The 71,806-nt window shown below is 46.8% G+C and overlaps 1 protein-coding gene across 2 annotated transcripts; it reads right to left on the reverse strand.

The window, feature by feature from the left end:
- Positions 1 to 20,531: 20,531 nt before the first annotated feature.
- On the reverse strand, positions 20,532 to 33,571 carry Cd2 (Cd2 molecule). 2 transcript variants are annotated; one of them, NM_012830.2, is given in 5 exon segments: positions 20,532 to 20,899; positions 24,524 to 24,646; positions 27,779 to 28,009; positions 33,029 to 33,334; positions 33,444 to 33,571. In NM_012830.2, coding segments are annotated over 5 exon segments (1,035 nt in total). In that variant the 5' UTR covers positions 33,499 to 33,571; the 3' UTR covers positions 20,532 to 20,579.
- Positions 33,572 to 71,806: the final 38,235 nt, after the last annotated feature.

Genomic DNA, 71,806 nt, shown 5'->3' on the forward strand with positions numbered 1-71,806 from the left:
TGGGAACCAAACCAGGATCTTATGGAAGAGCAACCAGTGCTCTTAACCACTAAGCTATCTCTCCAGCCTCACAGAGACCACTTTCAATACAAAACCAGCACTTCCTGCTCTCGCAAAGGACCCAGGCTGGAGTCCTCATACCCATATCAGGTGGCTGATAATGCCTTCAATTCCAGCTCCAGGGGATCTGGCACCTTTCACCTCTCTGGCACCTGTTCTTATGTGCAGGTATCCACACACATACACATAATTAAAATAAATGCTAAAGAACTGCTTAAAATAATTTTATAAATTATTATCAGTCAAAAATACTTTTTTCCAAAAAAGAAAAATCTACCCTAATTTTTCATTTTTCTTTGATAAATGTATTTTTTGCTTATGTTAAGGTATAGTTTTGTCACATAAAGAATCAAGAAGCCCCATATAGTTTGTCTTAGCTCACTTTGCTCTACTATAAAAGAAATAACAGAATGCCAGAGACTGGGAAATTTATGAAGAACAAACTTATGTTTCTTATAGTTCTAGAAGCTAGGAAGTCCAATTTCAAAGAGCCTATATCTGTGAGGTCACTCTTACTGTCCCATGGAAAGGGCAGAGTGGGGGGGCATTGTTAATGGCCAATAACCATTATCTTGGTTATTGAGACCAGATCTCACTGGTTGGGCTTGAACTCATGATTCCCCTGCCTAAGCCTCTCAAGTGCTGGGCTTACAGACATGTACTGCCACACTTGGCTCCATACTCACTTTTTAAAACATGTGTGTATGTATTTTACCTACATGTATGTATGTTTACCTCATGAATCACAGATGCCAGAAGATGTCAGATCCCTTGGAACTGGAGTTCCAGATGGCTGAGCTGCCGTATGGGTTCTGGGAACTCAACTCATGTCCTCGGCCACAGTAGTAAACACTCTGAACCACCAAGTCATCTCTCTGGCCCCTCCAAACTCACTTTAATAACAACCTATGCCACAGCAGCAGTATTAACTCATCCATGAGTGCACCTAAGCTATTTCTTTTTAAATAATTTGATATGTTTTTACTTATTGAGAAGAAAAGGGTGCACTTGTGGGAGTCAGTCCCCTCCTTCCACTATGTGGACCTTAGGAATGGAAGGACATTGTCAGGCTAGGCAGCAAGAACCTTTACCCTCTGTGCCATGCCACTGGCCTACTTAACGGCCTCGTACATGTCCCACTCAGAACATGTGGCACTCAGAACTGCCTGCAATACACAAGCTTTGGGGGAGTGCATTAAAAACTCAGTGATCTCAAGACGCCCCCTCCACCTCCCCACTCTCACAGACGCCCCCCTCCACATCTCCACTCTCACAGATGCCCCCCTCCACCTCCCCACTCTCACAGACGCCCCCCTCCACCTCCCCACTCTCACAGACGCCCCCCTCCACCTCCCCACTCTCACAGACGCCCCCTCCACCTCCCCACTCTCACAGATGCCCCCCTCCACCTCCCCACTCTCACAGACGCCCCCCTCCACCTCCCCACTCTCACAGACGCCCCCTTCCACATCTCCACTCTCCGGAGAAGGCTGCCTGCCCTCAATTCCTCACATGGATTCTTTGGGCAGTTTACATCATTTCTCTATAAAACATAATTATGTAGTTGCTTCCTGATTGCTTTTTTCTTTCATTTCAGTCATTAATGCTAGCCTTTTCATCCCTAATCCTCCCAGGAAAGCAATGCTATCATTTCAGATAGATTAATATTCAGTGTTTATATTATTACCAATCACGAGAATGCCAGGCCCTGCTTAGTGATCTGATACGCAATGATTTGCTTTGTTGAGCGAGTTATTATTTTCTCTGCCGTTAATTACTGTCTTTGGTTTGTTGAGTCATGTCCTCTGTAGTTGGTATTTTTTCCCCAAACTCTGTCTCAGATGTGTAGATCTTTTCTCCATGTGCTTAAACAAGTCAGGGTAGTCAAACTTGGCCCTTTCTGCACCGACTCTCTCCTGGCTGTGTGCTAAGCGTGCTGGACACGGTCTTGGGTCTTCCTTGCTTTATGATCTCATTTTGGCAAAGCACACTGTTCTAGCAGCTTGCTTGTAAAGGCAGGAATTAGAGGGAGATCCTTTCCAGGATGCCCACCTTTGAGAATGCCTCTATCCCTGCCTAGCGCCTTTATTCCAGTTTCCCACCTAGTTGCTAGGTTAGGATAGGGGGCTGGAAATGCGTTAGAACCTTAAAGTGTTAGTCTGTTGTCTTTCAGTTTTGGAATCTCTGTTAAGAAGTCCATTCTGTTTCATGATGGTTTTGCAGCTGTTGTTTGTTTTGAGACAGGGGTCCCTGGGTAGTGAAGGCTGACCTCAAGCTGGCTCTGTCCCTGAAGATAATCTAGAATTTCTACCCCTCCTGCCTCTGCCTCCCAAGTGCTGGAACTGAGGGGTCTGCCCCCACGTCTGGCTTCTAATTCTAATTTATTTTTTCTTTAATTAATCAATTGTGCATGGATAGAACCCAAGGCCTAAAGCATCACGAGGGCTCTGGTTCCAGCTGCATTATCAGCCTTTAAATTTCTACCTGTTCTCTCTCTCTCTCTCTCTCTCTCTCTCTCTCTCTCTCTCTCTCTCTCTCTCTCTCCTTTCCTCTCCCCCTTCCTATCCTATGTACAGTCCCTGTTTGCCTTTGTCTCTCTGTTCTGAAGTTTTACAGTTACATTCCTTGGTCTGAATGAATTCTCTTTAAAGGTGCTCTGCCCTTAGTAAATACTTAAAAAGGGGTGGGGGGCTTTCGAAATCAGAACACATTCAGATTTATAGCGAAATGAGAGAACTACAGGAGTTCTATCCAGCCTTCTTGCTTCCTGCTGTTGTGTGATAAACACCAGAGACAAAAGCAATTTGAGGAGAGAAAGGTCCGTTTCCACACAGGCCGCAGCCGCAGTCTAACACCCAGAGAAGTCAGGGGAGGCACTCAAGCTGGAGCAGAGGCACAAACCATGGAGGAATGCTGCTTGACCGACTTGCTCCCCCTGGCGTTCTCTCTTGCTTTCTTATACAACACAGTCCAGGGGTGGCACTGCCTAAAGTAGGCTGGGTCCTCCTGCATTGCTCATTGATCAAGAAAACACCTCACAGACTTCCCTACAGGTCTATCCAGCGGAAGTAACCCCTTAATGGAGGTTCCCTCGTCCTAGATAACTCTAGCTGTGGAATGTTGAAAAAAAATCAACCCGGGTCCCACGATTGCATGATCCGTCTCATTCAGAGTGGAGCACAGAGTGTGATTACATCGATGTCTTGTCTCCCTGAGCCCTTAGCACACATCAGGACCCACCCTCTGTTGTCCACTCTGAGTTTAAACAGAGTGTATAAGAACACGCACCCAGAGTATCATGCAGAGTGTTTCCTATGTTCACAGAGGCTCTCTGCAGCCCCACCTTCATTTCTACCTAAACCCCTCAAGCATAAAGCATAGGTCATTTTTTTCCTTTTCTGCAATGTCACATGCTAGATCAGCCTCATTCCCTCAGTAATAGGTTTCTTCCATCTAGTTTCATAGTCTACTAGTGAATTTCTTTATCCCTGAATAATATTCCATTGTTTGGGTTGGGCATGGGAAGGCAGAGACAGGCAGATCCCCGAGAGTTTGAGGCTAGTCTGGTCTACGTAGCAAATTCCAGGACAGCCAAGACTATGCAGAGAGACACTGTCTCAAAAACAAAATTCCATGGCTTCCAGATTTGAGCAGTTTGGGAATATAGCTGCTTCACATATCTGTATGTAGGACTCTGTGTGAGTATGCTTTCAACTCCTTTGGATAAGACCATGAAGTGTAGTTGGGGGTTGTATAGTAGAAAGCATGTAGCGTTTTATAAGAAACTTCAAATCTGCCTACATTGTCTCACATTCCTAACTTCAATGGCTGGGAGTTCCTGCTGACCAGCATTCAACTCTGTGGGTGTTCTGCACGCTGACTGTTCTAACAGATATGTATGTCATTAGTGTTCGAATTTTCATCCTCCAGGGACATATGGTGAGGAGTGTCTTCCTTATTTGACATCTGTAAACATTCACGAAGTGTCTACTAAGGTTCTTAGCTCAATTCGAATATGGTTGTTTGTGTTTTATTGTGGAGTGTTTTCCTTAAAGGTTTATTTTATTTAATGTGCGTGCGTGCGTGTGTATGTGTGTGTGTGTGTGTGTGTGTGTGTGTGTGTGTGTGTGAGAGAGAGAGAGAGAGAGAGAGAGAGAGAGAGAGAGAGAAAGAGAGAGTATATACCTATACCGTGTGCATTCAGCTGTCTGAGAAGTGCAGAAGAAGGTGTTGGATAACCTGGAACTGGAGTTATAGGTAGTTGTAGATGCTGAGAACCAAACCCAGATTCTCTGCAAGAGCAGCGAATGCTCTGAACCATTGGGCTATCTTTCCAGCCCCTATGGTGCAGTTTTAAGAGTTCTCTGTGTATCAGGGATACCGGGATGACAGGTATCATGCAAATATCTTCTCCCAACCTGAGATTGTCCTCTCCAGTTCTTGCCTGTCCTTCTCGGAACAGAAAAACAAAACAAACAAAAGACCACATTATTTTGAAGGAGTTCAAACTATCAACTTTTTCCCATAACCTTATCTTTCAGGTCATATCTAAAAGGATATTTTCAAATCCAGGGTCATCTGGATTTTCTGCTGTGTTACTGTGATGACTGGTGTTGTCAAGCTTGCAGAACCCAGAGAGATGAGCTTCTGGTGCCTATGCGGGATTACCTTGATTAAGGTGAGGTGCCATTCCCTGGCTGGGATCCTGGTTTATAGAGTTGGGGAAGGAGGTTGAACAGCTCCCAGTCATGGCTCCCTGCTAACTGTGGATGAGATGTGACCAGCGACTGCAAACTCCTGCTGCTGTCTCAACCTCCCACCACAGTGCACCCTTGAACTGTGAGACGGAAGGAACTGTGTCTCCCTTAAGATGCTTTGCCAGAGGATTGCACAGCAACACTGGGAAGACAGCTGAGGCTTGGACTGTGTTCCTGGACTTGAATAGCTTTATACTTGAAAACTCGGGTTTGCGGCCCATTCCAGTTGTTGTTTGTGGAGCTCCTAAGATCTTCATCTAGGTTCGACTCCATGTGCATCTCTAGTTGTTTGGGGAATCACTTGGATTGAAGCAATATCTCCAATTGGATTCTGTTTGCCTTGTTAGCAGAGGTTAGAGGATGAATCTTTATGCATTTACTCTCAGGCTTTCTATCCTGTTCCATTTATCTATTTGTCTATTCTTTCATTAATATCACACTGCCTTGACCCTTATAGGTTTATAGTAAGTTTTAAAATTGGGCAATTAACCTCCTCCTTCACCTCCTCCACCACCACCACCACCACCGCTCCTTCAATATTGTGTCTCCTATTCTGTGTCTTTTGCCGCCCCACATAAACTTTGAAATGACCACAAAATAACTAGTTAGGGTTTTGTTTGGCGTCTGTGGTAGTTTGGCTGAGACATCCTTGATAAGTCTTGCACATTTGAATACATGGCCCTCAGTTGGTAGTTGTTTAGGGAGGATTAGGAAGTGTGGACTTACTGAGGAACTTTGTCACTGGGGGTGGACTTGAAGGCTCTGAAAGACTTGCTCCATTTTCAGCTCTCTCTGCCTCGCTCTTGGGCACCGGCCACCATGCCTTTGCTTCACGGTCATGAGCTCTACCTTCTGGAACCATAAGCCCGAGACAGTGCTTTCTTTCATAATTTGCCTTAGTCCTGGTATTTTATAACAGAGAGTAACTAATAGAGTGTTGAGCTGACTCTGTAGATCAGACTCAGAAGAAGAATTGGCATTTTGACTACACTGAGTCTTCCTGTCCATGAACATAGACTATCTCTTCATTTACCTATTTTTTTCTTTGATTTCTTTCATCAGTTTTGCCATATATATATATATATATATATATATATATATATATATATATATATATATATATATATATATATCTCAGGTTTCCCTTTGGGGAGAGAGAGTGAGAGAGTGTTTTACTTTTTTAGTGCCAATACAAATGATACTGTATTTTCTCATTCAAATTGTACTTCACATTGGTACATACAAGGGAGCGATGTACTTTCCAGTATTAATCTTGTACTCTGTAACCTTGCTAAATCTCTTGTTGGTGTTTCTGGTGTTATTGTTCATTGTTTCAGATTTGTTACATGGATGTAACAAATGTCTGATGTTACATAGATGTAACAAATTTCTGCGCGCGCGCGCGAGAGAGAGAGAGAGAGAGAGAGAGAGAGAGAGAGAGAGAGAGAGAGAGAGGGAGCACTTTGTTTTTATTTTGTTCCCAACCCATGTGCCTTTCATTTTCTCTTCTTTGGCATCACCGGGAGTTCCAGTGTGGCATTGAGGAAAACTGGGAAGAACAAATATTAGTATGTGCTCCCGGTCTTGGAGAGAAAGGTTTGGGTTTCCCATTAGTAAAGATGATGTTATCAGTACATTATTTTGTAGATTGCTTTGTTAAGTTAAGGAAATCTTTTTCTACTTAGTCTCAGTTAACGAAAACTGTCTTTTTATTTTTTTTAAAGTTATTTCATTTTTCACAGCCATTCACAGCAGTACATTGAGCTCCATAGACACAGCACTGAAACAGGCAAGAGCTGGACTGGCTCTGGGCAGCTCTGGGCATCATGGAGGAAAAACTGGGCAAAGGAGATGCTAAGAAGCCCAGAGACAAATGTCTTCATATGCATCTTTGTGCAGATTTGCCAGGAGAGGTACAGAAGAAGCACAGGTGCCCTGTCAGCTCCTCAGAGAGTTCTTCAAGAAGTCTGAGAGGCAGGGACCATATCTACTGAAGAAAAGCAGAAACACGAAGACGTGGGAAGGCTGACAAGGCATGTTATGAAAAAAGAAATAAAAACCTATATTTCACCCCCCCCCAAAAAAAAGGGAAGACCATAAAAGTTTGAGGACCACAATGCACCCAGGAAACCCCTTCAGAATTCTTCTCGTCATGTTCTGAATATTGTCCCCCAAATCAAAGCAGACCGTTCTGGCTTATTCACTGGTGATGCTGCAAAGAAACTGGGAAAGTCATGGGGCAGCGCTGCGGAGGGCAAGCAGCCCTGTGAGAAGAAGGCTGAGGAGCTGAAGGAAAATCCCATGCAGTGAAGAAAGAGGGAGTGCTCAGGGCTGAAATGGGCAGGAGAAAGAAGAGGAAGATGATGGGGAAGTTGAAGAGGAAAAGGAGGACAAAGATGGTGAACAAGATGGTTCTAATGCAGTTTCTTTTCTTCTTTATAAAGCATCTAAACCCCCCACCCTGTACACGACTCACTCCTATTTAAAAAGAAAAGAAAAAGAAAAAAATTAAAAGGCAAGCTGTGAGAGCATTGTTTTTAAACTGTAGTGTCTTTTTTTTTTTTTTTTTTTTTTTTTTTTTTTTGGTATAGTTAACCAACTGTGCCTGGTGCAGCCTGAGGTAAATTAGTGTACAAATTTAAATCAGGTCTTGGTGGTATACAGCACAAATGAGTTATATATGGGGACAGCAGGGTGGGTTTTGTTTTTTTCCCCCTATCTTCAGTTGTCTCTGAGGCTACATTATGAAAATAGTTGTTGTTCAGTTAACTGAATACCACTCTGTAATTACGAGAATAAAAATCTCAGCCGTTTTGTTGTCATTCTGTTTCTAAGTAAATTCATTTTTAAAATTAGTGCTCTTCCATAGATCCAAAGGGTTTCTTCTCCAGGGGAGGCTCGTCTTCTGCTCTTGCCCATTTTGGGTCACACGGAATACTGCCGTGTTTAGCTTTTGATAGAGCCAGCTGTTAGCTTTTATCTGCACACCCTGCAGACTGTGACGGGGGAGCAAAAGCTAGAACAGCTTCATTCATCGCTCAAATTCCCAAATCACGATCATCTGAATAAGAGATTCCACATAGCCTGTTGGAAAGCTAAGAGTGATCAATTCTATCACACCATGGGATTGTTGCACGGAAACAATCTGAAAGTCATCCTTGCCGGACTAATAGAAAAGCCTGTCCTAATCCTTATATGAGGACTCTGTGTTCTTTACCACTACTGTGTAATGGTGGCTAAACTCTGCAGTTCTCCTATTAAAGATGACCTGAGAATGGATCCCCAAAAACGTGAGCTTAAACTTCAAGACTGCCATATTAAACTCTTTGTTGACATTAGTTCCAATGAAGGCCATGAGACCACTGGTTATATTGTCTTTGCCCATTTACCTAAATAATGGTTGCTCAGGAAACTCCACTGTTTAACGGTCTTTTTAATTAGTTGAGTCAGCTTTTATTAGAAGATTGCTACATTTAAAACTAAAGCTAGGGTATATTTTTCCTATATTGTGGTTTGTCCCTTCATAGACAGACAAGGAAAGAAGACTAACTTTGCATCGTAGCACTAGCTGTCCAATTCACTTGACTCCTCTTCATAAGACTCAAATTCATTCGTTAGTCACATTCGTCTGCTTAGCAGTTTAGGAGACAATTTGTCAGCTTTCTGGATTTTTTTTTGTTCTTTTATTTTGTTTGCTTTGTCTTGTTTTGGAGGTTTTTAGTATTTACTTTTTTGTTTGCTCGCATTCTCGTCCTCTTGAGTGCTAGTATTTTAAGTGATCTTGTCATTTCCCATGCTTTTGCGATGAAGTGCTATTATATAATTTTGACTTGGGTTCTCTCCAGTTGTTTTGGTTTTTGTTAAGTTGAGAAAGAATACTGAACTTATATCCTGGATGATACTAATAAACTAATAATTGCAGAGGTTTTAAAAATACTTTTTGCTGGAGAGATGGCTCAGTGGTTAAGAGCACTGGATGCTCTTCCAGAGGACCTGAGCCCCCACATGGCAGCTCACAACTGTCTGTAACTGCAGTTGCAGGGGATCCAACACCCTCATATAGGCATACATGCAGACAAAACACCAGTGTACATAAATTAAGCATAAATAAATCATTAAAAAATAAAAGTGAAAGGTGTGTGCCATCGTGCCTGGCTAAAAATATTTTTGAAAAATATCTTTCATCTTTTGAAACGACCTTGTAATTTTTCTCCCTAGGTTGATAAATGTGATGGGTTGTATGAATTGATTTGTAAGTATTGACACCAGTCTTGCATATTCAGGGTAAATCCCACTGTGCTATGGTGTGCTCTTCTTCTTTTTTTTTTTTTTTTTTTTTTTTTTTTACATTGTTGAGTTCAGCTTGCAGAGGTCCTGTTGAAGGTTCTTAAGCCTGCACTCATGACAAGGACTGGCTTGTGGCTTTCTTTTGTCTTGTCTAGTGTGTCCTCCTAGAAACCACTGGGAAGTACTCCTTGATTCTATCTTCTGAGGGAGATGTCAGAGAATTGTACAGTTTCTGCACCAAGTGTTTGATAGAATTCACTGGAGCATCTATTTGGGCTCTGTGCTTTCTGTCTTAAGAGATATTAGCTATTAATACAGTTATTGTTTCTGAGATGCTGTCTTGTTATATGGTCCAGTCTTGCTTCAAACTCACAATGAGTGTTCTTGCTTCTGTGTTCCAAGTGCTGGGATAATAAATAGGTAGGCACTACTATACCCCACTTCTGGTACAATTTCTAAATGGAGACAGCGCTTTTGAGATTGTTGATTGATGCTTGCATGAGTTTCGCAGTCTGTCTTTGGAAGAGTTTGCTCTAAGCTTACCATATTTGTTGGCACAAAGCTAGTTATCCTTGCTATTCCTTGATTACGTTTTTAACATTCTTGCAATTTGTTTTGGTTTTATTCTTTTTTTCTCTGTTGACTTCTTACTTTCTTTTTCTTTCAAGGTGTGTGTGGGTGAATACATGCGCAGGTGCTGATAAGAACAGAACAAATATCAGATCGGCGGCGGCACTGGATTTCCAAGCAGTTATGAGGTGCCTGATGTGGGTGATGGGAACCAAACTCAGACTTGGGTCTTCTGCAGGAACAGTATGTGCTCTTAACTTCATGTCTTTGTTTTAATTATGTTGACTTTTTCCTTTGCTTTATTTTTCTTGAATATGCTTCAAATTTTATGTATTTAAATTTTTATTTATCTTCTTCTGCTTAAGATGAATTTAGCTTGATTTTTCATTTTCTAGTTTCCTAAGGTCGAAACTTGATTGGCTGACTTGAATTCTCTTTTTAAAACCTATCTACTCAATGCTATTAATTTTGTTGTGAACACAATTTGTGTTGCATCCAGTTGCTGTATTTATGTTCAGCTCAAAATATATTTGAATTTCTCTGGGATTTTATTCTTTGACTTGTGTGCCATATTATGTCCACATTCAAAAAGAATCCCAGCTATCCCCTCGTTAATGGCTCTTAGTTTAGTTCCATTGTGTTATAAGACCCCTGATCTTCTTGTCTCCAGCGGTGAGGGTGAAGCCTCTCCTTCTCCTTGCTGCCCCACCAGTGTAAGCCCCACGATTGGGTGTGGGCAAACTAAGCATCATTCTAGTTGTATTGTTTCAGAGAAGTGACTACTCGTTCACAATGTGCTCTTAATCTCGCATAACCTTTGCCAGCCTGAAGTCTGACTGAAATTAGTAAGTTATTCCCACTTTCCTTTGAGCCATATTAGTGCAGTACCTCTGTCTCAGTTCAATTACAATAGAATCTACTGTAGGGACTGGAGAGACGGCTCAGCAGATAAGTCACTAAGGCATTCATTAGCATTTTCTGTTTCTTGTCCTTTTTTGTCTTTTGTTATCTTCTGTTTTCATTTTAATTGAGCTTTGTGTATTACGCTGTTCTTTCCCCTTTCCTGGCTTATTGTTACGTATATGTTTTATGGTGATTATGTCACATTATACTTTACAATACATATTCACAGACAATCCAAAATCCAGGCCTACTCTTAAGTAATATGCCACTTAATGGGTGACATAATTTCTTGGTAGTAATGAAGGAATTCCAATTCCCGTCTTCCATCCATCCTTTGTTAAATCACTGTATCTCCTTTCACCTATACATAAAAGTACACATACATGTGCTCAGGCATACACACTCAGTCACATGCACACACAGATGCACACACACAAATACCTTATTGCAGTTAACTATTGCTATATGCTATGACAATTAAGAATAAGAAAGAGAGGGGTTGGGGATTTAGCTCAGTGGTAGAGCGCTTGCCTAGGAAGCGCAAGGCCCTGGGTTCGATCCCCAACTCCGAAAAAAAGAACCAAAAAAAAAAAAAAAAGAATAAGAATGAGAAGTGGATTTTGCGTTCATTTATTTATTCTCTAAGTTTTAAAAAATTTATATAAACCAAACCTGTGATCTTTGTAGTTTTTCTTTTTTCTAAAACACTTCCCTTTCTTAAAGATCAAGTCTGCTGTAACAACTTCCTTCAAGTTTCTTTTTTTAAAAAAGATGTTATTTATTTTATATATATGATGAGTACACTGTAGCTATCTTCAGACACACCAGAAGAGGGCACTAGATCCCATTACAGATGGTTGTGAGCCACCATGTGATTGCTGGGAATTGAACTCAGGACCTCTGGAAGAGCAGTCAGTGCTCTTAACCTCTGAGCTATCTCTCCAGCCCTCAAGTTTTGCTTCTTACAAAAACATCACATTACCATTCACTGGAATCAGCTCTTGGTGGGATCCAGATCAACTTTTGCCCACTGACACTCTCAGCCTTGCCTTCTGGACATTTCTTTAGCCACCAATCCTCAGAAACACTTTCTACAGTGACCACATTAGACTGGGAAACAGGAAGACTGTTTTCACTAATCTTTTTTTTTCATGTAATTACTATGTATTAATTAGAAAATTATCTTAGTTTATAGGCGCTAAAGTCACATGCATTTGTTTTTGGTTGTTTTCACTAATCTTGAGTCTTCTGTTCTGATCTCTCCAGACCTACTATTCTTAGTTCTGTAACAACCTGCCTGCAGGAGCCCCTGTTCCCACCCTTCCTGTACTCCCTGAGAACACCAGTATCCCTGGCTCTTTCCTGCCAACCCCCCTCAGCCTATCTCCTGGCCCATCTCCATTCCTTTGTGTCATCCACAGACCCTCAAAAGCACTTTCTACCAAGGACCCCAAGGCCACCACACTTGCCTTGGATCCAGAGTGGGCAACAGCAGCAAAGTACAGAACACCCGCTCAACAAAGACAAGATCAGGTGTCTACATTGAGAAATACCATAACTCCAGATCCGAGACCTAGATATAAAGACCCAAACAGGGGGCTGGGGATTTAGCTCAGTGGTAGAGCGCTTACCTAGGAAGCGCAAGGCCCTGGGTTCGGTCCCCAGCTCCGAAAAAAAAAAAAAAAAAAAAAAAAAAAACCAAAAAAAAAAAAAAAAAAACCAAAAAAAAAAAAAAAAAAAGACCCAAACAGGAACAGCCAAGACAACATGCCTCCTGTGGGAGCCAGTTACCCCACTGCAGTGGGCCCTGGGAAATGCAAGTCAGCTGAAGCACAGGTTAAGGACTTCACATAGCAATTAAGAATTTGTTCAAGGGCCATAAAGAGGACCTTCATGAAGACCATGAAGGCACAAACTGTTGAGAGAAATGATGAGAAAAGAGAACAATTCAAGACACGAAAGGAGAACTTACCAAAGGATTAGAATTATTAAAGGAACCCAAACAGAAACAAAACTGGAGATGAAAACCTTAGGACGTAAAAACAAAAGTAAACCCAAACATTGTCAGAGGTGAGTGTCACCAGCAGATTACAAGACATGGAAGAGAGAAGTTCAGGGTTGGATGACAAGGTAGGAGAGGTGGACGGCCCAGTCAAAGGAAATGAGAAATCTGAAAAAGCTCAGGTACACGGCACACATGAAATATGAAAGGAATGAGCCTATGAATTTGAGGGTTGGAGGAAGGAAAAGAAACCCTGGGGAGCAAAGGCACAGAAGAGACTGTTAACAAACTGTAGATGAGTTTCCACAATCTAAAGAAGGAGATGCCTACCAAGGAGCACGAAGCATACAGGACACCAGTCTGAACAAGAAAAAGAAGTCCCTATGCCACATATTAATCAAGACATTAAATTAAAGAACAAATAAAGCATATTAAAATAAAAGTTACAAGGGGAAAAGACCAAGTCATGTATAAAGCCAGGCCCATTAGACACTTGACTTTTCAGTGGAGTCTCTGGAAACCAAAAGGGCCTAGCTAGCTGTTCCACAAACTCTGAAAGAGCACAGATGCCAGCTCAGACTACTATGCCCAGAAAAACTATCACTCACAACTGATGGAGAGAAAAAAATGATAAAACCAAATGAAAGCAATGTCTATCTACCAATCCCGCTCTACAGAAAGCACTAGAAAGAAAACCTCAGCCTGAAGAGATTAACTGTACTCAAGGAGACACGAGGAATAAACCCAGAGCAGGAGCCGGGCAGTGGTGGTACAAACATTTAATTCCAGAACTCCAGAAGCTGAGGCAGGCAAATGTCTGAGTTCAAAGCCAACCTGGTCTACAGCAGGAGTTCCAGGACTGCCAGGGCTACACGGAGAAACCATGTAAACACAGAAAAACAAAAACAACAATAGAACATCCCAAACAAACAAACAACAACAACAACATAATGCCAGAACACTATGTCAGATGAGGGGGAGAGCAAACACCATAACAACAAAGTAGCAGTAATCAATAGATACTTCTCATTGATAATTCCGAAACTAAGGGTCTCAATTTGCCAATAAAAAGACACATAGTCTCAGTATTAGAAAACAGGACCCATCTTTCTGCTGCATCTAAGAGATACATCTTAACATTAAGGATGGAGGTTACCTCAGGGTAAAAGGACAAAAGAGATGTTCTAAATAAATGGGCTCAAGAAGCAAGCAAATGTAGCCATGTTAATATCTGACAAAAAAGACCAAACCAAAAGGAATCAGGAGAGATGGGCAAGGCCACAACATGCTCGTCATAGGAAAAATCCAACAGCAAATTATTGGAACTTAGACATCCATGCACTAAGTTCAAAAGAAGAAACACTGTCATAGCTAGAATCACATATTGACCGTCACAGAGGGGTAGGAGTGACTTCAATTCCCCGCTCTCACGAATAGACAGGTCGGCCAGACAAAAACTAAACAGAGAAATTCTGGAGCTAAATAATGTCATAAATCAAATGGACCTAACAGAAAGCTACAGAACTTCTTGCCTAACAGAAGATTATACTTTCTTCTTAGCAGCTCATAGAAATTTTTCCAAAATGGGCCATGTACTAGGACACAGAGCAAGTCTCAACAGATAAAAAGAAAACTGAAGTAACTCCCAGCATCCTCTCTGACCCTCCTGGATTAAAGCTAGTGGTTTGTTTTGCTTTATTCTATTAGCTTGTCTTGCAGTGCTGTTTTCTTTTCTTTCTTTCTTTTTCAATGCTGTGTGTACACCCCTGTGCATTCATGCATGTGGGCTTATGTGTATGTTATGTACAGTTCACATGTGAAGGTCAGAGGTTGCCTTTTATAAATTGGTTCTCACCTTCCTCCATGGGTTCTGGTGACCAGACTCCTGTCATCAAGTGTTTCCACCTACTGAACTGATCCTTGTAGTTGGCCCTTGTGATGCTTCCTTGATTGTCATGCATGATAACCCAGCATATCATGCTGGGTTAACTGAATAAAGAGACTTTTAATTAGGCAACTGTGGGTTGTGTGAGGAGAGAATGTATTCTTCAGAAATCCCAACGTCATTGGTCTCTTAATGAGCGCCCTCCTCTGGAGTGTGGATCCCATATCTGCTTCTCATTCTCTTACCCCTTTATGGGTGGACCAATGTACCCTGTGGGTTGAACATGGATTTTTTTTTTTATTGGTCAGATCACTTACTCTATGAGCAAATCCCAGCATGATGGGATCTTGTTAGTTTCTCCTGGGGAAAGATCTTGATTTGAAAAAACAGTATTCTATACTTTTCAGAATGGCTGTGTATTTTCTCTTCTTGCAAGATGTTTGAGGTTTTTCCCCCCTCAAATATCTCTGAAATACTGGTCATCAAACTCATGGAGGTGAAGTTCACAGTTTGAGGGCCTCCCTTGAGTAGTTATCCCCGAAACTGTGCCTGGGGTTAACTGCTGTAAAGAACAGTTCTCTGTGCCTCTGGCTTACGTGCACCCATTTACTTCGTGACCCCATCTCTGAAAAGAATGACTGAATTTCCTTTCCTATTATTTCTTTTAATTTTTAAAAAAAATTATTTTTGTTTTTGTTTGTTTATTTATAATTTTATTCAGCTTATTTATTGAGACAGGGTCTCCCTAAGTGACCTGGGCTGATGAGGAACTCATGATCTTCCTGCCCGAATCCTCTTGAGGCAGAGATTGTAGGAGCACACTATCATGCTTGTCTGAACTTTCAGTTCTTTTAGTGTTTTAATTCTTAAAATGCAATAGAGAGTTCACACATGAGGAACCGGGAATCATAACACTCTAATGAGACCTTCTAATTTGGAGATTGCGGCCTTCTGTTCTGGAAGCATTCTAGAATTATCTCATGTGCAATAAACCTTCTTCTGCTCTGCCCCTCTGAAATGTCTATCACTTACCTTATTTTACTATCACACTCACAATTCCCGAGGACAGTCTTTGCTCTCCACATATTCCTTTTTTATAGTTTTCTGTTCTTTTTCATGGACAGATAGTTCCCCATGCTTTGCGGGGCATTGAGCCTTGTGTGCTGTCTCATGTTGTTCTCTCCTGCAACTTTCCTATGCATTCGAACCACTGTCTCTCCCATTATTTTCTTCATCTCCGTCAGGGTCCATGATGGTCTGCTGGCATCTAAGAGTCCGGCAGCATCAGGGGCTGAACTCTCAGTGACAGGGTGGTACTCAGTGACCTCAGAATGTACCCCAGAGCCACAGAGCTGAGAAGCCTGGGTGTTCATGCTGTTAGGCTTCCTCTCTTCAGCTAATAAAACTTTGATGCTGGTGAGTCATCTTCCAATAGTTTGCCTGAAACTTTATCATGAACATTCTACCTGATCTCTGCCACCCGCACCCCCACTTTCAGTAGAAAACATTTATCTAACCTCTCAGATTTAATGACATATCCTGTTGTCAACTATTCCCGGTATCTTCTTACCCAGGAACCATGGGTTTTACCATCTCTGGAGAAGAACCATAAAAGCTTCAACTGGCAGCAATTGATTCTTATAGGGCACAGAATCAGAGGAGTAACTCTCCCTCTCCCTCTCCCCCTCCCCCTCCCTCTCCCTCTCCTTCTCCCCCTCCCCCTACCCAACTTTTGGGTCTCATATGTAGATCATGACCTTGAACTTATGATTCTCCTGTCTCAGCCTCCTGAGTCCTGGGATTCCAGCTATGTGTACGGTGTCTGACCCTGTTCCTTTAACTGACCTTGCACCAGTCTTCCGTTGTAACCTCATCTATCCCCCGGGAGAGACATGCTGCTTCCTCCAGTTCCTATGAACAGTCAGGATTTAATGCTATGAACCCAGTATCTTGTCTTTTTCCTTGCTGCCTTGGTATCTGTAGGGGTTTCGATGGAAATGGCTTTGTGGGGTGGTCTCCTGAGCTTCTAATGCCTCCAACAGAGACTTCTATCCATCTATCCAGGTAATGAATGTTAGGAAACTGACTCGGGTGGATGCACCTCAGAGCAGGCTGTGGGGCACCTTAGGGAACACTTATGATTAATTTTCATCCGGTGACGCCCTCTCCAATGACTAGACCGTTTATAGTTGTCACCCACTATCGAGCCACAGGTATACCTGGTGCAGGAGAGGGGACCACATGCACAGTGGGAACAGCATATACAGTGAGATGGCAAACACATCAGTGAGCCTTTGGAAGTAGAGTAGTCATGGCCCACTGAGCACAGAGATGGCGAACCCTGACACAGAGGACAGGTGAGGTTGTCTTTTTTTTTTAATGGGGTGGTTCGTTAGTTAGTGTCCTATTGCTGTGAAGACACCATGACCAAGGCAGCTCTTATAAAGGAAGGCATTTAACTGGGGACTCGCTGACAGCTTCTGAAGCATACTCTCTTATAATCATGGCGTGAAGTGAGAAGGAGCTGAGAGCTTTACATCCTGATCCTGACGCAGCAGGGAGAGAGGGGGGGGAGAGAGGGGGGAGAGAGAGAGAGAGAGAGAGAGAGAGAGAGAGAGAGAGAGAGAGAGGAGGAGGAGGAGGAGAAGGAGGGAGGGAGAGAGAGAGAGAGGAGGGAGGGAGGGAGGGAGAGAGAGAGAGAGGAGGGAGGGAGGGAGGGAGGGAGGGAGAGAGAGAGAGAGAGAACTAGACCTGTAGCAGGCTTTTGAAACTTCAAAGCCCACCCCCAGGATACACCTCCTCCAACAAGGCCACACCTTATCATCCTTCCAAACAGTTCACCAACTGGGGAGACCCTGTGGCGGCCATTCTCATTCAAACCACTGCAGATGCTATGTATACCTTCTTGATGAATGTGGCCAGCCCAGGAAGAACAGGGACAGCCTGAGAATAGCTGAGAGCCTGGAGAATATACTGCAGTCTCTTACAATAGTAAACCTGAAGGAGGAGCCTGTGGAAGCAGCCAGAGGTTGCTTCGCCCGAGCTTTATACCCAGATGATCTGGCCATGTAAGGGGTAACTGCAATATGAAGAGACCTGTGGATGCTGCTCTCCCCTAACCTCTGATTTGCTGGGTAAATTGGATAAAGAATGAGGTGAGGTGAAGGTGTTGGTTTGCCAGTTCTTAGAGCTGGGGGTGGAGGTGGGAGGTGGGAGGGGCTAGAGGGAAAGGGAGCACACAGTAGATATGTGCCAAAGCCTCCCCTTCTTGACTCTGGGCCAAGCCATCCAATTTGTACTGGCCCTGAGAGGTCCACGGCAGTGGAGGAGATGCCCGTAGATCCCCACGAAGTTCACCAGGATGAAGACGCTTAATCGCTCATAGAAACTGTGGTGAACTGCCTATGGTAAAGCCTTCCACCCAAGCCACTGTACCCAGCAGTGGTCTTTTAAGACAGACAACAAAATCCGTTCATCTGTATGAACCTCACCAATCCCATCCTTCGCTATCTCTTTGGCTGCTGTCTCCTGAGACACTTGTTGGAATGGCTGGTGGTAGTCTTCAGAGATCCCGCCGCCCTTTCCAAGAATGATTCGTCACATAGACGCTATGATGTCAGCTTCCAAGTGTTTCTACAGACTTAGAAAAATCATCTGAAAGACGACGGGTGCACCTAAAGGAGCAAGGATGGGAAACCAGTTCTGTTGGCCGACCTCCCCTTGTAGTAGGAAGAATGGTAAGAGTCGTCAGACTCTCACTTGGGATCTCGGCCACGCCCTCTGCACCATCCTCCCCTCTGTGTCTAGTTCTGCCAAGCTGTAAGTCTCAGGCTGATGAAGGGGGCTTATCTATGCAGCTATGGAAAAATCCACTTCTGTGCTAGAATGAGACTTTCAGTAATGCGGCTTCTTTGGAGTTTCTCAGGCTCCTGTGAGTAATCCCTCACCCACGCTCTGTATGTATGCCCAATAAACTCATTGGTTTGCCAGTTGGACTTCGATGGAGTTGTACTGTGGTCTGTTGCTATTGGCCTGTCTGGAGTAAGCAGACATTCACATCTCATGCAGGCTTGCAGTTGGGCAAAACATGACAATTGGAAAGGACTGTGGCACTGGTGGAAGCAATAGCTCTTTCCTCACTGTGGGTAAATCTGTGCCCTTGCTTCCAGTCTATTAGCAACTATTAGCTTAGTTGCTCTAGCTGGCTATAACTCAACTCAAATGTCACCTCCTCCTGGAAGTTCTCATGCCACCCCGTTTCATGACCCACTTCAGTCTATCTCTTCTTGAGCTCCCTTGCTCTCCTCCGATCTGTAATTGCCACTACAGGCTCCATTTGTGTCATTGTGTCATTGTGTCATTGGCCCACTGCCTTCCTGAAGCTGCCTGGATACACAGACGTCACTGTTCTTCTTGCTTCTAGTGTCTCTTTCTAGATTCTAGCACAGATTTACAGAAGAGTTCAATGACTGTCAAATGAACAAAGGAATGGTCATAAAGGGCCAAACATCGCGTGCTAGATGTGTCCTGTGCCAGGCAAAATGTTACAGAACAGTAGGAGAAAGGAAGGGCTAGGGGGATGGAAAAGAAGGAAGGCTTTCTGAAGGGATGCAGATAGAGAAGCTGTTGTACCAGGGTGGCCAGTGGACTCCAAGCTCATTGCTTGGGACTGAGAGATGGTGGAGGTGAAATCTTCAAATCAGAGACCCTCCCCTCTTCTTCTAGGTAGATCCTGTGATGACTGTTTTGTAACTGGAACTAATGTTTGAACATTTAGAAGGGCATGGGACATGGCTGGGCAGTGGTGGTGAACACCTTTAATCCCAGGACTTGATGGGTAGAGTAAGGTGGATCTCTCTGAGTTCTGGGCCAGCATGGTCTACAGAGCTAGTTCTAGGACAGCCCAGGCTACACAGAAAAACCTTGTCTTGAAAATAAAAGGGAGCAGTGGCCTAGGACTTAGTTGGTCTTTGCCCTAGTCACTTACTGGGTACTAAACAAGAGACACCAGATTGGAAGGAAAATGTAGCTGAGCCCTCACAGGAAGTCCTTAGTGTATTCATTCTTTGTGGTTTACCCCCAGAGCTTCCTGCCAGCTCTCACCCAGGCTTATCAGGCCTCAGAAGACAAGGAGAAGTGGGCAGACGGCGCCACAACATGCCCTATGCTGTAAAGCAGGTGCCTCTAGCTGACGAGTTTCCAATTTTAACTGAACACCTCCCCCAACCCCAGCTTCTCCAAAGGCGGGTCTGCCACAACTGCTAGTGGGGATGCTCTACCCTGCTCATGAGGGTCACCTACAGCACTTAGGAATGGAGCCAGAGGCCTATTAGCCTGCCCTTCGAATGTTGCCTGATGGGTTCTTGGTATCTCCAGTATCAGTAGAGTCCCCACCTTTACACTAACAATGCTACAGATCATTGTGAGCCCACTTGAGTGGTCAGGATGTGAGCCTCCATGGGCACCTGCTGTCAAAGTGTGTTCACAGAGGTGTCTACACAGGATGCCAGGCCCCCTTCGCAGCTGACACATCGATGTCAGTTCTGGTCATTTAGGTGATGGCTCCTATGATCAATCCAGTGGACCAGATTTGATACCATTGTCACCCCCAACCAGCCTCTTTCCCATTTTGCAGCTGCCTCTCTCAGACCTTGGTCTTCTCTCTAAAACTAGCATGCACTGTAGGCAGAGGAAAATTTTTGTTTTCACCCCTGCTCAAAGGAAGTGGCCAGTGTCCATTTGCGTACCTGGGGAACTCAAGAGCCTCTGCCCTGGTCCCTGCCTGTAGGACATGAGCCAGTGGCCATGTGGTAGCTTACATGGGTAGAGGAGCTAAGAGGAAGATGAGGCCTTTATATTGCTTGTCCAACATCCTTACATCCACATGTTTATAGTCTCTGTTTCTGACGTGACAGATCTAAGATGAGGCCACAGACTCCAGAGGCCAGACCCTGTGACTGTATATCTGAGTTATAAGGTACCACTTTGTGTTCTGCAAGCCTCGGGAGGCATTTGGGTCCTTCTTGTATAAAACACTCGATGGAAGAGTGAGCATGTTCACTGGGAGAAGTTATATCCACACAGCTTTTTATTGGAAATGGCAGATTCTGCCTTTTTAATTAGGGGGTGGCAACGAAACATCTCCACTCCCACAGGGAGGCTTTGGCTGAACTCGGGGTCTGGGCAAAGGAGGGCCTTTCTGCTGGTGAACCTGTGTGCCTGATGGAGGAGGTCTCTTCTTCGGCTGGTGCTCACGGTTACGGTGGCTTGGAGGCAGGGGACGATGGCCAGGTGTCTGGAGATGATGGCCAGGTGGAGGAGGAGCTTGGGAAGCCACTGGATTCTGTGATGCTGGTGCTGAGGCCTGGGTTGAGTGTGGCTTGGGTCCCCTTTCCACAGTGCTCATTCTGGAAGCTTTTATCTCCAGCTCTTCACCTGCAACGGCAAGACTTGTGAAGAGCTCATTCTGAGGAGAGTGTGTGTGTGTGTGTGTGTGTGTGCATGTGTGCGTGTGTGTGTGTGTGTGTGTGTGTGTGTGTGCATGTACATATTCAGGTAAACGTGTATGTGTGTGCCAAGGGATAACCTCTGATGCCACTTCTCAGGCACCGTCTACTTTTCTTCTTTTAGAGATTCTCTCACTCTCCCTCTCTCTCTCTCTCTCTCTCCCTCTCTCCCCGTCTCTCCTTCTCTCTCCCCCTCCCCTCCACCTCTCTCTCTCCCTCCCCCACCCCTTTGGCCTGCCACTTATCAAGAGACCAGCTAGGCCCAGGGATCCACTTGTCACTGCTCTGGGATTGCAAGTACCACCTTGCCCTTTTTATGTCAGTTCTGAGGATTCTAATTCAGTCCTCATGCTTGAAAAATATCACTTTACTAATCGGGCCACCTCCCCAGCCCCACGGTGTGACCATTGAACATGTTTCATGTGATAGCATCAAAGCAACTGCTTCGGGGGATGTGAGGAGGAAAGGGAGGTTACTCTCACCCTCTCCAAGTTCTGGGTGTGTCAGGGGAGACAGAAATGTTCGCCACGGATACCCTGAGACCCCAGGCCTCTTTAGAACTCAAAACTATGAGGGAAGAGGATACCTGGGTGGAGAGATTTGTGCCTAAGGCTACAGACTGTAGAGTGAGTATCAGATCTGGGAGTTTTAGCTGAATGCTCCCTAGAGGTAGTCAGCAAGATTGCTAGGCAACAACCCACATGGTCTGAGCCCACTGTAACCAGGTCTGAGTGGCCACCAGGACATTAGTGACTATACTTCTTCTGTGGAGTCTCTACAGTAGGTCTGCCTTTTGCTCAATTAGATTGTCATATAAGTCACATTCTGAAAGGAAACTGGAGTACCCTCCAAGGGGCATTCTAGCCCTTAAATATGGGCTAGCTCTTCCAAAATTCCTAAGTCAGACCCATCTCTCTTGGGCTTTAGTGGGAAAGATGGGACATTTCCTCACACATTGGGATTTTCTGCTTTGTGTGGCTTCTGTCCAGGAAGACAAGTCTGAGACCATGCAGATCTTCTCACACTGTTTTGAAACCACACAGGATATCTGTGAGAACACACGGTTGCCGGAGGCCTGGAGGGTACTGCTGGGCTCCTTCTGGGCACATTTTTGGTATTCCAATCCCTGTGCCTAGGCCATCCTCCTCAAGGAGCCAGGGGGAGCTTCTCTGTGGGGTAAAGGAATGATTGCTTGTACCCTTACAGAGATATGTCACTTGGAAAGCATGTCTCCACATGACCAGGGGGCTGGCACAGGGACAACCCCAGGTGGTTTTGACATCGGAGTGACCCCCATGCTCTAAAAACATACATAAAAAGACACTCAAAAGACAGAACATATCCTTTATGCCATGTCTGATGCCCCGGAAGTGCCTTTGGTCGTGTTTGGAGGCATAGGGGTGACACTTTGACCCTAATATCTGGTCCCAGACACAGACCAGCAAGTGTCAAGCTCCTGTGGCTCTCTGGCAGCTCTTCTGCTTGGGGACGGTTTTCTTTTTCTCCTGTGCTTTCTCCCATGCTCTGCATGTTGGGCCCATTGCTAAGACCCAGTAATGACTCAGGCAGCAACACTGTCCTCAGTGAGTGACCGAACCAGAAAGCTCACAACACTTTCAGCCTCCACCAAGGTGCAGGACCAACCACCAGAAGGTGCAAAGAACCACGTGAGAAGTGGAAGGGTGAGAGGTGTGAAAGATGCTGAGCCCTTACACTGAACTGGGCAGCAAGCTGGCTCTGGGGAAGCTGTATACACTTAGTGTGACCTATGCTACCCTCCTGTTCAGAGCAGGACCAGAGGGCCCAGTACAACTTCTCTAGTGAAGTCCACCAATGCCTAAACATCTGTTCCGGGAGCCTTTCGTGTTCTTTTTCTTTCTTTTAAAACTATCTCTTGACAGCTCAGTTCAGGTTACAGATGTGGGTGAGGAAAACCAGGCCCATAGATGTCCAATTTAAAGAGGAGTTATGTAAGAACAAGATAAAATGGCCTTAAAATTCAAGTGCCTCGGCCTAGTTATACTTCAGCCTATGGGATCTGAGGTGTCAAGCTAGCTTCTTCATCTGTGCAAATGTCTACCTTTAAGATCATGAAGAGGGACACAGTAGTACATTGAGAACACTGAGCTTCGTTCCTGGAACAGGCCACTTTATTCACGTGAGCTATCGTCACATTTCCCTTCCCAGTCTGGTGGTGGCAGAGGTTGCCATGTCTTGAGTGACACCTGAGGTCTACCTTGGAGGAATGTGACCCCTGGGTAGTAAGAATGGGATGGAGACAGTATGAGCAGAGCACAGAGATAAGACAGCCAGTGTCAAGGGCTCTGCAACCCGCTAAGTTGTGCTGGATGGAGACCTGGGGACGAGGTAAGACGTGAAAGGTGCAGAGAGAATGATGGCCCCGGTCCCAGGTCGGGAAGTGGTGCATGAGATGACGGATGAGGATGCTGGTCTGAAGGGAGGATGAGGGCGACACTGAGGTGTAAAGAAGGAAGCCAAACCTACAGGGCTCAGGGCCAGGAGCCAGCATCGTGGGGTGTGGGCAGACCCTGCCAATAGGCCGTGCTGGAAGTCAGTACATTGAACATCACTGGACCTACTCTAGGTGGAGACCTGCTGAGCTGGGACCCAGCCCTGCGAGAGTCTGAGATTTCTCAGGACCTCAGGGACATGTCTACCCGCTAGTGTGTCCAACTAAAAGTCTGCCCTTCCCCCAGCATCCACAGTGACACCTGAACATAGTCCCTTGAGTGGTCAGCTCTCTACTTAGGATCACTGTAACTAGTTTCTATTTTGTAGGCTACGACAAGGAAACCATACTCCCGGCCTGAAAGCATCACTTGCGGAACAGCCAATCAGGAAACAAAGCACCATCACCCTGATTTGGGCTTCTATTTTCTCGCAGTGCTGGGAATCAAATTTAGACCCTCTCACACACTGAGCACTTCTATACTGACCCACCTTGAGTGCCTCCTGGAAGGGGAGATAGTTTTTCTGTTTGTTTGTTTGTTTGTTTGTTTTTGTTTTGTTTTTTTTTTTTGAGCTGAGGACCGAACCCAGGGCTTTGTGCTTGCTACGTAAGCGCTCTACCACTGAGCTAAATCCCCAACCCAGCAACCCAGCTAAATCCCCAACCCGAGGTAGTTTTATCCATATTCCTAGGCACTTGGCCCTGAACGCACCTTTGAGCCATTCAAGGCCGACACATTTGTTCACAGGCATGGGATTTGGGTGGGAATCTCTCTATCCTTATGAAAGTTTGTGAGCCATTCAGGGATCTCCACACTAGCCTTTCACCAAAGTAGCCTCACGTGGTAGACTCTGGTAAAGTATACAGCCTGGTTGCAGCTTCTCAAAGGTCCTTTGATGTTACCCCTGAGAACAGCCCTTCAGAAATCGATCCAAGCATATAACAGAGCCACTCAGAACCTCTGCTTCCAACCCTGCCATTCTGATTCTACCCATCCCTTTCTTCCCATCGAGGACTTGAGGAGGGACCTTCCCATGGGGATTTCACTGCAGCCCACACTGACCAAAAAGTGGGTGTGCTTACCTTTTCTCCTCCTGTTCCGTTTTTTCCTCTTGCAGATACAGAAAATAAACAGCGCCCCAAAGAACACCAAGAGGAGTCCTCCTGCACTGACCCCCACTATGAGATAGAGGGGCAGACCTTTCTCTGCAAGAAGAAAAGACGACTAAGGTTTGGGCAGAGTGATCCCTTCGTTGCTATGGCTCAGGCCCCAGCCTCCTACATCAATCAGATGAGAGTTCTGTGGTGTTTTCTGCCTCCCCGAGGCTGAGTTTCTGGGGCCCGAAGTGCTTCCTGAATCTGCAAGGGCTGAGGAACAGTGCCTTCCCACCTCCAACCCCCGGAAGAAGAGCATTCAAGTTCTAGAGAGGGAGGATGAGTTGCCTGGGGCCTCATGGGACCTTTTCCCCAATCGAAGCATCCCCCAATCTCAGTGTTCAGCTCTTCTTCCCAGACCCCTCCTGGGTTCAGGAAAGCCGCCTAGATACTTAGAGGTTAGCAGGGGCCTATGAAGTTCTGATCCCTTCATCTGGCAGAACAGGGAAAAATAACAGAGAGGAAAGCAGTGCCATGGTTGCTCGGGGCAGTGGGCTTAGTTTAGCTCTTCCACATAAGAGCTGTGTGACCTTTGGTAAGACGCCCCACTTCTCTGAGTCGGTTTCCTTCTTTGTAAAATGGAAACAATGCACCTTACATCGTAGAGTAGCTGTCAGAAGTCAGATCAGATAATGGATGGAAAAGTGCTTTTGTAAACTGTAAAACAACACCCAGAAGTGAGGCCTTGCTCTTGCTATACTCTCTGCCCTGGGGTTTTCTGGTAGCTGTTTCCCAGAAAGGGGGGTAGTGCTAACCATCTGCTCTTTGAGAATCAATAGCAGTTAGAGAGAGCAGCTGGAGAAGGGGGTCAAAGGACCGTGGGGAAAAGGAACCAGAACTGAGCCCAGGTTCACAGAGGCCAAGGACTATTAACACTGGTGACCAGGGATGGGCCCCGGGCAAGCTGGAGGTCCACCAAGCAGGGCAGAGGGTCAAACCATACCGTTGATGCCAGTTCCCTCCTTCTCTCCTGTCTTCCCCTCACCCAACCTTTGCTTGTCAGCTGAGAGCCTCTCTGAGCACTGTCTGTGTAGGGGCATCCCTCAGCAACCCTTGACACTGCTTCAAGGATGAATTCAGGGACCTCCAGGCCCCGTTGGCTTGCCAAGGGCCTGGAATGTCAGAGTCAGCTCCCAAGTGTGAGCAGATGGACAAGTGTCCTGTCCAAGCTGAATATCCAACAGATCTTCCCACAGGTCCTCGGGCAGGACCTCCACCCTCCCCAGACACTCTTGGAAAGCAGGCAACGCCTTCCACAGCATGGTCTCAAGTTTACCCATTACAGCACTCTGGGTGCCTGCCTGGAGGGGACATCAGCAGCTGAAGCTGTCATAGGTTCTCACAATGTCTCATCCCAACTATCTTTCCCATCCTTCCTCTTAGAGACACTGTGCCCATGCTTATGTGACAGAGCCAGGGCCAGCCTGATTCCTCCTCCCAGGAACTTCAGCACACACTCACTTTACCTGAGCCTACAATTAGGCTCTGGCCTGCCTTGGCCTTTAGACTAGGAGGAATTTTCAAATCCCCTCTTTCTCCTTCCTGGCCTTTTCCTGGTCCAGCTTCAGCCTCCACTCTGAACTACAAATTAAGAGAGCTACGTGGTCCCCTGCTCCCAAATCTTGCATTCTCTCCTTCCAAGGCCTTGCCTTCCTGATAAATACTTATTTTTATTCTGGAGGGATCTAGTTACACTAAATATGAAGCATGAGGTTGCCAGATAAAATACAAGAGAGCCAGTTAAATTTGAATTTCAAATAAACAATGAATAATTTCTAGGATCGATAGATGATGGGACTGCTTTTGGTCAGTTCACTGACTAAGTCTGGTGTCTCTGACGTGGGGCCTTCTGAAAGAGGAAAAACGTTTTGGAGTCAAGAAGGGGCAGCTTCGCTCCACCCCTCATGCCTTAGTGATTGGGAAATAGAGAGTGGGGAGAAGAGGGAGACTACCCGTGGACCTGGGGGTGGGTAATAAAATCCTGCATCTGTGTGCTCTCTCTCTCTCTCTCTCTCTCTCTCTCTCTCTCTCTCTCTCTCTCACACACACACATACACACACACACACACACACACACACACACACACACACACACACACACACACACACGGGATGTTTCACTGCTGTCTGATCCCTGTGAGCTGAGCACAGGTGAGGCACACTCAGATCTTTAAGTGACACACAGGAGTAACGGAGATTAAGTTCTAAAGAGTCGTTGCTTCTCTCTGGGACACTGACTCTTGCTTTCAGTTGCTCTGAGAACCTAGCTGCCATGTTGTGAGGCAGAGTGGGTCCCAGGGCTTCTCACCCAATACTCCCATGTCAGGGCTGGTTTTCTCTGTGGAATATAAGAAACCTAGTGAGGGTAGGAGCTCTGTTAGGGTCACACCAACTAAAGCCAGACCAACTGAAACATTCCAAACTGGAACTTGGGCACTATGCTAGCCATCTCCTCAAATACTGTTGCTGGGTGCTGGGCACGGTGATATACATCTGTGATCCCAGCAAGAGACTAAGGCAGGAGCATTGCTGCAAGTTGGAAGCCAGCCTAGGCTAACTACATAGCAAGGCTCTCCCCCAAAAGCAAAGCAAACTGAAACAAAACAAAGACAAATTCTTTCTGGGAGCTCCAGGCTCTGGAGATCAATTGGGCCTTAGGCATTGAGGGCTGACTGGAGCCACTGCAGTGCAGAACTGGTCTCTGGGTGGCAGGAAGGCTGTGCCTCTCTGTTCTCAGGTTCTGCTCTCCCCTGCCCTGCCTCCCAGGCATTCTGAGACCTTGCTCCTCATAGCAGGGGCCTAACATGGGGTCTTTCTAAAAGGAAATGTTAAAGAGGCATCAGAATCCAGACCACCAACTAGCAGAGAGACCTTGGGCTAGTCAGATTCCCTCCTGCAAAGGCCTTCTTCAATCCTGCCATCCTTTCTCCTGGGGGAGGCTCCTTGTCCTGTCTGAAGTGGTCACATATCTGTGAGTGGACAGCCAAAATGGGTAGCCAGGAGCCCACCTCCCCAAAAGGTTCCAAGGAGAAATAAGTGTCTTTTCAGTTCCCATCCTATGCTAGATTGACCTCCCAGCCCAGGCTCTGTGTCACAGTGCTGTAGGCTCGGCAGGTTACCGCTGTGCATGTGGCCATCCCGATCCCCTCCCCTGCACCCTTCCCCCCCCCCTTCACTCCATACCTGGACAGTTGACAACTTCCATCTCAGACTCCTGGCTGACCCTGTTTACCGCCTTGCACTTAAACGGTGCTCTCAGGTTGGTCCACTGGTAACTCATGGTCTTCTGACGGAGGCTCCTGAGATGCTCCTTTCCTTGGTACAGCTTTAGTTCAACATCTGTTCCTTCCAAGACCTCACAGGTCAGGGTTGCGTTGCTGCACTCCCAGTAGATCATCGGCTTTGAGACCATCTCTAAAAGAAAGACCTTATCTCTATCAGACAATTCTGGATAACGTTTTTTAAAGACCAGATCTCGCTCTGCAGAGCAGTTGACTTAGAAGTCATCTTCCTTCTGCCTCTGCCTCCTGAGAGCCGGGATTATGGGACCCAAGCTCCCATCTACAATGGCCAGGCTTCGGATTGTTTCCTTAATCTTAATAAATATATACTTGTAAAAATTGAATTGGTTTGGGACCAGAGAAGTTCAAAGTCCTAGTCCTGTTTTTATTTTTGTTTTTAGTTTTTTTAAAGGATGTATTTATTTATGTATATGAGTGCTCTGTCTGTCTGCATGTACACCTGTATTCCAGAAGAAGGCATCAGAGCACATTTTAGATGGTTGTGAGCCACCATGTGGTTGCTGGGAACTGAACTCAGGACCTCTGGAAGAGCAGCCCAATGCTCTTAACCACTGAGCCATCTCTCCAGCCCTGGTTTGGTTGTTGTTATTTTATTTTATTTTATTTTATTTTATTTTATTTTATTTTATTTTATTTTGAGACAACACTTCAGCATAGCTCAGGCTGGTCTCAGCTCAGTGGTTGAAGATGCCCTTGATATTCTGACTCTCCCTCTACCGCCCAAGTGCTGGGATCATACCCGTATGCGCCAGTTTGCCAAGCTTCATGTGGTGCTGTGAATCAAACCCAGGTTTTCCTGCATGGTGGACAAGAATCCTACCAACTAAGCTACATCCCATCGAAGCTCTTTTGAAGATAACTATGTTTAATTGACCTAAAGCATCTTGAGCTAAGTCATTTCTGGTAAAGTTCATAGACACAGGATGCGAGTAATATAGGAATGGTAAGCTGTGTTTCTACTGTGCTCTCCAGCGTTCTCGCGTGAGAGGGGAGGCACTGTTTGGTTCTAACAGCAAGCCTTCTGTTTGTCTTCCCTTTTGCAGATGAGACGTCCAAAGCTAATTGACCTTCAATGCCTAGCTTTGGGGTAACCACTAAGTACGACAAGTCAGAGCCTGCCGAGTTGGCTGAACAGTTAAGAGTGTTTGCTGTTCTTCCAGAGGACCAGAGTGGGGTTCCCAGAACCTATGCTGTGCAGCCCATTACTGCCTAGCTCCAGGAGAGGAGACGCCTCTTCTGGCCTCTGTACACATGTGGTAGATGCATGCGTGCACGTGCGTGTGTACACACACACACACACACACACATACACACACACACACGCATGCACGCACCCGGGAATACAATTGTTAAAAGTATGTCAGGCCAGAAGAAGAACCTCCACAAAGGATTCCCAAGTACACAAGTGTAGGTGAAGTCAGTCAGCACCCCCCATCTTGGAGAAATGACTACATGAGAGGCCTGTGGCCTTATCTGCTGCCCAACAGTGCTGGGGTAGCAGAGGCCAGCATGGGAGCACCTAAGAAGCCTAAGTTTACCAGAGTAAAGGCACCAGCAGGGAGCCAGGAAGGACTCTGATGTTCCTGGCTCCAAGGTTCTGAGTTCATTTCCAGACTTGAAGGACCTCAACTTTAAGAAACGGAAAAATTATTCCCTACCTGTCTCAAACCAGACGACCTGTGGCCAAGCCCTGGACAAGTCACCAGAGCTGGTTCTCATATTCACACTGCAAATTCCACACCCCTCCTGTTTAGCATCCCAGGGGGAAACATCCCCGCTCTTGGCATTATTGAGATCAGGTCCAGGGCCCAGCTCCCCACTCCCCACCTGAAGACCCGACTGACATCTTCTCGTCTCTCAGTGGTCTCCATTCATCACGCAGGGCAACAGTGAATTTTTCCGATTTCCCCTCTCTCTAGCCTTCAGATCACAGTGTCTTTCCCCATAGGCCTCCTTGGTGTAATTCCATTTCTGCCTCCAACATACAAGCATGCAGAAATGCATTTCCTTTCTGTCCTGAGTTTCTGTGTATCTTTGAATAAAGAGATGACAGACTTGCCATCATCCAACAGAGCAGCGTGTTGTCTCAGGGTTGCCTGGCAGAGACTGCCTGTCTTTCTAGAGTGAAAAATCTTCTTCATAGTAAGATCCAATTATTTCAAGAAATACTGATCACAATTTTAAAAGGAAGGCAGTTGGAGACCACCTACAGTTCTGTTACTCGGGATTATTAAACACTCGGATGCATACCTTTATCGAATAGTTTCTATGCATAAATCCATAATATAATTTTTCAAATTAAAATTAGATTATGTATCTGGGGGGTCAGAGAGCTGTGCTGAGGGTTGAACCCATAACCTCAAGCATTAAGGTCAAAGTTCTATCACTGCGCTATGTCCCCAACCCCTGGGTCACATGACTTCCATGGCTTCATAACCCTTCACTCGACATTGTACCATTCTGGTCCCTTTTCATGGGCACCAGTGAAGGTACATCTCTGTCGACTTTTTAAGTGGTGATCTTAATTAACTAGCTTTTAAATGCACTCCTGAATTTTCCTCATGTAAACACAGTGACGAGCACCTTTCTGTGGATAGTCTCCTTGTGAAATGGCTTTCTGAAAGTGGCCTGGACTGTTTGAGAGGGTGTTCCTAGAGATGACTTTGTTCCCTACCCACTTTGGTTCTTCAAGACAGAGCTTCTCTGTGTAGCCCTGGCTGTCCTGGAACTCACTCTGTAGACCAGGCTAGCTGAAAACTCACAAAGAGGCCTGACTTTGCCCCTCAAGAGCTGGGATTAAAGGCCTGGGCCAACACTCCTTGGCTAGATCTGACTTCTTAATCTTGGGCTTCTGGGAGTCTTTCCACAGGAGTCTAGGGACCCTGAATGTCAGCCAGCATCGAGGAGCGTGTCACACTCATAACTCACGACACCCCTCATTGGATATCACAGGCCCCATGAGCATCCTAATGGATAAATCTGAAAGGTTCCAAACTATCAAGCCACAACTCAATACCACACATGGAAAGTCTCATGCTGTGAGACCTTGTTTCCTACACAATACTATTTAAAACATTGTTTTAAATTGTCTTGAATAGTGCGTATGGGGTATATACAAGCACGGATGAGTGTTGTGTTTACATTTAGGTCCCATCTCCAAGATATAGCATACATATATGCAAATATTTCGAAATCTTCAAAAAGTCCCAAATCCTAAACACTTCTAGTCCTAAACTCATTAAGTAAGTGATATATAACCTACACTGGGTAATCAGGTTCTCGGACAGAGGGCAATTTTCCAATGCTGTGTAATATGTAGTCATGTAGTCATACATAATGGTGACAAGACCTCAAGTTGAGTCATCATACTGTGTGACATTGCCATTTGCATGTAACAGTGAAGCCACTGATTTTAGTATGGGTTTCCTTTTAGGGGTAAGGAGAATGCTGCCTATGGTGATAACCACATAATTCTGTGACTACAGAAAGCTGTTGAACTGTGTGTGGTAATGGGCAATCTGCGGTACATGAATTACATAACAATAAGCTTGTTTGCGAGGGGATGTCACTGTCCTCATCCAGGGAAGCTCTGGGCTGGAATTCTGGCCTTGTTCCTGTCAAACATCGAGAACGTGGCCACTTCTGATCAGGCCTATTTCGTTACAGATGGATAGACGCTTGTAATTTTAAGTTCTTGGGATTGCTAAAGAAAACTAGGTCCACAAGCTCCTGACTTCTCCCCAGTAGCCATTATCACCCCAAAATGAAGGTGACAGTGTCAGAGCATAGGTATGGGCTTCTATACAGGGCTCAGTACAGCTCAATATCACAACAGGACCCTAGAGCCGCATGGCCTGTGGTCATGACCGGCCATTCCCGGTGCCCACGATCAGTGGTTCTCATTCCCATTCCGTTTCTGGAATATTCCCTCTAGATAAAGTTACAGGATTAGGTTCTGGAAGGGGTTGTACACAGAGGAGCTAACAGTGGGCCCTGGAGAGGGGTTGGTGTTAGACCCAGTTGCTGAGTACAGAGCAGGAAGGACACCCTCAGATGGGATGAGGGGAGCCCTTTCTCTACTGACATTTCCTGTGTGAATCTCAGAACATTTGTGTACTCCCCGAATGGCTGATCTATACTGGACAAGGCATTCTCAGCTTTCTCTGAAAGCCAAGGGCAGGCTTTCCTCTCTCACCCATTGGTGCGAGCTGCCCACTTGTCCCTGGACTTTTGCCGCCTGTGGCATTCCATGCTTCGTTCTCCTCTTTCTCACCCACCCAAGCTTCCTTCATTTCTCACACCCACACCCGGCATGCTTGCGTCCCTCCTTACCTCTCAGGGACCCTCTACTCCAGGCCAATGCCTATCAATGACAACTACTCACTAGAAGCTCCCACTCACTGCTGCACAGACACCATGCCGGGAGCCTGGGCATTAGTCACTTCTTACAGCTCTCTTGCTGGTTCTTGTGTGCTACCAAGATTAAGGCCACCGGCTTGGCCTCACTTGGATTACAGTAGAGGCTTCCTGGCTAGTCTTCTCATATTCCTCTTCAGTATCCTGCCCTCTCTGTGCACACAAAGACAAAGTCGCACCTTGTGTGTTTAGTTCAGGGACCAGCAAAATTACCGTCCACCTTCCTTGATGTTGAGAAGACTAAACAGAGAAGCTGTTGGTCCTTTGCCTCAGCATCTCCAGCCTTCTTCAGCTCAGCATCTCTAGTCTTCCTTTGGGTCAGCATCTGTAGCTAGCCCTATCTTGCCCTCTAACTCCTTCAGAGCACCCTGGCTTGAACTTAGCTCTCCAGACAAGAGACTCACTGCTCCCTGGAGACCCTCTGATGCCCTGTCTACAACTTCATCAGCCACCAAGGATGTCCACCTTTATCTCTGCCGACCTGTTTTCTATCTTATTAATGCCTGTCTTTAACCTGGGAGTCTTTACACAGCCCCCACAGCCATGCCAAAGAGAGAAGGAAAGGCAGACAGACTTGAGGACCACCCTCACCCACTGGAGTCTTCATTGTGAGCCAACAAGAAACGACAGACGGGGATGTTACAGAAACGCTACTCCCCAACTTGCTACATAGCACCCGTCCTAAAATGAAAAACTTTAAGGAATGAAGACTTACCTAGAATCCTCAAGTCCAGTGCCTTGTTCAGGATACGTGTCCCATTTGTGCTGTATACCGTTACATTATAGGTGCCACTGTCATCTCTTGTCAGATTCTTTATCTTCAAGTCTCCATTTGCTAAGATCTCAAATGCTCCCGATTTCAAAAAAGGCTTCATCTTCCTTTTAAACTCGGCAACCAGGGTGCTCCCCCTCTCCCATCGCACCTCATCAATATCATCAGTCATTTGAAAGTTAGGGATGTTCAGGTTGATGCCATGACCCAGGGCACCCCAGACGGTCCCACTGTCTCTGCAGTCTGCTCCTGTCAAAAAGTAAGATGGTTTCTGAGGTCTTGGGACTACCGAGAATCTCCCTCTTTGCCTCTCAGGTCCACTCCGAGGTCTCCAGAGGAGCTCCACACCCATGCTTACCTTTGCTGGACAGGCTGAAGAGCAGAAAGAAACTCCCTAGGAATTTACATCTCATCTTTACAATTCTTTTCCCAGTGGTGGCTCTGAGTTCTTTCTGCCAGGGCTGTGGTGAGGCTGGCAGAAGCCACACCCAACACTCTGAACCACATGCCTCTCATGCTTGCCGTTCACAGTAGGGAAGAAAACACACCCACAGCCCCTAGCAGACCCGTGCATTTGCTGCCCTCCTTAGCTGAAACAGGAGCCTGTGCCACATTTTAATCTTTACAAAACAGTTTAGGGTGTTGGGTTTTAGCACCTCACCAGAAGAAGAGGAACTGGGAGGGCAGTTGCCAGAGCTACCCTTTTGTAAACCAGGGCTTAAACAGCTGTCCACTCAGCTGTGCTGCCTTCAGCAGGATCAGGTAGACTCACTGGCAAATGTTCGTAAGGGAATAGAATTCAGAAATGTATGTTTGGGAAGGATTAGGAGGTGTGGCCTTGTTGGAGGTGTGTCACTGGGCTTAGAGGGCTTTAAAGCCCTTGCGGTCCTGTTAGAGCTTGGCTCATGAGCGCTCTCTCTCTCTCTCTCTCTCTCTCTCTCTCTCTCTCTCCCTCCTCCTCCCCCTCCATCCCTCTCTTTCCCTCCCTCTCCCCCTCCCCCTCCTGATCTCTCTCCCTCCCCTTCCTGGTCTCTCTCCCTCCCCCTCCTGGTCTCTCTCCCTCCACCTCCCCCTCCATCCCTCTCTTTCCCTCCCTCTCTCCCTCCCCCTCCTTGTCTCTCTCCCTCCCCCTCCTGGCCTCTCTCCCTCTCTCCCTTTTCCCCTCCCCCTCTCCTGCTGTGGATAGGAATGTAAGCTCCCAGCTACTGTCCCAGCACTATGCTTGCATGCCGCCATACTACCTGTCATGGTGGTCATGGAATTTTAAGACTCCAATAAATTCTCCTGTAAGTTGCCTTGGTCACGATGACTTGTCACAGCCATTGAAAAGTAACTGAGACACACACAGTTCCTGAAGAGGCCAGCAGAGGCCATGGGATCTCCTGGAATCGGAGTTACAGATGATTGTGAACTGCTGCCTTATGGATGCTGGGAATGGAACCTGGGTCCTCTGGAAGAGCAGCCAGTGCTCTTAAGTACCAAGCCATCTCTCTTGTCCTAAGACTATAAAATGGTAGTGAACAACCAAATCCAAAATATCCAGGATAATTAAGACTGTAGATGGCAATGGAGACGGAGAGACCAGGACAATCATAACTGGGAGAGAGAAAAAAAAGAACAGGGTTCGTGATCTGGGAGAGGTTCAAGGATGCAAGGACTAGTGTCCCTAAAAAGACAACTGAGAAGTCACATGGGCAAGAGATACAGTGAACATCCAGTCTTTTGAGTCTTTAGAATTCACTGGGAAAAGATCTTCAAAATCATGATTTTTCCATTTCAGGTACTTACAACAGCCACAACAATGCATTACAGTTGAGTTAAAACATTAATTCCGGGGGCGGGGGGAACCCAAGTGTAATAAGACTTAACATAAAAGAATTTCTACTCTTGAGTATGGAAAATCTTCCCATATACACTGTACAATTCAGAAATAGTAAAGATGGACATTATAGACCACATAAAAGCCTAGAATCTATGCATGTACAAAGGACTAATAAAACATGTGAGAAGTCGTGACAAGATATATGCAATATGTGAAAACTGTCAACATCTAGGATATAAGCATCATTTCTTATTTTCCCTTTGGGGTGCTGAGGATGGAACCTTGAACATGCGAGGAAGGCACCCAACCACTGAGCTATACTGCAGCCAAACAAAAACATTGTAAAATAAGGAAAAAATGATTGATTTGTCAAAGAAATACTGTGTGTGCGCGCACACGCACGCACGTGCATGCACACATTCACGCACGAGCGTGTGTATACATGTGCATGCACCCCAACCTGGATCACATTGCTTTTAAGAGGAAAACTTTGTTTTTATAAAGGATGCCTACAACATCTCTTTCTGAGAAATAGCATGCGACATCTCCGATGCTAAGTTCTAGTCCCCAGCCACCTGGCCACGAGCCATGGGAAGAGGAAACACATACCAGCCTCTGCGTTGAGCCAGTTGTTGCCTCTTCCTCTTCCTCTTCTGTAGTTCCCATGCTCTCAGGGAGCCGTGCGCCTCCTGCCCTGATTGGCAAGGCTAACCCTGTTCTTTCTGCATCCACTTCAGTTCTGAAGGATGAGCCAGCTTCAAAGGAGGACCGTGAAGGAGGAGGGCGAACAGGTCTGATTCTGTAAGATGTAAAATTCTTTCCTACGTAAAAGAATTTATTTTTGAAAATTGAAAGGCTACGTAATAAAGGAGGCAAATTACTGACAAGATCCATGACAAAAGTTAATACCCTTAAAATTAATTTTTTATAAAATCAGGAAAAAATAGACAGCTATAAAATGGGTCAAGGTTCTTAAAAGCATGATTCACAAAGGAAGAGGTCCAATTAAATGACAAATCTGTGAAAAGGTAGTTAAGAGTGAAAGTAAAGTTAATAATAAAAGGTAGCCACTAATAAGGAGACATCCATCTTAACAAAGATGCAGAATTCATTTAGAAAGTGAAAGTAAAGCTATTGTTACAGTGGAGAGAGAGAGAGAGAGAGAGAGAGAGGGAGGGAGGGCTCAGTGACATAGAGGAGCGGCTCAATAGTTAAGAGCTCTGGCTGCTCTTCCAAAGGTCCTGGGTTTGATTCCCTACATGTCAACATAACCTGTAACTCCAGTTCCAGGTAATCCAAGACTCGAACAGGTATTGCACATGGTCACAGACATGTAGGGAAAACACCTATACACATAAAATAAAAGGGCAAAGCTTGAAGGGGCTCAGCCTGGGCAAAGAAGAGTTCAGTCACAAGCCATTGGCATATTTGTTTTTATTATTTTATCGGGTTCCTATATTTCTACCTCTCTTCCAACCCCACCCTGATACTAGGTAGGAGAGAAAGGTTAGAGGGAAAGGGGGGGTCATAGATCTCTTTAGACTATTTCCTGCTGACTAGCGGGGTTGAACTTCTTGGGACTGGTCCAACTTCATTGTCCTAAGGACAGCTCCAGCTTCTTCTTGTCTCTTTTGCTCGCAACCAGTTGACAAACCTCAAAAACAGCAACCAGGAGCAGTCTCCTCCTCCTCCCTCTCTTCCTTCTCCTTGGCTTCGCCTCCTCTTCCTCCTCCATTGTATCTTTTGTCCCTCCCGGGGTTCTGGCATTTATTCCCTCTCCAGAGTCCCCAGAATTAAACAATCTGCAGCTGGCAAAAATCACTCCCCTGCTAGAGCACGAGACAGACATTCACAGTTACTGACTGTGGACACTCTGAAGCAGCCCCGTATCCCACACCTGGGACGAAAACCAAAAAGTCTTCCCTTAACATCACTGGATTTTTTAAAGAGACCAACGTTCTCACCACAACAAGCCACCCAGCGGGCAGGGTAGAACTTGGCCACATCTACTACTTTTGAGTCAGCAAAGGGAAGGCAGGGTTAGGGCTCTGAGATGCGGACAGCCAGGCCCAAGGTAACCAAGACTGTACTTTAGTGTGAGGAGAGGAAGGGGTGTTTGCAGACTAAGGTCAGTCCATAGGAGTTCAGAGTTCTGAGACCTCCTCTCCTGCCTTCCTAGTAGAGGAAAAGGAAACATCTTTCGCACATAGATATTTCCTTTATACACGCCAATTTCCCTTTCAAAGGAAGCCTTGCACCCTATTTTCGGAACTTTCTTTGTCTCTGCTCATCCTCAACAGCATTCATCATAAAATGGTCTGCATCCCAAAAAGGCTCGATTTGGGGTGTCATATTTTGGCACCCTTTATGACAAAAAACACGAGCTCATTTTATTTCATGGGGGTACCCTCAGAGAGGAGTCTCTGTGTTAGGGGACAGTGGCTGCTGTTCTGCTGAGGCTGCTGTCCTGATACTCTTACCCTGACACGCATTGCTTTTGATTGATTGAGTCTTTATCCTAAGTGTGGCCCCTGCCCCTTCTTACACCACAAGGTAGCAGCCTCTGCCTTTGGCTGTCTGGGTTTCCAGGGCACAGCTGGTGGATACTCCCTCCCGCTTCTCCTTACACGTGCCCTACGGTCCAAGGCTGATCTCCTGATCTCTCTCCACTCCTTCTTTTTCCAGCTCAAACAAAGGCTCCTGGGAGGTAGACTAACAGGAAGGGAATATGAAGTGGAGGAAGAGGAAGAACGGGCTCCCAGAGGTCTTGGCTGAGTTCCCTGGAGTACTGGGGTGTCCAACACTACTTCCTTTACTGTGAGACCAGGGAGAGCCAGGTAAGGCTCAGGTCAAGTTGACATGGTGACCGAAACAATGTTTCTAAATTCATCTCCTACTGGATGGCTTGAGTTGTGGGATTTTAGAGGAAGGCAAAAGAGAATCTGGTCTTCACTTGGCCACTCAGTTGAGGGTTCTAAATCCAGGGAGCTTCTGGATTGCATCTGCCCTGTTGGGTCAGGCCATTGTCTGGTTTTCAGCCCCTGGAGGCTGGGCTCTAAACTCTGGGAACTTAGCCCTCCTGTCCTAAGACTACCACTGAGTCCTATTTGCCTGAGTCCTGTTTCCCAGGCTTCCTAAGAGGGGCTCCTGTCTCTGCCTCTAGCCAAGCCCTGGTCACACTTTCACACTCAGGCAAAAATCCAAACCAGGTGCCAAGCAATAGCATTGTTTACTAACAACTTACATTCACCATGGCTTCGGTGCTTATCAGCCCGAGAAGCTACGCTGCCTGCCTGCTTGTGGCCAGGTTTTTGTTGATGTTCAGCTTGGTCGTATCTGGCTGGCCCCATCTGTCAGCAGCCACAGCTGCATCCCATTCATGGGGACTGTTGTTGCCAGGCAACGTGTTTGGGTGTGCTTGGCCAGCAGCCTATGTCCTGTGACAGGTGATGAGCTCTTTCTCCGTGGACCACCTCCTGCCTGCAGACCTGCCCTCCATTAGCTTACTTCCCTGAGGGAAAACAATGGAGCTTCCTTTTCCTCTTACGGTTGCCACCCATAGGTTACTTCAGGTTCCAAGGCTAGAATCACCAAACCTGGAAGTCCCCTCAGGGTAAAATGTCTCTTCAAGAAGGACAAACTTGTCTGTCATCAGCAGTCAGTCATGTGATGGGGGAAAACACTCCCTCCACTCCCCATCATACAATAGATGTGTGACTCCAGGCACTGTTGTGTGTGTCCTCAGTTCCTCCAGCTCACTGTGAGGGTCAGATGAGGGGATATGTCCCACAGTGTCTGGGCCCTAAGACAGCATTGATGTCTGTCAGCCTTGCTTTCCCCTTGCCTCTGTGTTCCTGGTGGAGAGGCCTACAATAGCCCCTTTGTATAGGTGATCCATCCCACAACCACCCCCCCCCCCCCCGTTGGATCTGGGGACTGCTGACTCTGCATACACCTTAATTAATTTTTGGTAATCAAGTTTTGTTTATAAATTGGGTACCTTAGAAGATTAATAAGAACTAATTCCAAATTTGAGCAACTGTGGCAATAAGCTATGAGAACAGTCATGGAAAAGATATAAATTCATTAATTCTGGAAGTTTCCATGTAATGTTTTTGAACTGTGTTGGATCTCGGGTAACTGAAACTGTGAAGAGGGAAACCCCAGATAAACAGGAATAGAACGTGCTGTGTTAAGAGAGTGGAAATGGGGGAGACTGAGATTGTCACCCTGAGGGTAGGCCAGGAAAGCTCAAGGCCAAGGCTCAGCCATCTGACACGAGGAACAGCAAGAAGTAGGAAAGTCTGGGCTGCAGATGCAGCTAACTGATGCAGCCTCTGCCTGGCTGTTGGGAACCCTGGGATGCGTCCTAGCTCCTCAAGTAAACCAAGAAACTTTAAAGACTGTGTGACTTTTCTTTGCATCTTGTTTCTGCTTTGCAACCCTCCTCCTGGTGATGTCTCGGAATTGCTCAGCTGTAAGACCAGCAGAGGCTGTGAGTTTGTGACCCGAAAGCCCAAGACATGCATGACGCAGAGACACAGGGTGTTTCTCAACAGCTAACTTGGGAGCGGCTCATGGAGGAGGTGCTACTGCTGTCTGGGTAGAGGGAAGTAGGCTGAGGCTTCTTCCTGAAAGGAAGGGGATGCTGACCCCAGCTAGCCAAGGTGACCACAGTGACCAGAATGCTGGAAGTCTGTGCAGACCTCCAGTGAACAGCAGGAGTCCAAAATGTTGACTGCAGGAACAACTGAACAGAATGGCTTCTCGAAACAATGGCATGACGGGATCGAAGTTAGAAGACGCAGGCTCAATGGATGGATTTTCACGTTTCTACTGCTCTCTCACTATCATGGAGGCAACCTCTCTGTGCCTCTGTTCCCTCATAATGAAAGTGCTGAGGTGAGAGAAGGAGGAAACGATCCTGCCTGCTCTATTCGTCTCTGAAGTTTACGGCAATGACTAGGTGAGGTCACCAGCGAAAATACTTACTCTACAGCAGGAGAGGCGCACTTGTGATCCAGCACCCAGAGAGTTGAGTTGCAAGGTACACAGAGAGACCCTGTCTCAAAAGCAAACATCAGAATGCTGCATGCTTATATGTGATTCTCAAAGAACTAATAGAAGTATTAAATTAAAAATGAAACAAAACGATTTTAAAAAGACAATGACAGTAACAACACCAACAACAATCACCAGAAATCGCCAAACAATATAGTGAAGTTAAGGAGAAGAATGAAAACAAATGCTTCACCCAGAGGCCTGCCCGATGCGCGGCCCACCCGCAGCACAGCCAGCCGCTCACTGTATGCATGTCTGATGCAGTCACTGTGAAGAGAGGCTGAACTGGAGATGAGGATGGGAAGGGATAGCCTGATGTAAGTAGCCCGTCCAACCATCTGAGATCATGGTGAAGTCTGGGCCAGTGCTGCCTCTGAGGGCCATGTCTTGGTCTGTGGCCATGCAGTAGCAGGGGTCTGTGATGATGTTGGTGGTTGGTGGTTCACATTAGCACCAAAGGCCTGTGGACGTCCACGGTCTGGGTTCCTGCTTGAGCCCATGTTGATGTCTAAGGGCTGTGCAGAGCTGGTAGATCCTGTACCTTACCTGGTCAGCACAATAGAACTGGCCCTGGGGTGTGTGTGTGTGTGTGTGTGTGTGTGTCCCTGCTGGTGAGCCATCCCCCTCGGTGTGAGTGCTGGAGAGCTGGCACCACCCCTCACCAGCCCTGTGGCCTTGGGTGAGTTAGCCTAGCGCGGCAGTGCTGGAGAGCTGGTGGGCTGACAGCTCAGCTGCCACCCAGGCCCACATTCAGGACTTTGAGTTGGCCTACTCCAAAATCTACCTCATCTACGGACTGCTGAGGCGTGGGAAAGGTCAGTCCTGTAGATCCAAAGCTTCAGGAGCTCCATGACACAGGACAACAACAGGATGTCCAAGAGGAGTCCTGGTGAGGATCCAGTATTGATGGTGTAGCAGAAGCCAGAGGCCTGGAACCAGACTAGTGACTCACACAATGAACATTTGCAAGTAAAGCAGATTGGGAAATGGTGTACATTGTGTGACAAATACTCTGTGATGAACTACGGCTTCCACAACCAGATGGGGATTTTTTGGTGTGGTTGGATTTTGTTGTTGGTTTTTTCTTTTTTTTTATTTATTTTATTTTGGAGAGAGGAGATGAGTGGGATTGAGGGCCGAGATGTGACATTCACAAAAAAATCAATAAAGTTTAAAAAAAAAAAAAAAGAGCGAAAACCACCAAGGATCAGCGGGTCAGTCACTCGGGAGGGAAGCGGCTAGGTTTGGCTCAGCTCGGCAGTGGCCTGATTCCACAGCAGGAGAGAAGGCAGTGCGCTGTGCACAAACATCCAACAACCACAATCCTGGCTCGCAGCTTTCAGGACCGCTTTGTTGCAAAAGACCTTCAGGCTAAGCCCCTGTCTCCTGCTGCCACCCTCTGGCAACAACCTGAATTGCACCCCTGCTAATTTCCTTGCCTGGAGTTAAAACACTCAAACTTGAGTTTGAATTGTGGTTTTCAGTCTACTTTCCTCACCCTTCACAAAGCGTGTTTTTGCTGGCTATGGTGGCACATGCATAACCCCAGCATTTTCAGGCTGAAACAAGAGGATGACTACTGTGGGGGATATCCTGGGCTACACAGCAAGACAAGACCCTGTCTTAAAAAAAAATCTGATCTGATCACTGGCAGGATATCATCATCTCTGTACTCGGGAGAAGGAAATAGGAGGATCAAGAATTGGAGGCCATCTTGGCTAGACAGTTTTGCAGATAAAGAAGACAGCTTGGAAATGCTAAGGCCAGTCCTGGCTTTGCTTTCTGCTTCTGAGATCTATGTCTCTGGGGTGTGTGCATTTATCCTACTTCTCTTCACACTAATTCTCCAAATCAACAGACTCCAACCACCTGATATGTCCCCCAACCCCTGCGTTCCATCCCACAAACCCCTCACACCCACCTGTACCTACCCCGGCTGCTACACGAAAGGCAGAGTGGCAGAGACAGCAGGGCACACATCCTCCTGCTTTCCAGGCTGAGGAGAGAGGTGAGACAGGCACCTGGGACCTGGTGTCTGTGAGGAGTGTGAGCAGTGGATCTGGACAGAGACAAAACTGAAGCTGAGAGAGCTGTGCCTGAGCCAGCACCGGGCGTCCTAGGCAAAGGAGCCAGGTGGAAGAGAGGGACACATGCTCCTGTCATGGAAGAGGCAGGCAAGCTGGAGAGGGAGGCTGAAAGGGCCCGAGAAATCATGTGCCCCTTTCCAAAGGCACTGAGAGGACGTCATTGTTTAGATATTTCACCGGGGCATTTGGCAAGCATTTTTAGAGCGAAGCACACCATTGTGTTGTAGGTAACAGTGATTGTGGCGTGGTGTTCTTTTATTTTTGCAGTGAGTATTTACTGACCACCTAGTACTCTTGTGCCTGACTTTTCTAGACCCCTCGCCCCCAGGAAGTAGCCCTGCCTATATCTGCATTCAGTGGGGGCTTTAAATAAGCAACATGAACTAGCATAGAATTTAGTGACGGGCCTTCAGGAGAAGAGTAAGGCAGGAGACCACGTTGGGTGTATCTTCAGACCAAAGAAGAATCCAATGTTGCCGAGAAGTACAGGTAGAGTGGAAGGAGGGGTCAGAAAGTAACTGCCTAGGTGGAAGGGGAGGGCTCACGGAAGGCCTTGTTCTTGACAGGGGCAACTCAGAGGGGGTTACTGTAAAGTCCAGTCTTTTTCTATAAGGGTTTATCGATGAAAAGAAAGCTCAGCTCATGGAGACCTAACAGTTGTGGGAAATTCAGGGGTCAAGGACTGAGAAACGTGGCTTTAAGAAGACACACTGATCACACTTTGAGTGTGCTCTGGCCACCACACCTGACGCAGCCACACCAGGACACTTCTGGAGTCCTGGCTTTCAGTGTCCTGCTGGGAGAGGCACTAGGTGCCTGGGCTGCTGTGGATGGCTGGATGTTGAACATGGAAGATGGTGGCTTCACTGATGTGCCTGATGCCTGCCCTTGGAAGCTTGATTGGCATATCCCACAAGGCCTCTGTCTGGATGGCAGCTCCCCACAAGGTGGGGCTTTCCCCTCAGAAAAAATGTCTAGAACACAGCCAGCCACCTAAGGGAAGCAGCTGAGGTGCCTGGCTTTTTGTGACTTAGTCTCTAGAGGCCACACCATCCCTTCTACTTCCCCAGCATTCTGCAGAGTTACCGAGTATAAGTCAGAGAAGAGAGGGATTGGCATCTTTCTGGATGGGAATCGTGTCAGAGAGGAGGCCCTGAGTGCCACAGGACTTGCAGCTGTGTGCCCTCCACACCGCTATCCTACCCAAACCTCAGCCAGAGCCTGGGCATCTTTGAGAGTTCGTTTATTTCCATCGGGGTCTTTTGGCTGCTGACTGTGTGCTCACACACCTGAAACATCAGGTGTGGACAGTGGGCACAAGAGCAGCCACTGGAGATTGGGTGGCTCTCTGAAGACATGAGAACATTCAAAGCCCTGGCCAAGTCTATGACCTGGACCTAGCCGTCCATTTCAGCATTCGCTTGAAATACTTGAAAGAAGCCTTGGGGACTTTGGGGTCGTTCTCCCAGTGGAAGGGTTGGCAGCTGATAGTCATCACATCCAAGGTCTGCAGGAGAGTACTAACATAGGATCAGGTACAAGGAAGGGCGAAGGCTAGCACCAAACTTCCACAAGAGCTACTCAGTCTAACAAAATCCGGCTTCGTGCATTCTCTAGACAACTTCACACCTGATGCCTAGCCCATGCAGGAGAAGGACCAGGAAGAGACGGTCTTCACTCCATTCTGTGTATAGCAGAGGGCCAAGGCTGGGATTCAAAGCCTGCCAAGCAAGCTCTCAGCTTCTGTTCTAGTGACCAGGAGCTCCTAAGAAAGAAGCTCTCACCTGCCTTCCAAGGGAGAGTCTCTGTAGGCTGAGGGAGAGCTCGGTGGTGGAACACTTGCCCGGAGGTTGCAAGGCTTCACGTTTGATCTCCAGCCCCACAAAAAGTAGACATGAGAAGGTGTCTGTCCATGTGTGAGCCCTTTCCCTGGGGGTTCAGCATTCCAAGTGCTGTAGGGCCTAGGTTTTAGCTTTTCCTTTGTATCGAGGTGGAGGGAACAGTGGCTTTCTCACCTGGAATGGTGGTGTCTGCTCCTCAACATAGCTTTGGCTGAGAGGAAGGACACAAGTTTACCTCCAGAGCACCAAAGGCCCTGCTCAGTTTGTCTGGGCTATCTGATATGCCTCCCTCCACTCCTGCTATGACAATGGAATGGAATTACAGATGGTTACAAGCGGCCATGTGGGTGCTAAGGACAAAACCCAGGTCCTCTAAAAAGCACCTAGTGCTCTTAGTGGCTGAGCCATCTCTCCTCAGCCCCTTGAGGCCCAGTGTCCTCAGGATTAGTTCTCTAGTTTTGATCCACCATGTCCACGCCTCTTGTTCAGTTTGGGGGTCACACTTTCCCCAAACTCATACTTTTTACAATCCTACATTTTTATACAGGCTGAGAAGCAGGCATTTGACCTCTACTGGCTTCTCGTGTGTGTGTGTGTGTGTGTGTGTGTGTGTGTGTGTGTGCACATGCGTGAGCAGATGGGGGTTGTTTTAAATGCATGTGGACATATATGTGTGTATACATGTGAAAGCCAGAGAACAACTCTTAGAAATCCACCCTCAGGAAAGCCATCTGCCCACTTTTAAACAAAGTCTCTAGGTTACCTGGAGCTCGCTAAGTAAGTGAGTCTGCTGGCCAGCGAGCCCCAGGCCTCCCCTCCCTGGAGTGGGGATTATAAGTGTACATTAACAACCCATGTTTTCACCCAGGTTCTAGGAGCCAAACTCAGGTCTTTATACTTACAAGGCAAGAATTTTATTGAATGAGCCACCCCTACCCCAGTCATTGTACCATTTGAGTTCTATTTTCCCATCTGTTTTCTCTGGTTTACCCAATAAACACACGTTATCAGATAATGCAGGTGGCTTCTGTTCTCAGCTCTTTCAAAACCCTCTTCTTAAGTGGGAGCGAGGGGACCCCAGAGTCTCTCTGTGCCTCTGGAAGCCCTGCCTTGCATTCACCCTGACTCTAGGAGGTTCTAAATTCTCCTCTCTATGAAATCCCCAAAAGTCTTTCAGAAATCCTGAAAAGACAAACAAACCAATAAATAAATTAGCAAACAAATAAAACAACTGGATAAAAGTTGGACGATTCCACCATTCAATATAAAATAAGACCACAGAATAGAGAGTTGGGGCACGTTATCAATAGTTAAGGCAACTGAGCCATGGGGTGCAGGAGCCTGATCTCTGGCTGAGCCTGGGCTGACTAGGGCAGATTTCTGACTGTGGGTAAATAAATACACGGCCTTTTCTCCCATTACAAAGATGCATTCTTGGGGGCGGCTACAAGCCCCAGAAACCATTTCGTCGTTTATTGTTATAAAACAGCATTAGCCATCCCTTATTAAATTGTCCTGATTTCCAAAACAAATGCCTAAATAAACAAAATAAAATAAAATAAGTGACTTGGGTCTATTGTAGACCCTAGTTTGGAATCAGTAGGGGACCCCAATGATCTTTGACATTGCGACCTCATGTAGAAGCCACTTGTGTATCTCTGAGTCTCACCTAAAAGAACTAGCAATACAGGAAGTCCCTGGATAAGGGGCCCCATCCTAAACCTCCCACCGCCGAGGGCTCTCATCTGTCCCTCTCCATGGTCATGGGGTAATGTCATGTGCCAACTCCTGCCAAGTGTGTATTAATAAGTTCTGAACCGTGTTGGCAGCTCCATAGTTTTCTGTAGTCTTTTGCAGCCTAGAAAACTGTTTCCATCGAGAAGCCCCTGCTGTTTTATCCTTTACGTGTGAAAACAGATAAGCCTGTGCATGTCCACTGGGGGCTGGTGAGTAACATTGAAGTGGCGTGAGGAGAGGGAGTTTAAACAAGAGCTAATGTGGTCTGTGGGGAATAGCTGGGGGAGGGAAAGCCGCTCTGGGCTGGAAGCGAGGAGCTGGCAGAGGAATCTGTCCCATATTGTGGCCACTTAAGGCTGGAGCACACGAGTGTCTGTTGTCCGTGGTTTGAAGAACGTTCTGCAAAGAGCTGGTTTACAGAAGGGGAATTTTGATCTCGAGGAGCAGATCCGGTTTCCTGGGAACCATCTGCTTGTTTTTCTCTTTCCCAAAGAGCCCACAATCTCTTGTGGGAAAAATTCAGAATGTTATTGGCTTTCAGAGAAGAGGGGTTTGGAAATGCCAGATAAACAGAGACGGCGAGCGACAGAGTTTCGCGTTGTGCTCCCCTAGGGCTGCGGGAAGAGCCACATGGTGAAGCTGTGGGACTGTGGAGAGAAATGCAGAGATGGAACTGTGGGCTGGGGACAAAGCGACAGGGGCTCTGCTGCTCAGCCAGACCACATTCACGGTTCCTGTCACGTGAGGAGTAGGCAGTGTGTACTGCATGCATCTTGCAAAACAATGTGCAGTTCCAAGAAGGCCAGGGATATGGTAGACTCTTGGGACTCGGCCGGGCAGGTGCATTCAAGTGTGCTATGGAGATGTCACCTACAACCCAGCCAAAGCTACGTTGTTCATCTGCCCACGCTTGAAGCAAATCTTAACCGAATTCCATGCTGAAATGCTTTTGTCTGCCTGTGGCAGGAACCCAGTTTAAAATACCTCGCTCAAAATAAGGACACGATCCTTTAATTCATCCAAGCAACCAATCAATCAATAAGGCCTTCTTGAGTGCCTGCTTGGTGCCAGGAGGTGTTCTAGAAGTTTCTATATTTATTAGCAAAGAAGACAAGCCCACACGTTCTAAGGGTGATGATGGGTAGGAAGGGCCACATAGATGTAAATCCGAGTTTGTCGGGTAATGGTAAGGTGTTCTAGAGACACAAAGCAAAGCAAAGGGGCACAGTGGCAAGAGGCTCCCACGTTGGGCAGAAATGGTTTCAATGGCTCAGCTGAAGCCTTCGAGGCAAACGGGAACCAGCCATCCTGCTACTTGCAGAAGAACATAGCTGAGAGGTGGAATGGTACGTGCAAAGGTCCTGAGGTGGGAGCTAAGAGGCCAGAGAGGCTGGAGTGAGCTGATGGAGCGCAGTCGTAGGAGATGTGCTCAGAGGGGAGCAGGCGGGTGCTGAGGGTTGGGGTACTGCTCTCGGAGATGACTGTCATGTCTTTAGGGTTCTGAGAAGAGTAGCAGTCTCACTTGAGGTTTTCAAGCCTGACTTGACTGACTCTGGAATTAGGGTAGAGGCAGGGAGACCCCTATGCAGGTTACTGTGGGGTCTGAGTGGGAGGATTAGGCAGGTAGTGTGGGATGTAGAGAGAGCTCGGGTTCGGAGTGTGTCAGACGCGGTGGCGGTGTGATTAACCTGTGGGTGAGAGGCAGGTGTACGCATGGCAGAGGTTGAGGAGGGGTTCAGGCACCACATGAACGTAGACAATAAGATCAAGGCTCTGTTCTCCTGTGTCTGTTGGCATTGGTCTACTCTGGCTTCATTTTCAGCTCTCTGCATACGGTGTTAAAGATGTCCACTGTCAGCTCAGACCTGTTCCGGAAGCTCTCTCAGAGAAGAACTAAGATGATCTGGAGTTCCTGGGGTGTGTGTGGGGTGGGGCAGCCACACCTGTGTAACGGATTCTACCTGGCTGACAGACTGACTGATTAGAAGGCAGAGATTGTGGAGGGTTGGAATGTTACTAGTCCAGAACTAAATTATTGAGCTATCTGCAGTCCATTTCATAACTATTCGTTGCTCACCTCTGATCTCACATCTGGTGACTATCAGTGACACAGGTTGAAACGCATTAATAGTCTGCTAGCATCCACCAACCCAAAAGATAAGAATGACCTCCGGCAACACCTGAAACCAAGAACAGAAACATATCTGTTTTCGTTAGAATCTGCCTGCCTCTAATTTCCACCAATGTGTCCAACGATTGACCAACCTATGGCTTTTTGTTGTTATTTGGTAACTATGAAACAATTTCCATTCATTAGAACACACTGTCCAAGGACGTCTGAATCTATGTCCCAAGGCCATGGTCACTGATATTAGATATTAGACTGGCAAATTATCTTTTATTCCCTCTGAGGTGAGAACTGTTTTGTCTACAATGTGGAAGCTTTTTGTTATAGATGTCTGCAAAAAATGCCCTCTCTAATGTGACTGGCATGAACTATGTCACATGCTCACCCTGGCTCAAGGAGACTAGAACTCTGCTGACTAAATTCTGTCTGATCCTCACCTGTGGTTCCTAGATTACAGTCATCGTCCCTAAGGCATGGCGACAGGGGTGGGGGGCAGAGACAATGTCGAGAGAAACCAGGAGTGTCAATTGAGGGGGGAGGATGAATGGCCACACCATGCTCACCTTGGCCTGGGATGTTTAATGGAGACATTCGATGTGAGTGGGAAGCAAGGCACACACGAAAGGTGCCAACTGACCAACGATTGTCACACTTGGAGGTTGAAGGAAGGGTGGGGGTGGGAGTGGGGATGTTTGTAGAGTAAATGGCAACAAGGCTAATAGCAGTGGGGACCATGGAATCCAAAATTCATTTACAGTGCAGAGTAAGGAGTGGGACTAAATTTTGGACAGGTAATAGAGATAATCGAATAGCCATGGGTCACAACAGAATAAGACAGGAGTTAAATGAGGAGAATGGGCAAAATACCCAGGGGGTGCTGTGGTTCTAGCGGCCTGAGTGATAGATGGCAAATGGCCAGCATTCAGGCGGATGCTCCGGACCTCTACCAACAAACCGGAAGTTGAGAGACCTTGTCACTGCCGATGAGCACCTAATTATGTACGAGGCCCAGCCTGCTAGGTGTCTAGATCTTTCTGTTATTTGCTTCACCAACAGTCAGTGCACAGCCGCTGACAGGAAGCCATAAGCCAGTTCAGCCTTCTTTTTTCCTTCTTGCCCCGGGCTCGGCTTTCTGCTCAGGCAGTAAACCGGAAGAGTCGCCCGCCCCTGCCACAGAGGGACTCAGAGTCACTTTGGCTCTAGAGTGAGGACTGGGGCTGGGGGGGGGGGGGGAGATCCACACATAATTAAAACCTTTTTTCTAAAGGAGAAGCAAAATACAATCAACATGACTTCCCCAAAGACTGAAAGAGATCTGAAGGGAAAGAAATGGCATTTGTGTCTGCAAAGAGAAAGAGAGAAAAACAGAGACTGTTGCACCAGTTAAAGCTTTCTGAGCAAAGATACGGAAGGGGAAAATAGGAATTAGATCGCACCAGCCATGCAATTAAGAAGAATAAGATGAGCTTTTACAAATATCAGGAAAGGGAAATTATAGACAGGAAATAAGAGTTAATAAATGCAGAGGACCATGAAATGAACGGTGACCACAAACGACTGAAACACCCAATTCCACTCTTTGGTAGCCTTTAACTAGGAAAAAAAAGCGGGGGAAGAAATGGAGCAATTAAAAAGGAAGCACAACTTGAGGGAAGAGGAGGAGACACTGGGAGGACAAGCTACAGAACACAAGCACACCAGGACCTCCAGGACCAGCCCCGGCCATACACTGGCTCAAGCGGGTACTGTTTCCAGTGCTCAAGGAACAAAGCAAGGGAAGAAGAATGAGGAAGTAGGAAAGAAGGGAGGGAGGGAGGCCCAGCGTTCCTAAGCTATGCTACAGAGCTGACTTTGAATGTGAAACGACTCCTGCAGGCTCTGCAGTGAGCTCATGTTCCCAGCTGGTGGCGCTGTTTTGAAGGCCTCAGAGCCTTGAGCGAGTGGGGCCTGGCCGTCCCAATCCGTCCTTAAGACACTAAAAGGCTTAGAGGCAGGCTTTGAAGCTTCCGACCTTCCAGCTCGGCTTCCTCGTCTCCACCTGGAGAAGCCTTCCCTTAGGCTCCGGAGGTAGCAGAATGGCAGGCCAGCTGCCATGACTTCCCCACCACGGGAGACTGAAATCCCTCTGAAACCTGTGCCAAAATAAACCATCTCTTCCCTAAACTGTTTCTGTCAGGTAATTGCGCACAGCAGTAAAACACTGAGTATGGAACTCTCATGAACCATCCCCACACCCGACTACCTCTAGCCATACCCCAACTTTCAGCAGAGAGGAAGGGGGAGATCCAGCCAGTCTTCAGCGCGGTTCCTTCTGCCCTCTCTCCTCCCCTTCTCCCCTTCCTCCTCATTAACCAGGAGTCCAAGACCCTCTCTTGGGGTTTTCCCTACCTGTATAGCACACCTACAAGGATGTCTTTTTTTTTTTTTAATAGAAAGAAGAAAAGCAAGCCAGGAGCATGCTGAGTGAACAGACTGGTTAGGTGGTTTTTGCTCCAAAAAAACGTTGATTTCTGGATCTTGTAAGGTGCTAATATAGCCAGGCACTATGACAGGGACTGTGGAGCAAAGGTAAGCATGTAACAAGGGCTTAGGTGCTAAAGAGCTCCTTGCCAAGTAAGGGGACACACACACACACACACACACACACACACAGAAACACACACAGACACACACACACACACACAGAAACACACTCACACAGAAACACACACAGAGACACATTCACACACACTCATACACACACTCACACACACAAACACAAACACACAGACACACACAGAGACACATTCACACGCACTCATACACAGACACACACTCACAAACACACACACACACACACACACACACACACACACACACATCATGGTATGGTGCCTGCAACCATGGTGGATGTTCAGAGAAGGTGTCTTGGAGGCTCAACTATGTAGAAGGAGCAACTCCATCCTCATAGACCATGAAGGCTTCTAAAGGTCTCTGTGCTTGCTTTTGACAAACCGCCATAGTCTTGACAGGCAGCAAGGCCTGCTTTTCAGGGCAGCGGGAGGCCCATCTGTGAAGGGCAAGAGGCACCCACAGTGCTTGGCATTCAGCACATGAGTGGTCTGCTTTCCTTTCTAAGTCACTCCAGCACAGTCTTCCGGGGGCCTCAACACTCACCTATTCCCTGCTAGAGAATTTTTGGAATAGATTTAATTCAATCGTCAGGGCAACCCACCTCTTTTTATCAACACTCACCTATTCCCTGCTAGAGAATTTTAGGAATAGATTTAATTCAATCGTCAGGGCAACCCACCTCTTTTTATCACATTACAAAAGAAAAGATTACAGTAGGCAGATGCGATCTTGTCAGCAGCATCAAGGGGTCTCAAGTGCTACCAGCCTGGGGTGACGGCACTGGGGGTGGTGCTGGGTGGGTCATGAACCTTCTCCAGGCCAAGGTGAGCCGGAAGAGCACTGGCCCAAGGCAGAGAGGCAAACAACAGTCTGAGGACTGAGGGAAAGGGGGGCTAAGGTTAGTAGAGCTGGAACCAGGAGAATAAAGCTGGGGCAGGGATGGGAAGGAAGCTGGGAAGGGGAGCAGCTTCCAGACAAACAGGCCAAGCCCTGTCACTAAGCATGGGTGGGAGGGATTATGGTTACTCTTCGCTGTCAGCCACAACCGATGTAGAATCACAGAGAAGGCCCACCTCTGGGTGTGACACTGAGGTCATTCACAGAGAGGTAAACTGAGGAAGGATGACCCACCCTGAATGGGGACCGCGCCATCTCATCAACTGGACTCCCATAGTGCCTAAAAATGGGGAAAAGAGGAAACCGAGCAATGGTATTCATCTCTCTGACGGAGGGTACACTGTGACCAGCCACCTCGCACTCTGCCACCATGCCTCCCCTCACGCAATAAACTGTGTCCCTCAGCCCGAACCCTTCCTCAAGTTGCCCGCGTCATACATTTGGTCACAGAAATAAGAAATGTGGTGAACACAAAAAACACTGCCGTTCCATGTTACTTTTGCCAACTTTTTTTTCTTTCCTTGTAGGAACAGGCGAAGGTGATAACCAAGATCGAAGAACTAAAAAGGAGTTGTTGACTTCGTAAAACACCTTGAGAAGTCAGACAAGCAATCAATCACACAGTGTCAGAACTGGAAGGAAACTTCAGAGGGGAAAATCTCTTCCGGAACAACATTGAGAGCTGTTCAAATACCTCATGTTTCAGTCCCTGAGAGCGAACTGCCTCAAAATGCGACCCTGGCTTTGCGGGAGGTTCTGAAAGTGGGAGGGGGTGGGGAGGGACACTGCTTTCTTAAATGGAGTCAAACTGTATCTCTGAGCGACTTCCACCCATTTGGCTTGGCTCCTTTCTCTGAAGGCGGAACGGGCCAGTGTCCCTTTTAAATGTGCTGCCCAGAAAGAAACGCAGACTCCAAATGTGGTCTGATTTAGTTAGTGCCGTAGGGAATTGGGAGGGGGTGGGAAATAATAAAGCCACCAAGTTAACCAGCTTTAAAAAATGACAGACACAGAAAGTGCCGATAAGTGGATCCTTAGGATCATAGGCTAATGGGAGTCTCTGAAAATACCCAGCTGGGCTCTCTCCCACAGAGGAAACTCACACCTAAACCTGCCCAACCCACCGGGGCTGACCTGACCTATTTTCAAGGTATCCTGAAGAGAGAATTCCATGTGTGTCGACCATGGAGAGGTTTCTCACAAATCGAGCCCTATGAAATATTCTCAAATTGGTGTTTTCTCGTAGACTAATTTATTTTTGCATTTCCCGTCTCGCGTGCTATTATCTCTTCTGCCACATAAACTGTCTCCTTAATGAAACCGCTTACTGTATCATATTCAAGGAGAGTGTGTTCATCTGTTCCTGCAGGTTTCAGCTCCTACTGCATTAATTAACCAGACTTCCTCCGTTATTTGCCCCCCCCCTTTATTTTTTATTTTTGCATGGGATGCATGCTGTTAATCCTTGTATTGTTGCATGGCTTTTTGTGAGACTGATGCATTCTCAGAAGTGAGGGGCAAATCCAATCTCTGTCATATGAGTCTCTCTTCAATTACCAGTGCCTTCCAAACGCATTTTGAGTGCTTGTGATTCTGAGTCGCTGTCTGGGGCAGCCATGGGAGAAGCTCTTGGAGCCAGGGAGGATAATGTCCCAATTCGGGTGGGTTGGCACGACGGTGCCCCAACATTGTAAGAGTTGGGAACTGCACTCCATTCCTGCAGCCCCAAAACCGAGCCATGTCTCCCTGTCTTCAGAGTGAAGAATCCCTTTAAAAAGTGAATGCTCTTCTCGGTGGTTTTAAAAAACATGTTCTCAAGTCCCTGCATGAACATTCTTACAAGGGACACACCATCTACCAATTCCCTTATTGCCTTTTTTATCAAACCTTCCCCGGTTCTCCTCTGCAGCCCATTCCTGTCTGGTACACAATAGAGGTTTGCGTCTGTGCAAGCAACCATGATGGCCTCACCAGGTTCCTGCTCTAATGGGCCAAGCTGTCTCTCATTAACATTTAAATGTCTCCTCCTGAGAGTAGCGCACATAGTGATGTCTAAAATCCTGGCCTTAGGGAGGCTGAGGCAGGAAGATTTGATCCAGGAAAGCCTGGGCTATAAAGTAAAACCTGTCCCAAAGGCATTAAAATCATTAATTAATATAAATTAAATATAAACATATTTAATAAAATATATATTACATTACTATGTATTATGTATTATATATTATACAAGAATATTTAAGAATATATTGTATATTATACATAATGCATGGTGTATATTTTCTGTTATATTAAATATAATGTATAAATATGTTAAAAATAAATAAAAATTTTTAAAAAATCATTCATTAATATAGTAAAACAAATTATCTCCTCCTCACTTCCCTGCTTGGGCCTCCTTTAGAAGACTAAACTAGAACTTTTTTTTTTAATATTTATTTATTTATGTATTATGTAATTCTGTAGCTGTCTTCAGACACACCAGAAGAGGGCATCTGATCTCATTACAGGTGTTCTGTGAGCCACCATGTGGTCGCTGGGATTTGAACTCAGAACCTCTGGAAGAGCAGTCAGTGCTCTTAACCACTGAGCCATCTCTCCAGCCCAAGACTAGAACTTTTAAAAAATTGTTCTAAGCGTCCAGTCTTGAGTACCACGGTGCACACGAGGAAGACAGTGGGCAACTCATGGAGTCAGTCCTCTTCTCCTACCTACATGAAGATCAAACTGGGCCACTGGGCCAGTAGAGCAAGCATCTCCACCCTAAGCCCTCTCAGTACCCTACATTGGGGTTCTTGTATGTTCTAGACCATCCATCTCTCTGTCTGACTTGAGTCCCTCAAGACATCACAGCCATAGGCTAAGTGCAGCAAGGACAGCTGCCTGTGCACCCCATTGGGAAGTCCTTCCTGAGGCTACGTGGATCACATTGCTGCAAATTCTGGAGACCCCGGTGTATAATGGCAATAGTTCTTAGGGTCCACAGGGTTAGAAACGGAACCATAGAAAAAATGTCCTCAAATGTTTTTAAAGCTCAGTGAAAAGTGCATATGCAGCAAGTTAAGGCTTATGCAGACTCATGATCGGGTTTCCATGATGCCAGCCCCATGCCCTACTGGAGGTAAAATGATGTGGTTCAGTATCCAAACCAGTCAGAATTCTTTGTTGCAAACAATTGAAATCAAGTTCAGCTGACATAAATAGGAAGATTGTGATGGAGAGAAGTCAGCAAATGGGGACCACAATCTGGAATTAGGGCAATCAGATTCCACTGGCACCTCCCTTCCGGAACATGGACAACTACTTCATAGCCGAGTGAGTTGTAAGCCATCTGGCTTCTCTGTGTAACTCAGGGGCAAACCCCACGGGAAACTATGCAGCTGGTAATTCGGAGGTATGCTCACATCCAATTGATGTAGGGCGGGACAGCAAGGATCAGATATCTCTTTTCTTAGGAGAATTCCCCCGCAATCTGTTGCTGGGCAGTTTCCCAAGAGAAAGATGTTCAGTGGTTGCTGAATAGCTTTCTTTTAAAGTTCTGTTTGATTTTTAGTAATTTGTATGAGTTTGTCTCTGTGTGGTATATACTCGTGAGTACGGGTACTCTTGCAGGCCAGAAGAGGGCATTAGGTACCCTGGAGCGGGGTGAACTAATGGTAGTTTGTGAGCCTCCTGAACTCTAATCTGTGAAGAGCAGCAGGTGCTGTTAACCACTGAGCCGTCTCTCCATCCCCAAGGGGTCTTCCTGATGAGCAAAACAGCAGCCTTGGTGGTACACGCGGCCAATCAGTGAGCTGAAGAGGATGAAGCAGAAGATGGAATTTGAGACCAGCCCGAGAAGAGGAGGGAAGTGATCTATTAGGTAAAACTTAGTCAGTGGTGGGACCGAAGAGATAGCTAAGCAGTCTATGCTCTTGCAGAGATGGGGAAGGGGACAGGACTGGACCACACTCAATCACGCAGGTTAGATGGCTCACAGACCTCTGTAGCCCAAGTTCCAGGGGGATCCGAAGGCATCTGCACTCAAGCTCGCGCTCTCTCTCTCTCTCTCTCTCTCTCTCTCTCTCTCTCTCTCTCTCTCTCTCACACACACACACACACACACACACATTCATACATAATTAAAAATTAAAAATAAGAAGTAGTTTTGCAGATGCTGCTGTCCCCTGTCACCTCTTGCTGCAGCCATGGTCAATCCCACCGCATACGTCGATGTTGGGCCGTGTCTCCTTCAAGCTGTTTGCAGACAAAATTCCAAAAACAGCAGAAAACTTTCATGCTCTGAGCACTGGAGAAAAAGGATTTGGCTGTAAGGGTTCCTCCTTATAGAATTATTCCAGGACTCCTGTGCCATGGTGGTGATGTCACACAGCACGGTACACAGCAGGTCCACCTACGGAGAGAAAGTTGAAGATGAGCACTTCATCCTGGCGCATACGGGTCCTGACAGCTTGTCCATAGCAAATGCTGGATCAAACACAAATGCTTTCCAGTTTTTCGTCTGCACTGCCAAAGCTGAGTGGTCTGATGGGAAGCACGTGATTAGGGCTGAGTGGGCTGATGGGAAGCACGTGATTAGGGCTGAGTGGGCTGATGGGAAGCACGTGATTAGGGCTGGATGGGCTGATGGGATGCACGTGGTCAAGACTGAGTGGTCTGGTGGGAAGCATGTGATTAGGGCTGAGTGGGCTGATGGGAAGCACGTGATTAGGGCTGAGTGGGCTGATGGGAAGCACGTGGTCAAGACTGAGTGGTCTGGTGGGAAGCACGTGATTAGGGCTGAGTGGGCTGATGGGAACCACGTGGTCTTGGGGAAGGGAAAGAAGCATAAGGATTGCGGAAGCCATGGAACGCGCTGAGTCTGGCAAGACCAGCAAGGAGATCACCGTGGACAACTCTAATGCTTTGGACTTGCATTCCTTCTGTAGCTCAGGAGAACGCCCCAACCCTATCTGTGCGCAATACCCTGCAATCTCTGCTCTCACTGAATTTCTCACTGAATTTTCCTCATTCTCCTCCAGGTTTGGCTGGATTTCAGAGTAAAGTTTATGATTATGAATACAAACTAAATAACTGTTAAAAATAAGAAATAAATCTTTAAAAACATAACCAATGGTAGAAAAACTCCATGAAGAATGGAGTTTTCTTCCAGATCCATGGAAGAAAAAAAAAGACAATGAATGATCCTGATAAATGAAGAATAGTTAAAACTCAGAGGGAAACGTTCGAGAAAACAGAAGTCCTGCACTGTGGCTCCCAGGTTTCCAGGTGCCTTGCAGTCGGGACACACAAGCAGGGATCTGTGGTCCCTTTGCTTCACTTGATTTTTTCCAGGACTTGGAATTGTGGATTCGACAACACTTGACAATACCTTGTTTACAGCTGCTGTGTGAGAGAGAAAAGAAAGAGCGTAACATCTTAACCATGACATGGAGATTTATTTCCCATGAAAATCTGGATGCGGGCAGTCCTGGGCTGGTCTGTTGGTTCTGTGGTGTCCACAAGCCCAGGCATCTGTATTGTTTTCTTTGTCATCATTAGTAGTATATTGCTCCTAACCACAGGGACTCTTCAGAGCTGCTGGAATTCCAGCCACTGTGTCCACACTCCAGACAGGAAGCGGTCAGAATGCAAAAGGACAAATGGCAAACAAATGGCCACAACAGACAGATCCGGGCTCTCTTGATGATCCTGAAACTCACAATTACATTTAACAATGTCTTTACAAGCTATAAGCCAGCCTGGGGAAGGTTCACTGCCACCCAATAAGGACCGGGCAATTAGCAGCCCAGGAGAGCCCAGAGGGAGATGGAGGTCTGGTGGATGGTCTTTGTCTCCTTTTGCTTCTACTTCGTCCCTTCCACGAGTCCCTTTGGGTGGTGTCGCTTAGAAGCAATGAAACCCCTGTGATGACAACTCTGTGTCCTGTTTCTGTTTCTGCATCACAGGGCAGCGCAGTTGAGAAGCAAAGCCAGAAATTTGGCTGGGCAGAGCATTGTACAACCACTTCATCTCCAACAGCTCCCCTCTTTCTCATAGCTACTCCATGAGATGCACAGTGGCACCCACTGAGGAGCCAGTGCTGATCAGGAGCTAGCTTGCCCATGGTGAGTGGGAAGGCAGCTTAGAGACCAGTGTTAGGCTGACTCATAAACTCAAGCTCTCAGCCAACATCCCGCAGGCACAACACTGCCCCACCTTTAATCCCAGCACTGGGGATACAGAGGTAGGTAGATCTCTGAGTTCAATGTCTATATTTAAAGTTCTGGGGACACTAGGGCTGCATAATGAGACCCTGTCCTGAGGAGGAAGAGAAGGAGGAGATAGAAAAGGAAGAGGAGGGGGAAGAGGAAGAAGACAAGGAAAAAGGAAGAGGGGAAGAGGAAGAAAAGAAGGAAAAAGGAGGAGGGGAAGAGGAGAAGGAAGAGAAAGAGGAATTATTTCATTCTTTAGTTAGTTGAGGTGGATGTCAGTGACCATACTTGAGTATTTTCAACATAAAAGAGACTTCTAGAAGATGATATACGTGGGATCCCGTTACAAAGGGAAGTTAAGGATCAATTCCTTCATTACCACCTCTTCCTCTTATTTCAATTGCTTTTCCTCATTAAGCCATCAGCTCTACCCTGCAAAGGGATGGAGGAAATTCCAGAAAAGAGCCAGTGGAAGTCAGAGATGGTGCCCTGTACCATTTGCCCTCTTTACTTGGTGACAGAGGATTGCTAGAGAGCTTCCTAGAGGATGGACTGAATGTCTGGGCCCGACCTTGTGGGCCTCTCAGCCTTTTGCTTCTTTCTTTCCTCCATTTCTCCCTCCACCCCCCTTCAACACATGTGGAGTGCGCTTCTGTGCAAGCCTCCTCTTTGAAAAGGTCACAACACTCCCAGCTGTGGCAGGAAGATGTACGGAACACATTTGCATCTTTTCTCGCTTGTTGCCCTAATTACACATAATAAAGGTATTTAGTTCTAGAAGAATAGCTGGTGAGCCTGAACTATCATAAAAAGGGCCTGCCAAGAGCGGTTTCCTTTGTCAAGAGACAACTTGCTTACAGACAGTGGGAAGCCGTGATTCACCCTCAAACCACAAGTGTTGCTACAAGAAAATCAATTCGTGGGAAGTGACTGTTGCGCAAACTTTTAAGAAATGACAACGTCCCAAGTTCTTGGTGGTTTTCCATGACTGCTACCAATGCCTTAACTAAATATATGGTGACAGAAAACCACCGCAGAACACACCGGGACTCATTTATCAAGGATCAACAACCTTTGATTGTGTCAGGCTGCCTATTTTTCCAAATAAAGTTTTATCAGAACACAGCCATGCTTAGTCACTGACATAACTTTTATCGATGTCTTTGCACTTAGAGCCTGCAAATTCTACAATACTACCCAGATGACCATTGGTAGATAGTACATTGTTCTGATACTAGAGTGCCAGGGAGTCCTAGAGAGCTGCTGGTCTTCGGTCTACATGGAATCCTGAGATCGTGAGCTTTAATACCTGCTAGGGAGAGTGAGGGCAAGCGGAAGTGGAAGTTTCTGGTTTCTTTGGAGACTCGGTTGAGTCATGTGATGTTTTTCTGTGAAAGGGCATGTGATGTTGTGCTGTAGTGGATGTTTGAGAGGGTGTGTGATATTTAGAAAGAGTATAAATATAACATCACAGAGTGTAGGAGGATGACCGTGCATTGGTTCACCTTGCAACACCTTGCTGGTCTTCGGTGACCTTCGCTTATCATGACTTTGTAGAGAGACATGCCAGAGAATCTGGTGGTATTCCAGCTGCTTCTTGCCCCTTCCACAGACTCAGTCAACCCTTGTGATTTCTTCTGGATGAAGCCGCTGCTCCTGATTCGAGTTTGGTGTTTTGGACTGGACTGCTGATATCCTCACAGCAAAGATTAGAATCATCCCCAAAAAAATACTTCTACGCGGGCCCACATCCCCTATTTCCAATCAACCTTTCTTTTCCTTTACTTGTGGTAGGTGGGCTAGAAGGGGGTTGAAGATTTAAGAACCATTATTAAAGCAGGGTTTGAAAGTAGGCTTGAGTTTCAGCTGATTCCAGATATAGTCAAGTTAATTACCAGGATTAACTATCACAGAGGGTAGCACCACCCTTTTCTCCCACACCTTGATCTCCCATAGCAGCCCCTCACTTGGGTCGTCTCATGATCTCTTCTTCCCACTCTCAATGCTCAAAGCTGGAAAAGGGGATCCTAGTTCACAGAATACCCCCAATTCTTCAGGTGACCTGCAGAGCCCTCCATCAGCCACCCACCAACAACCATGCTACTTTACAGTGTGTTGGATCCTCACGGCTCCCTCTCCTCCAGACGCCACTACCTTCTCATGCACTCCCACACTGCCACACACCTGTCCACCAAGAGGCAGAGGTGACTAGTAGGCCTCTAAAACTGTCTGTCACTGACTGGCCTTCCTGTGGGAGGCAGCCACTCAGTCAGGTTCTCTGACATTTAGAGGTGACAGACCATGTGACATTCAGAGGTGGCCGTGAGACTGAGTTCCCCTACTCAGCCATGACAAAAAGTGATGTTCTTGGGATGAGAGGACAGGAAGGTCTTTCAAAACAAAACAAAACAAAACAAAACAAAACAAAACACTAACAAACTCCTGTATTTTCTCTCACGTCATTCTGGCTTACTTGGTAGGAAGGATTTGGAGTTCTTTGTCAATAGGGAAGCCACAAGGCACAGGTTTGGTGCCTGGACAACATAGCACCAGGCTGGTGGATAAACAAGAAGCAAGCTCTTGGGGCTGGAGAGATGACTCAGTTGCTATGCTCTCCCAAAGGACCCAAGTTAGGTTCTCAGTACCCATGTGAGGTGGCAGATTTCTGCTTTTCTTCACAGCGCACATCATCTGACACAGATGGTCTTGATTACGAATTCAATTGGCTTGAGAGACACAGGATTAGGATAGCACCCCTGAGTATGTCTGTGGGCTGCCTCCAGAGGCAAGAAGGTGATTAGGGCTCTGACCGACAGGGGACATGATCACTGATGGATGCAGGAGGTAAGTGGAGTAATTGGGGGGGTGGGCACTGGAGACCTGGTGGGCCTCGTTGGGAGAAGTGTGCATGGAGGTATGCGGACTTCTTCCTGTGAATGAACCAGCCAGCCACCCCATGGGCTATCTTTCTGAGTCTGTGCGTGAGGATCAGTAGGGAAATCTGCTTGGGATAAGAAGGAAAACAAGGGACACAAGGTGCTTACTTCTGAAACTTTTAAATGTTAATTATTTTAAAATTATTTATTTTATGCGTATGGGTGCTTTGCCTGCATCTATTATATATAGGGAATGGGTGAAGTCCTGAGAGACTGAAGATCTGAGGGAGTGGGTACTGTGTGACCTGAGTTGGCCACGTCAAGGACACAGCAATCAGACCTATGGGAAGCTCAGAATATGTCTTTCCTCCAGGTCAGGTTTGAAAGGCAGAGCCTTCCTCTGCCCAAATATGTGACCTTTGTGTACAAACACTGGCAACTTCAGCTTCCTCCTCCCGTATGCTTACAGCCTTGAGATGCTTGCCCATAGACGCCCCCACCAACCCTAGCTAACCCCTCCCCCTATGCTATACACAATAAATGTAGCGAGGTTCTGGGTTGTTGTTGTAGCTTGTAGACTCCATAAGAGTGTGCACAGCATACCTGACCCCAACTTTTCTCCGTGTATGTCTGCCATTTCTTTAGGGTTTGTCTCTTATCATTCCTTCTCCACCAGGCAGAGTTCCAGGACCAGGCTGTGCAGGACTTGGTAATGTGTCTGTGCACCATGTGTGTGTCTAGTGTCCTCAGAGGCCAGAAGAAGGTGTCAGCTCCCATGCGACTGGAGTTACAGACAGCTGTGAGTGCCCTTGTGGGTGCTGGGAATTAAACCCAGGTCCTCTCAGAGAGCAGCTAGTGCTCTTGGCCACCGAGCCATCTCTCCAGCTCCTAACCATTATTGACTTTTAAGATATTATTTTGAAGGATAGCAGGATGTTGGGGCTAAGAGCAGTTGGTGCTCTTGCAGAGAACTCAGGTTCAGTTCCCAGTGCCCACGTGGTGACAGCCATCTAGAACTCCAGTTCTTAGGAGCCTAAAACCCTCTTCTGGCATCCACCAGCACCAGGCACCTGGGATGTACATACATACATACATTCATACATACATACGTACATACATATGACCAAACATTCATACACATAAGACAAAATAAACACATCTTCTAAAAGTAATTTCGTGTTTTATTTATGTGTATATGTGAATGTCTGTCGTGTGTGTGTGTGTGTGTGTGTGTGTGTGTGTGTGTGTGTGTGCTTGCACCTGGGTTTTGTATTGACAGGAGCCAGAAGAGGGGGCCAGATCCCCTGGAGCAGCAATAAACTGTCCAATGTGGGTTCTGGGAACAGACTTTGCATCTCCAAAGTACTAGGTTCTCTTAAAAACTGAGCTGCCTCTCTAGCCCTGGTACTGACTGCTATTTGATACCATAAACAACACCAACTGAGGCAGAAGCTGCCCTGGCCCTCCGGACAGAACAGATGAGATTAGGAGTAACAGCATATTGTTAGAACACCTGTGTAACCCAGGGAACCCAAATCCTCTGAAGCTCAGGGCTGGGCATAAAATTCACCTAAGGACCCAGTGGAAGCCAGCCAAAGGAGACAACACTTGGCAGAAGAACCCAGAAGAGGTAGGCATTCCTGGCATAAGGAAGGGCAGGTGACATGCTGCAGCCTAGAGGGGGGGAGGAACCTAGGCAGTCTCCACAGTGTGAACTCAGGGGAGGAGGGAGTGGCAGAGAGGGCAGAAAGACCTGAGGGCCTGGGTCATGAACAGACTTGCTTGTTGCCTGAACTCTACTCTGAAAGCAATGGGAACTGAGCAAGACTGGTCCAAGTCAGCCAACTCAGAACATGTGTGCACTTTATGGGGCTGCTTCTGACAGAAGCTTGTAAACTGACCTGCCTAGGAGGTGAGATTAGAGGCCAGGCAAGGCAAGTACATCGTCATGCCTGGGGGTGGTTCTGATCCCAGCCCAAACTGCTGTAAGATAGCCCATGCCACCCAGGCTAATGCCGGCCAAGTGGAGCCTGGGCCTTTTACCACTTTCTTCCTTTCTGCATCAGGTAAGGCTTGGGTGTCATCTAGTTTTCTGCATGGTGAGCCCCAGAAGACAGGGATCTCAAGCCTCAAATCTTCAGTCTCTGATGGAGCCCTGTGTTCTGCCTTCTCTCACCACAGAGAATGGGTCCTGAGGGATGTTGCAGTTCTGATGAGCTGTGGCAATATACTGGTCTTTGAGTATGCCTGGGACCATAGGGTTCAACTGAAACCAAAGCAGTTTGGTTCTCCAAACCCCAGATCTATCATACTGTAGCATGAGCCCTGAGGGGTGGCAGGAAGGACGTTTGGGGTATGCAGACAGTTGGACTGATTGCAGATGATTGGGGCTGACATTCCCTAGTTGGAAAGAGCAAGGAAGATGACTGGGATGCTAGCAGGAGGGTTGTAGCTATCTGCCTGGAGGTCGTCCGTGGATCCCCAAGGTTGAGCACACTTAGAAGCTCCCACATGTCAGTGTCTATTCTCTGTACCACACGCTGCCAGCAGCAGAGCTCAAAAGGCTCATTGCTATCACATCCCTACCCAAGGAACAGTGGGATGAGAAGGAGGTCTCTCAGGACGGGTGAAAATCCTGAGCTGAGCCAGGCGGGAGTGAACCTAGGCTCTGGCTTCCAGTGCTAAGTCATGAAAGCTGAGAAAGGATCAAGACAGCCCTTCTCCCCATGTCTGTACAAAACCGTGGACACTGTGAGAGGCCATTCGCATCACAGAGGGGTAGGGAAGGCCAGAGAGACGTCTGTAGTGCAGTGAAAAGGGCAAACAGTGAGTGAAGCTGGAAGCGAGGACCGGTGTCATTAGATCTAAATTCCTCAGGGATGTGCAAGAGCTGGGCTCCCTGTCAGTGGAAACCGAGGCCCCAGATACCAGCCACCTGTCATGAAACCAGTCTGTTTCCACCTCTGACATGTACAAGCATCGGTGACTCTGTTCCACATATTTCCTCACCCCAGGGTCCAGGTTGAAGAGGAGACTCCATCCAGGACTGGACCTTTCATGGTGTCTCTTAAAGCCACTGGTTACCAGGCGAAACAGACAGCCTGCACTCATGCTCCGTTAACCAAGGCGGGTCCTTGGCTGACCCTAGGTGCCGGGTGAGTAGGAACACCCCTCTCCTCTACACAGAGGCGTGTCAATCTCAAGGCCACTTACCAGCCAGAGACGGAGAGAGCAGTCCTGTGTCCTTCTTTAAAGCAAGCACACTGCCAGAATCCCTTGAGTATGGTCATCTTCTCAAAATAATGTTTAAAAGGAGTTAATTCACTCTAATATTATGAATTCTCACTGGCTCCTACTGATCGTAGCTTCCTTTTTTAGGTACCTATAAAGTCCCCTTTGAACAATTCATCCACACATATGCCCTAGAATTTGTAGATTGGCTGCTCTAAATTTTTGAGAACTCATGTCCATCTCTGTCTTTTGCACTCAGAATATTTTCTTGGGTCTGGTGTGGGTGGGCTTGGTTTGCCACGCTCCCTCAGAGATGATTGACACAACTCAGTACTCCCCTGGTCAAAATCTCTCAACACTCAATAAATGTGACACCCTCTCTGACAAGAGGCTCTTTCGAAACTGTTAGCTGTTTCTTCATAAGTGCTGGGACTTACTGTTTTCTTTGAGAACCACACAGGTAGAAAGCTGAAGAAACTGTCATTTGTACCTGCATCAGGCTTAACGTGGTACTACATATCTGTAATCCCAGCATTCCAGAGGCTGGGGCAGAAGAACCATGAACTCAGGGCCAGCCTGGCCTACATAGGAAAACCCTATGTCAAGGAAAAGGAGGCAAGGGAGGATGAGGAAGAGGAGGAGGGGAAGAGGAGACACCTCAGCTCCATCCGTTTTTGCTCACAAAGAAGGCAGTGACTGGAATTCAAGCTGGGTGCTTCCCTGGGGTCCTGCATCATGAATCTTGTTGTTATGTACAAAAATATACACAAAGCATGCTGTTCGGAACACAGGAAGTCGTCTTTAGTCTGGGTGGTGATTTTAGGTTTGGATGATGAGTGTTTAGTTTTGGCAGTGTGTGTTTTTGTAAATGGTCAAACAAGCTGTGGTCTCTGAGTCTCCTGCATTCCAAGAACACGGCCTGTTTCTTCACTCTGTAGGAATGTAGTGAATTACAGTATTTGCTTATTTTTGCAGAGTTGAGGTTTCCACCAGAGCAATTGTTTGTGAGAGCTAAGCCCAGAGGACTACGGAAGGACATACAAGCTGAATATTCTCTTCTCCCTGGAAGAGATGGGGAAAGTGAACTATGGGTATCGGGAGCAGCCTAGGTGGAGGTTTCTGTCCTGTGCATGGCATTAGTGGAGATAGATGACTCTGAAACTCTGGGGACTGCTGTGCTCTGGTAGAACCACTATGCTGGGTGTCCCAGAACAAGACAGCAGGTTGTACTGAGGACTCAGGTTTGGGGGAGAGCGGCAACATTGAGGATCACCACAGAGGTGAGCAGAACAGGAAGCTTGGGCAAGAGGGTAGGCCTCAGATCTCCTTCTCCCTCAGGGTCCTACAGGGTAAGGCTGGGATTCCAGACGTACGTTCCTGACTTTGAGGGCACTGGCAGTAGGGGCAGTTGGGCTGGATGGGAGCCCAGGAGGGAGGCAATGTGGTTTGAATATGGAACAAAAGCACCTAGTCAGCAGGGCAACATAAAGTCATGTGTGCAAGGACAGGGCCCCATCTAGCTGAGTGGGAATTGTCCCTGCTAGAAGACTGTCATGACTTACCCCAACTAACTAGCCCCTCTGCCCGTGGGGCCTGGCCACCAAGTAGGGTGCCCTAGTGCACGTGTCTGTCAGGGGCAGTGAGAGGACTTGCACTGTACTCACAGCCCAAGGAAGCTGCCACAAGATCACCAAGGCATCTTCTACCTTGAAAGTCACAGACCCACTCTAGGGGATAGGGAACATTCTATAATAGGTCCAGAGGTTCCCGAATCTGAGACCAGGGATCCTGAAAGTTCTTCTGGTTTTCTTTGTTGACATTAGTTTTTCTTAGTTATTCTGCCTTCTCCTCCTTGCTTGCTTGCTAGATGGTACTGACTGCTATGTAGCCCAATCTGGTCTCAGACTCACACTTTTCTACCTCAGTTCAAACTTGCTATCCTCCTGCATCAGGCTTCAAGGGGTTGGGATTTCACAAGTGCATGTACATCCGATGGACTGTTGTTCTACTTTGAATGTTAAATAAAGACTTGTTAAAGAGTCAGAGGTTTGAATTGTCCCTTGAGAAATCCATGCCGGTTCTTAATGCTCATACTTAAATCTACATTAAAACCTTTTCTTAATAAACTCCAATTAGCTTCAAAAAAACAAAGGCATCAGAAGACTGCTCTAGGCCATGGAAATAGGTCTGTAGAGGTGGGGGAGGCAGAGAGAAGGCTCTGTGCTTGCGCACCTGTGAAGAGGGATGACTGACTAGCCCCAGCTGTCTCGAAGGCCAGGACAGAAGGCAGTGAGGTGGACATTGTCCTGGGGTTTGCCTCGAAGTGCCAGCAGTAGATAAGCTGACAGTGGCCTTCAGGAAGTGAGTCACTCAGCAAAGCCCATTAGTGGCAGGGAAAGATTGTGGAAGGCAGTCAACACTCAGCCCCGTAGCCTGAGGAACCTCAAAGATTGCTCTGACAGACTAGATCCTGCTGGGACAGGAAGTGTTCCATTAGTGTGTCAGCTCTACTCCTGGCCATGGCTTGTTCAAAGCAGCATTCTGCTCTGCCTACCTTTCTCAGTCTGACAATTCAACTTCTGAGAGGGGAGTCAGGAAGTACAGTTCAGTGGATGGCGCTGATGTTTTTCCTGGTGTCATCTACTAATGAAGCATAATGAAGTCAGCCCCTACCCCTTTCCTCAGGGCTCCTCACGGAGAATCCTTTCTTACAAAATCTGCCTAATTAGTGACTCCAGAATGTTCCTAAAAGCTGGTGTTTCAAATGGCACTGGCCTCTCAGCTTCCTGGCCTACATGTCATGTGAAGGCCAGGTCCTATTGAGTTCCTGTCGAACAGGATGCCTGGCCTTGGTTCCAGACACCAGACTTTCTCATTTCTTTCTTCCCGTGATGAAAGATGAAGCCATCAGCATGGAGATTGTTCACCAGAAGCCCCGAGTCTAGCACAATGGTTTTCAGCCTGTGGGTCATGATCCCTCTGGGCAATGGTTCTCAACCTGTGGGTTCAACACCCCTGTTGTGGGACACTGAATGACCCTTTCACAGGGGTCATCTAAGAGCATTGGAAAACACAGATATTTATATTATGACTCATAACAGTGGCAACGTCATGGTTATAAAGTAGAAATGAAAATAATTTTATGGTTGGGGTCACCACACTATGAGGGGTCACAGCATCAGGAAAGCTGAGAACCCCTGCTCTGGTAGAAGGGAGTTCTCAGTCATCTCCAGTCATCTTGCTGCTGTGCCTCAGAGGGCAGTCCATGCCTCTGACCTGCCCTGATTTCTGGTTGGTGGCACTACTGCAGGGTGCCTGGACCTGTGTCATGTGCTGGTTTCTGCTCCCTTTGAGCTTTGGATTCTCATTTATCTGATTGAAAACCAATCCTTCTGCTCCTGTGTGGTTCCTATTTCCTGTTCCTGGCTGTGTGCTGCCACGGCCATGTCTGGACCTTGACTTTCTGACCTTACTCCGAGTTACATAGCACCTAGGCTATGACATCTAACAGGAATACCTCATGGTGACTTCCAGGTGGCCACACATCCTACAGTTGACTTGGTTTCCTTATTCTCATCTCTCAACCCCCAGGGTGTGTGGCTTTGCACACAGTGTCAGGTCTCAAACTCAGGACAAATGGCTGAGGTCACTCTTAAATACCAAAGCAGATGTTGACCGCCAGGTTCTCAGCCATTACATGTTCTAGTGCCATCCTGGCTGCCATATGCTGTCCCCTACCCTAAACTGTCCAGGCCAGAAACTGGCCTGTGTCTCTTCACCCTGTTTCTCTTCCCAACGTAACCCAGAGACATTGGTATCTTTTGTGGCTTGCCCACCTGTTCCACAGCTCCTCTCTTAGTCCTCCTCCCTGCTCTCTCTTCCTCTCGAGATCTCCCTCCCCATCTCATGACTCAGTTCAGTCTGGGCCTTTCCAGTTGCCTCTAAATGTAGTCTCCCTCTTATCTACACTAAGCCTTCTCAACCCATACCTAGGAGCACCACACCCTCCTTCCATTTTGCCTCTCTCATAGGGGTGTCACATCTCAACTGTAAATCTCTTGCCTCCTTCCTCATAGCTCTCTCCTCTGAGGAAGGAGCGCCTTCTGTTCTGCATCTCATCTGCCTTCACAGTGAAACCATCAAAGTTGCCTTAAATCCCAAAGCCTCCCTCCTCAGGGCCCCAGGATGCTCTGTACCCTGTGGTGTCGACACCCCAGACTGCACATTTGTACCCTGTGGTTATTTTGTTCCTGTGAATTACCAGCTATCTTTTCTATTCATCTTCATTTGCCTTTCTTTTATCAAGCTCAGTAATTTTGCTGCCTTAAATGGTACATTATTTAGGACTCCCCCACCCCCACCCCGGTTTACAAAGCTCCAGCAATGAAGCTCCACCCAAGCTCACACGAGCTCCAGCAATGAAGAATTTGTGGGTTCATGCAAGCAGACAAGAGGGGCTGGAGCAGGGCACGCCATGAGTGACAGTGAGCTGGGAGCCTGGACGTCCCCTATTCCCCCAGCACACTGCTTAGCCTCTCCCCTGCTGGCTCCTGGGCTCCTGGCCCCGGGTCTCTATTTGGGCAGTTGAATTGGAAGCGAACCTGGGCCAGAGGCCCTGACTCAAAAAGAAAGAATAAATAAAAGAAGAGAAATGGCGGCAGAGTAAAAATTGTTGACACGTAAATGCCTCCACATCCAGACACCCAGGTTAAGTACATCCTGCTCTGTGCATCCTTCATGTGTTCCCCTCTGTCTTCTTAAAGCTGGGAGTCTTGCGGCCCAGACGTCTTTTGCCTTGGCACCTTGGTTGTGAGGATACGTAACCCTTGGACACAGCTTTTTCCAGCCAGGATGTCAGGTCTTGCTGTGCAGTTGCATAAAACATCAGTGAGGATGGGAGTGAAGGGGGTGGAGGAACCCCATGACCTGCACTTTTCACAGCTCACATAAATTAACTTAAACACGTCTTTGGCCTTTGGTTGTGACAATGAATGGAGACCTGTCTGTGGAGAAGGACGCTCAGCGCTAGAGCTGTGACCACAGAGTCGGAGTTTGAAATCCCCCAGGTCTCTATTTGTCACTGAGAACACAGTGAGAGGCCAGGCTGCACACGCTGAGGCAAAGCTTCCCTCCTGCCTCCCTCCCATGAAAACCCAGATCCACAGGACTCAGTGACAAAGAAGCCATAAATTTTAGGCCTTTAGTCCTGGCACGGAGGAGTCAAAATCAGATGACATCAAATCTTCTGCAGTTCAAGGCTAGATTGGTCTATGTAGGGAGTTTAAGGTCTGGGAGACCACCACAAGGGGAAGTTCTCCCCCACTAAAAAGTGAATGGTTATAGACATCACAACCAATTAAAAAATTTAAAAGTAGAAAATGATACCAAAAAAATCCACGTGTTATTCTCTTCTAGCAGTTAATGGCTGAGTTAATGTCTCTCCCATATACAGTAAGTACTACAGTTTTTGGTGACACATATTTAATTGACTTCTTCACACAACAACCATTTTACAACGCTTTCTAGAGAATATCAAGTAATTCAGGCTTCCTCTAACTTGATTGATCAAAATATTGTGTTATCAATTATTAAAATTCATTTTTTAAAAAAAAGCAACTTCAGCAGACAAGTTCCCCATTTGCTCTTCCCTGGGATTGTGCCCTAAATATAGAGGAATTCTGAGAGAATTCCTTTGTATAATATCTCCCAAACAGAACATCCGTGGGCCATTTATAATCATACACACTGCATATAGTCTGCTCCTGACACATTCTCCTTCGCTAGGCACCGAATAGAACAGACCCCTTCTCTTGCAGTTGGCATGTCTGGATTGGGGGACTTCCACAGACTAGCTTCTGGCTTTGCACAACGAGACATTTCTTCTCCCTTCCCTGGACTTCCACTGTGGGTGCTGTGCAGCTTCACATTACGCATTCCCTCTGGTCTTACAGCTTCTTTCGTATCCCTGGGTAAGAGTTCCTGGTAGGTATGTATTAGCAAGGTTGTTGTTGCTGTAACAAAACACCCAAGTTTAATAAGCAGCTTAAGAGGAAAACTGATTTTGAATCTGTGGCTGTCATGCTCTGTGGCTATGGTGGGCAGGCAGGACTGTGTAGGGAGCAAAGTTGTTTGCCTCACAGCTAACAGGAAGTAGAGAACAATAGGAAGATGCAAGGGGAAGGCATGTCTTTCAGGATATGCCTCCAGTGACCCATTTCCCCCCAATGCAGCTTGCCTCTTAATGATGCTGTCACATTAGGAATTCATCAAGGGATTAGTCACTGCTTAGATCAGGGCTTCCAGGATGCAAACTATCCCAAAAGCCTATCAGCTGGCTACCTAGCCCCGAAGGTCAGCTGGCTTGAGCTTCAAGGACATCTCAAGCCATGATAGGGCAGTAAGAAAACTCCTTCACTCAGCACCTGGGAACAAGGTAACAATAAAAAGACGTGTTTGGAAACTACGGGCTCTCTCCCTCTAAAGCAGTTGTTCCTCTTGTTGTGCTGACCCATGGTTTTTTTTTTTTTTTTTTTTTTTTTTGTTTGTTTGTTTGTTTGTTTTTTCTTTTTTTCTTTTCTTTTTTTTTTTTCGGAACTGAGAACCGAACCCAGGGCCTTGCGCTTACTAGGCAAGCGCTCTACCACTGAACTAAATCCCCAACCCAGACCCATGTTTTAGTTAGGGTTTTCTCATTGTCATGAGACACACTGACCACAGCAACTCTTATGAAGAAAAACATTTAATTGGGTGTGGCTTACAGTTTAGCCAGTTATCATCATGTCGGGCAGCATGGTAGCATGCAGACAGATAAAGAACTGGAGACGTAGCTGAGAGTTCTACATCTGGATTGGCAGGCAGCAGGAAGGGAGAGTGATGCGGGACCGAGCTTGAGCTTCTGAAATCTCAAAGCCCACTCCCAGTGACACACTTCCTCCAACAAGGCCACACCTATTCCAACAGGCCGTACCTTCTAACCGTGCCATTCTGTGTGAGCCCTTGGGGCCATTCTCATTCAAACCATCAAACTCAACCATAAAGTTTTCATTGCTACTTCAGAATTGTAATTTGTTTACAAGTTGTAATGTAAACATCTGTGTTATCTGATGGTCTTAGGTGCCCCCCCCCCCCAGAAAGAGTCCTTCCCTTGAGAGCCGTTGCTCTAATGCCTAAGGATATCACCAATTCAACTTTCCTCAGTTATGCGCATAATGCGTTCTGCCAAGTCCAAATTATCTGACCAAGGAGAGACTGGCTGAAAATAACTTAAAATGGGAAGAAAATCACTCACTTCACTATGGTTTAAATGCCTGTCCCTTGCACATGTAAGCACTCACTGCCCTAATATAAGTTCCCAGGAATCTGATACCCATTTCTAGTCTCCAAGAGTACCAGGCCCACCTGTGCTGCACATACACATATGCGCACAATACAGTAAGAAACAGAAACTAAAAATAAAACTTAAAGGAATAGGCACAATTCCCATATAAAAACATATCTGGGACCCCCCGCCCCCACCCCGGCCTTGAAACTGCCCACAGAATGGATGAACCTTTGTCCTTCAGCTTTGTTTGTTTCACGGTACATTGCATCCAAACTTTACTGTGGAGGACAGTCGGTGCCCATGTAAGGAGGAAGAACCATGTCGTCTTGATTGGGTTTTCAACAAAGGGAGTAGAAAGAAGAGGGGCTGTTTCTATTTCTAAGCTTCTGTTTAGAATCATCAGCAAAGTCACACATAAAAATACTGCCCCGAGTGTTTACAAAAATATGTGGCATGAGCTGCTCGAGATGGCTCGGGGGAGAAAGCGCTTACTATGCAAGTGTGATGGCTATTCTGGGTTGTCAACTTGACATTATCTGGGAGTCATCAAAACTCAACTTTCTGGGCACACCTGTGAGTGATTTTCAGTTAATTAGCTCATTTGAGGTCAAAAGACCCACCCTAAATGTAGGCCACACCTTCACATGGCAGCCGATATAAAAGACAAAGAAGAAAGAAGGTTCTGCTCTTTGCCTGCTTGTCCTAGCTCTCGCTGGGAAGTTTATTACTTTTCTGGCATTGGAACCTAGCTCTTCAGGATTCCGGCATGAAGGCCAGCTGAGACACTGAGCCTTGTAGCCTGAACAGCTACTGGATTCTTGGACTTACTGTTTGAAGAAAGCCATTGTTGGACTAGCTAGATCTCAGCTTATAAGGCATTATAATAAATTACACACACACACACACTCAATCAGTT

This window comes from Rattus norvegicus, chromosome 2 (genome assembly GCF_021556685.1).
Source record: "Rattus norvegicus strain SHRSP/BbbUtx chromosome 2, alternate assembly SHRSP_T2T, whole genome shotgun sequence".
NCBI classification, from domain to species: Eukaryota; Metazoa; Chordata; class Mammalia; order Rodentia; family Muridae; genus Rattus; species Rattus norvegicus.

Bases quoted from the DNA above. Each gene is read 5' to 3' on its own strand.
- Cd2 (XM_087629722.1), bottom strand. From the start codon at position 33,498: ATGAGATGTAAATTCCTAGGGAGTTTCTTTCTGCTCTTCAGCCTGTCC. The intron at 33,335-33,443 runs GTAAGCATGGGT...ACTTTTTGACAG, and splicing joins CTTCAGCCTGTCCAGCAAAG to GAGCAGACTGCAGAGACAGT. The intron at 20,900-27,778 runs GTATGGAGTGAA...TTGCCGTTGCAG, and splicing joins GGAAGTTGTCAACTGTCCAG to GTGAAGAGCTGGAGATAAAA.